General features: G+C 38.4%; 1 protein-coding gene across 1 annotated transcript; it reads right to left on the bottom strand.

Moving 5' to 3' along the window:
* Positions 1 to 1,993: 1,993 nt before the first annotated feature.
* Positions 1,994 to 45,215, bottom strand: LOC126751479 (extracellular serine/threonine protein CG31145). Its single transcript, XM_050461782.1, has 9 exons — positions 44,103 to 45,215; positions 33,360 to 33,680; positions 24,484 to 24,608; positions 19,371 to 19,449; positions 17,121 to 17,213; positions 15,624 to 15,867; positions 10,358 to 10,438; positions 9,702 to 9,814; positions 1,994 to 2,138 (listed from the first exon to the last, which is right to left on the bottom strand). The coding sequence occupies exons 1-9, from the start codon at positions 44,333 to 44,335 to the stop codon at positions 1,994 to 1,996; spliced, it is 1,434 nt and encodes a 477-aa protein (XP_050317739.1). The 5' UTR covers positions 44,336 to 45,215.
* Positions 45,216 to 60,948: the final 15,733 nt, after the last annotated feature.

Below are 60,948 nucleotides of genomic sequence, written 5' to 3'. Positions count from 1 at the left end.
CGCACAACTTCTCTTAACCAGCTAATGAGATATGTATAGTGCAAAACTAAAGTGTCGCTTTGCAAATTGATAACGAAAGCGATATGGATATCGAAAATAACATAGCAAACACACTTGCACTAGAAAATATGACATTAAACTTTTAGATTTTAGTGTAAATTAATTAATTCCGAGGTGTAATTTAAGTCAGATAATTTCGAACTAAACACTTAACTGTGTCGAAACCGAACTTTTGCTTATGAAAATATTTTAAATTAATTTTATAAAAGTACAACTTTCCAGTTGGGGTAAAATTGAACTTAAATACCACAAGCTAAAGTAGGGACATTAAGAGTTAAGTAAAATTTTGAGGTTCCAATTTTTGTTTTGTTTAACAAAACAATAAATTAAACTAGAGAATAAATTTGCTCAATGCTTATTAAATAAAAGCGCAAGTTTGTAGTAAAGTGTAATAAAGTGTTAGTTATTTAGTCTTTTCATTTAGTTTCCGCGATGGAGTTAGCAGCGCAACGTGAACCCGTTAAATCCTACTGCTGAACTTCGTCCACTTCAAGGTGGCTTCAGCTGAATTGCACGGAACCACGCACTTTGGCACCAGCTGTACTTCAAAGTGTTAGTTGTTTTTGTTTTTGTTTTTTTTTATTTTTTTTATCAATTCGTGTAACTTTCTCTTTACGTTTTTTTCCTAACTATTCTTTGCTCTCGCCTACAAATGAACTTTCAGCTGCCAATTGGTACTCTTGCTCAGATCAACGCTACTTTTGTTCAGTAAATAATATTCATATTCAGTTAGTTATGAAAGGTACATATTCAATTTGCGCTAAGATGCTCATAAAAATTCAACCAGCACAAAATTTCTTGGAGCCGACAAATCTGCCGCCTATAATTATGCTTTAGCTACGAACTTATTTACTTAGTTTATACATTTTGAATTTATTAATAACTTTTATACTTTGATAGTTTTAAATAATGTTTGTTATCACTTTAAGCCTACAATTATTTGTCTTCAATTAATTCGTGTTTGGCAAAGGCTGATTGTTGGGCGCGTTGTGCCTTTTTCAAAGGCTCTGCCGCCTCAACGCACTCCTGCCCAGCCTTGAACTCGCCACACAACGTCATTTTTAGCGTTGTGCCGAGCAGATTTTTTAGTTTTAATGCGCTTTGTTATACAAGTATATGTAAATTCAACTAGTCAACCACTAACAAAAAAGTCGTATAGTCACACACCCGGCAGATAAATGCCGGCTCGCCGCACGTTGTTGCACAATTCGACTTTGCTCTTACTTTACTACAACATTAAGTATCCTAGGTTCTAATGCTAAACTGTCATTTTCGTATGGCGCACTTTGGGGCGAATCAGGAACTTAAACTTGCCCTCCTGTATCTTTATTCGGCCCTGTTGCTGTAATTGCTATGACAGCAGATCCTCGGATTCGAGCGCCTCCTCTGGTGGATTCTTCTTCACGCAGTCGCGTATGCCGCTCAGTATGATGGTGACACGCCGGTCGAGCGCCTTCAGGTGCGGCTCCCACAGTATCGGTCGAATCGGATCGACGGACATGGACTCGCGCATCAGCTCCGACAGTGGTTTGGGTCCATTATGGAAGCTGTCAAGTAGGCAGATAACAACAATATATTAATAAAAATGGTAAAAATATGGATTATACAAGTAGAAGTAAAGCGTGTTAATGTTTAAAAAACTGCGGCATTTATTTATGTTTAACTGCTTGCAATTAGCAAATTTTTCGAAAAATATAGTTTTTACGCCAAAAATGTGAAGGCGTGTATTGACAGCGGCACACAAACGTGTAAGAAAATAATACTTTCTATTTAAAAACAAAAAAAAAACAACAAATCCTAACAGTACTTGTGTTGTACATGTGTTGTTGCAGTATAAAGTATTCTTTATAGTACAACAACAAATGCCAACAGTCAAGCTCACAACTACGTTTTAAGTGTAATATTTGGTGTCTGATATTCTAAATGTGTTTACTCACTCCAATATTCGCTTCAACGTCGTCGTCCGTATCATGCAACACTGCAGCAATGGCGCCAAAATTGTTAATTCATCGTGAAAGGGTTTACCAAAACCACGTCCATGATCCAAATGCAATGTGAATGTGTCATTGCCAAATATTCTAAAACGAAAGCATTATGCAATTGAGTTATTGGTCTAGTGGAGAAAGAAAATTTAAAAATTTAGTAGCTATTATAAAAATTGTAATAAACTACTTCTCCAACTTAAGTCAAACTAAAACTCTCAAATTTACTAATCTTTATACAAAAAAATTACGTGTCACGTGGTTTGTCCGCGATGGACTCCTAAACTACTTAACCGATTTTAGCAAAATTTAGCACACTGTGTCCAGTTTGAAGCAACTTAGTAGATATGATAAATTAAACAATTCATAAATACGAAATACAGTGGAAGCTGTATTAAATGGACGCTCCGTTAAGCGAACAACTTGAATAGCTGTACCGTAAGGTTGGTTCGTCAGTGCCGGTTTATGGGAGATTTCACTGGGTATATTTCACATACGAATGTATTCGCAATCCCCAAAAAAAATATTATACAGTTGAACTTCCATGACTCAAACCCTTGAATTGGCACTAGAAGTCTAATTCCATACAAATATCATGCCATAACTCGAAGCTTTTTGTGAACTATACTGATGCGAGTTAGGAAAGCTCAACTGTGGTTATCATTTTCAGTAAAATGCCAAATCTTACGGGCTACTTTCTCAATGTCAGCTAAGTTCTGGTAAACCTAACCAAGATTCCTTCTTTCGGTAAGGGAGGGGGTAAGGTTTGTTTCGTTGAAAAAAGGCCTTTTTTCGTGAATTTAACAAAAAAAGACCATTTTTCAAGCCAAAATGACGATTTTAGACGAAAAAATCGATTTATTTGTTATTGTAAAATTTTTAGAAATTAAAATTTTTAAAAAAACTCGACGTCATTCGAGAGCTATATACTATAAGTAGAATATTTTTGCAAAATTTCAAAACGATCGATGCAGTAGTTTTTTCTGTAGGCTGGTCACCGACTGTAAAAATGTCATATTTGGGAAAATCGATTCAAAGTCTTGTGCACTCAGCACAGGTAGCTGGAAGGCGTGCAAACCTAAGTTAGGTTCAACCTGCTGTAACTTCGTTAGTTTTTCTCCGAATGACCTAAAACTTTAACACAATATTCTTGAGATGTTTATGGTTCAGAAAAAAAAACAATAAAAAAAAATGGAAAAAAAAGTTGTCAAACCTTACCCCCCTTAATTGGAACTTACAGATGTTGTTAACCTAACTGAAAAAACAGCCATAAATTCGTTATTTTTTCCAAGGAAAACAATCAACTGGATTCTTATACCGACAAAAACGTTTTCGTCTTTATTTTTAAATAAAATTTTCACTGAACAGATTTTCACTCAATAGATTTCTTAGATGATATTGTATGACAGCTATATGCTATAATTGTTCAATCTGAACAATTTCTTCAACAATTACACCATTGCCTTGGATAATAACCCATGCAAAATTTATTGAAGATATGTATTTCCTGAAATGATAAAGTTTTCCATACATGTATTGGGTTGTCAAAAAAGTCTTGCGGTATTTTCGATATCTGGCGCTGAAAGCGCGTAGTTCTAGTTTTTTTCGTCGCATCGGGTCATGCTATACCTTTTTGGAAAGCTCATTTCACGCGCACATGTTTGATTGATTGTCGTTTCTTTTAAAAAATTAATAAAAATAAATAAAATTCAATAAAAATACCGCAAGACTTTTTTGACAACCTATTATATGAACCGATGGCTCAGCTTATATGGCAACCATATGCTATAGAGGTCCGATATCGACGGTAGCGACAAATAAGAAGCTACTTGGAGAGGAAAAGTTGTATACAAAATTTCAGTTCAATATCTCAAAATCTGAGATACTTCTTCACTACGACGGAGAAACGGACATGGCTAAATCGACTCAGCTCGTCATTTATGTATATTTTATAGGGTCTCCAATGTTTTCTTATGGGTCTTTCCAATCAAATCTCTCACATTTCAAAGCATAAGTATTTGCCTTAATTTCAAAGGATTAGTTTTCATAATCTTCCTAGCCTCTATCTGTAATCTCCTGAACACTCAAGTAACCATATAAGAATATGTCACTTATTAGGAGTGGAATAATACTTCAAAGCCTCTAGCGTTTCTGTCGTTATAAAATAAAAAAACAAATCAAAGTGATGATAGGTTAGCACACTGGAAAGATTAGCCGTATGGACTAGAGCCTCGCATCTTTTTTTAAAACTTTAGCTTAAAAAGAGCCGTTGCGGACTAGCTTTCGAGGTTTATTTCACATTCAAATGTTTACTAGTTTAACTTACAACTTTACTTCGCTCATGGTCGCAACTTCAAAGTTTATTCCACGAAATAATTTCCGCTAATATCGGTCCACTATTTTAGCAAATTACCGAATTTTCTCATTTGCCCCACAAAAGTCTAAACTTTATTGCAGCATTTGTGAAAATTGCACTTATATAATCACAACCGGTTTCTCAATTACAAATATCATAAAGCACCGCACTGAATGCCCGCTATTATTAGCGGCACTTGCAGTGGATTAAGCCCAAGCGCCGTACGTGGCGTATGAGTAACTTCGACATATAATAACACATTTGCATGCCACAATTGTTGAATAGTTGAATGCGTTGCGCCGCCTTAAGCGTTTTAGGTAATTTTCTAGCACAGCAAACAATTCGATAGGCCCACACAAAGGAAGGCACTTGAGCAATGGGGAAATGCCGTTATTCCGCATCGAGACAACAGCCGGCAACAAAGGATCAAAGGCAGGCCGATTATTTGTGTGTGGGCGATTGAAAACAGTAACGGATTTTCCACTTAAATGGGCCGATAAAGGAAAACTGCCTTGCCTCGCGGAGGTGCTATGGCGAGCCAGTAAGCGAAAATGCAGCGGCGAGCTGACACAGGGCAACCGCCCACCGTTCAGCGCGCCCTTTGCGCTTGCTATTGCTCGCATAGTCGGCTGCCGATATGCTTTTGAGTATCGGCGTTCAATGCAAATGAACGTACACACACCCACAGACAAGCATGTGCTTTATCTGCCGCACGCTTCATTACCGCAGCAATCTGCATATGGGGGTTTCAATGCCCGCTCAACCAGCTCAATCCGCTCAATGCATATTCATGCCTAAGTGTATTGGTGCGCTGCTGTGTGGGAGCGGTGGATTATGAATAATTTTCGCATGCGTCGCTGCAAGTAATGCAAATGCTTTCCAAGCCATTACTGCTTTAGTAATTGTATTGTGCCTGCATTGCTGTAATTGCGACTAATTTTCGACAGCTGCTTATGCGCTCTTACAATCTTATTAGCTGCGATTAAAGCGAACGCATATAACTAGCAGACTATTCCTGGGAGCCATAATTTAAATAATTTAATTTCTGATGATCAGAGTCTTCACCGTGCAATATTGTCTTTAATGATCCCAATTGAACCGATTTATTCTGTGCAATTAATATTTATGCTCTACTTTTAAGTATTACAGAAAGAAGATAGTTTGTTTGGATTTAAGAAGTTAAATGTGTATACGAATTTCAAAAGATCGATATTTTTTATTGTTCTATTAAATTCTACAGCACCTCCAGAATATTGTCCTATCTTTTTAAGTTGATTCGAGTAACAGTTTTGGAGATACAGCCTTGGGGGCTTCTGCGCACGAGGTTAGCTAGGCTAAGTGCACCGTCTTTAAACGTATTTTTCTCGAAATTGTGTTCTTGAAGTTGGTTGGCAAGATTTCTCGAGAACTACTCAGCTGATTTTCGTGGAATTTTACACAGGTCTTCGCGATATAATTCTTAAGGACTTGGGCGAAGGACTTTTTTTCGTTTACAAATATTTGAAAAAAACAATGTTTGTAAAAATAAAAAATTCTGATAAAATACTTAATTTTTTATATGAGAAAACAGTTTTTGTAAAAGGCTGCTTTTAGCCGAGGACATTTTCACGTTTTTTAATACAAGTCTTTGCTATCGCCTTCAAAGTAGGCTCCTGGTCCAGTACAAGCATCCCAACCATTAATACAATTTTCCATACGCTTGTGACGTACATTAGCTTCGGCTCGATATTGGCTTATTTTTCAAGAGCAGATCCTTAGATTGTTGTTGTTATACAGTTACAGATTTATAAGCCCACGTTTTGATAATGATAATTATGCAAGAACCCCAGTTGTGTTGTCGAGCATCTCATCTGTGACCACTACCGGATGACGTTTTGCTGTCAAACACACTAATTGACTGACGGAGTTCAAACTTCACATCAACTTAAAAAATATTGGACAAATCTAGGAAATCTAGGAAAAATTGTTATATGAATTCGGTTTGCGCGAGCATTTTAAATGCATCACTTTGGTTTGTTCAGATGGCAAAATTCGTAGATTTCAAGGAAATCGAATGATTTAAGTGGCTATATGGCAACACTATACCTATCCAGGATAATGTGCAATTATATTTTTATTGAGGCGAAATTTCCAATATCTCATTGAAGTTGTAGTCTCTGATGAATTGTGTTGCTCTCAAGCGCAAGCAGTCTTCGGAATTTGTTTGCACTCATAATGCGCAAAGTGCATTTTGGTATTTTGGTATTTCTCAAACAATTCAAGCGGAGTAAGCTACTAGCCCTTTAAGTGGCAGTAATCCAATCGCATTAAACATAGAAATTATGATGTATAAGCACAACCATCAACAACAAAAACAAGGGCATCGAGTTCATTTATGCGCATATTAATGCGAAGCGAGTTGAGGCAGCTTCAATTGGAGCTATGAATGGTGCATTTTGGAATTCAATAAGCAACGTCGAGAGCGATGAACATGAGCCTAAACATTTTTGTTGCTGTCTGATAACCGCAGTGTATTGCTGTGAGTGCGAGTGTTGGTGCGTCGCTGCCAACACTAGGCTAATTGAATTACAACACTTAAATGCGTGGCTTAATTAAAAATTAAAAATTTACTCTGCCAAATTTCAAATAACTTCCTGACAAGTTTTCAACTTTCATTTATTCCTTTTATTATCGCAAATTTCTTTGGCAAAATTTCCAGCACTTTCGATATCCAAATCTTTTATGCCTGTCAAGGAATTAGTTGTACAAAGTGGCAGATTGCAGCTGTGCAGCATTGTTGGGCACAACTTCGCTTATCTGGCTCGTAAATTTCCGCTCTTAAGCAGCCACAAACATTTATTTACTGTAACTAAAACTATTCGAAAAGTTTGCTACTCTCGCACACCCACACCCAGACATCCAGACACACTCACACGCAAACACAGCGAAAGTCGAATGCGTGCTAGAGTCCGCTTAATGGAACTTAGAAGCAACAACAGTTATTTGCATGAATAAAAACCCATAAAAGATCACGTCACAAATTCGGGGACTCAGCTGCTCAGTAAATTGCAATTAAAATGCGTCAAATTGTCGAAAAGAAAAATCAGAAAATGCGATTTTTAACAAATTTAATTGAACGGCGAAAAGACGAGCTCCACTGGCCCGCCGAGCAGTCGAGGCGACGTGGAGCGGACGTAGACCGCAGCACAATGAAAAGTAACGACAGTTTCCAACAGCTTCTTGCCAAGAAATGTACAAATAAACTTACGACTACTCGCTTACTGCCACACACACACAAGCGTTTGGCGAATATTTGCAAAAAAGTAGCGCCAAAACTATCCTTTCGTTTCAATTTGTGCGCTGAGTGGCAAGCAAGTTGTGGCAAAGCGAAGCGGGCAAGTTGCGGGCGAGCTGCGCAGCTCATTAAAAGTTAATTAAAATTATTGTGACATCTGAGTAACAGCATTGAGCCAACCGCAAATATTGCAGCGCTCGCGGTTAGGTATTAAGGCGCTGGTGCAACAAAGCGAACATCGAAATAGATGAACTGTGTGCACTCGCAGAAAGTCTGAATATAATTGCAGCACGAGCAAGAAGGCCAAAAACCGAAACTGAGGGCTTACTGAAGATACAAAAACAGAATTATAATTCTAGTAATTTTCTCTTTAAAAGAATATCATAAATTTTGTAATGAAACATTAACACGATTGCCATCATAAGTTTAGTCTTCTAACACACTTTCTTTTCATATACGAAAAATCTCTTCAAGTTACTATTAGAAACAAGCTTTAGACTACTAGCTAACGAGCTAATTATTTAAGAGTTTGCTATAATTGAATTTCCTACGAGGTTTCTTAAAATTAACCGCCCAAACAGTGAAGAAAAGCAAATAAAACTTTGGTAAATTTTATTAGTTCAAGTGTCACTCATGTGTTAGAAAGTGTCAAAAAGAAATTATTATGCGAAAAGAAAAGGAAGCAACGCTTAAATGAGCAGAGTGCAGTCAAAATTCAAACCCAGTTAACTTATGTTTTCTAATATTAACATTTTCGAGGGTTAAACATACTATTCACACATATTTTCGAAACCATAAGTCAAACTCTTCTGTGATACCATATTTGTTTGAGAGTTTGAGACGTATCGAAATTAAATTTTTGGACATCAAAAATGGCTTTTATTTAGTTTTACTATCCTCTGGGCAGCCAAAGTAAGAAGGCGAACCATCCTTACTCAGGGTTGCGCGCTGGATTTGGGACCCGCCTCGTACAAAAACGCCTTATTGAAAACTGATCGACAGCTCGGATGAGAGACTTCGCATCAAAGCAAAGTTCTTCAACTTATCGCTGATTTGCGCCCACGCCCCGACGGAAGAAAAGGACGATGAGACCAAATATACCTTTGAGAGCTACCCCGCCACGATGTCAAAATCGTGCTCGGCGACTTTAACCTCAGGATGGGCAAAGAAGGTATCTTTGGCACAACAGTCGGGAAATTCAACCTTATTATTAAGAAACATCTCCAAATGGGTTGAGGCTGATCGACTACGCCAGAGCTCGAAACATGGTTATCTGTAGTACTAGATTGCAGCATAAGAATTTTCATCTATATTTTGGCTACCGGATCGAAAAGCCACCAGTTTTACATTTCAGCGTACTATTCACTTTTTCCGAAGTTACTAAGAAGTTCCAACTGCACTCAATTTGAAAAATATATGTAGTTTTGAATAAAAAATAACGTATATATTTTAAGCTCATTAAACTGATTGAATAAACCGCTACATTTCAGAAAACTATTAAAACTTTCATTAAAGTTGTGTAAACTTGTGTTAAAATCTATTTAATAGGTCGCGAGAAATCTTCACAACCGACTTTCAAAACACAGTAACTGTGTAGCTGACTTCGCTCATGCAAACTTTTTAGGTTTGTATATCCAAAACTATTACTGAAGTCAACTTAATAGTTAAAGGTAATATTTTAGAGATGTTATAGAAATAAATAAGGCAATAAAGAGCCGTGAAACCTATGTAACGCTTTAATTTTATGTGTAAAATTTCTCAGACAATCCAGCAGAGTAAGTTTTTTGAAATCATAAGCTTATTATAATGAGTGAGGAAAAGGGACGGGAATCATTCAGCCTCTACATGGCGGCATTTTGTACTCTGATAGTGGCCGGATAAGGTCCCCCATTTGTCAAAAAATCTTTAACTTTGGATTTCTGGGTCAACCAGGATATAATTGCATGATTCAAATAGTAAAAACAACAATCATTTATACGTATTAGCTCAAGACATTCAGCAGTTATTTTATCTTTGTTTTGGTACTCACTTGAATGTTTCATAATGATGTCTGTCCATATTTCCGGTTAAGAAGTCAAATATAGCCATATCCATCAGATCCAGTAACCGTCGACCTTCGTCATATGGAGGTATTTCGCGAACCTTCAGGATAAGAAATTGTTATAGCATTTAAATGCAATTTCAAAATAAAACAATTTCTAATAGAATTTATATAATTTTGACTTTTTAAGTGCTTTGGTCATCCATGACTTCAATTACAATGAACCGTTAAGAATATAACTACCGACCGTTATTTATAATATACCGTTATTATACTATATAAAAGGGAGAGAAATGCAAAAGACAATTTTTACTGCTTGGAAATAAGTTCTTTGAGCTTGCACTGCAGCATTCGTGAAGAGTTCGCCGAAGAAATATGCAACAAACACAAAATGCAAAAACGAAAGACAAAGTCTCACAAGCATTTTCGGTAGAAAACTGTTGCACAAGCATCAATTTAATTTTAATTTTTTTTTTTAATTTTAATTTCACTTTAATGGCCAATAGTCCTTTGGCGAAAACTTGTAATTACGTCGACTTTAAGTTTTTAGCCCGTTTGGCTCCCTTTCTGGCAAATACTTAAAATTTAAAAATAATTACCAAATGATTCTTTACAAGGTGCTTTAGAAAGTCGCTTTTACTTACAATGGAGCAGTAATTGGAATCTGTCTCCCACTGAGCCTTCCTGCGCTTATGGTACGAGCGGCGCCAAGGATGCCGCCAAACCTGCAAAGAGTTGCAAAAGAGAAGGAAAAAGAGTCAAAAGTGAAGATGAAGTTTCAATTTCTCAGCCAGTTAAATAATAATTAGTTATTTAAATGAGCAAAAGGTAAAAGGGAAAAATGCAAAAAATTTCGGTTATGGAAAATTGCGAATAAACACCCACACGCACACACACACAGCCAGCAGTACACGGGCACTTTGAGCAGAGAAAAGTGTAAATCTCACTCCTAAATGGCAAGCGCCAACGCGAATTGCTGATCCGCAACCCGAAGCGAGGCGCTGAGGCCGTAAGCAGCACCGGTGCGGCTGCGCGCCAGCCCAAAGACAACAGCTTTCTTATGGCAGAGCTCAGTGTTGAAGTGCAACAAACACAAATTGAATCGCAACAGCAACAACGGCTGCGGTCAACTCGGGCGCCAAAGGATTTGCGCAAATTAAGAAGAAAGAAAGAAGGATGTCGGCGGCGCGCAACACAAACTTAAAGCAAAAGGGAATGAGGCAGTAGAAGGAGTCGTTGCAAAAATCGCTCGCTTTCTTATTGGTTTAATGATGTGTATATACAAGCTAGAGCGAAGACGTCTGAGCTGCGGATTGGGGAATAGTTAAGTTCAAAGAAAAGTTTCGCACAATAAATTAGGCGGCATCAGTTGAAAATATGAAATTACTTAATAACCGGAAAGAAAAGAAACCCTTCACAGCAGAAATATTAAATGCAGACGAAAATGAAAATAAATTATAGTCAAGCTGAAATGCCGTGGTATGAAAATCAAAGCGAAGACGAGAGGAAATGCGAAAAGAAATTCTTGAATTGCTTTCAACGTCAGCGCCGACAGGTAAGAGCAGTCAGCCAGTGATGCACTAAATCGCCGAAAAGTTGCGCCACAAGCGCACTACCAAACCACACACACACACACAGTTACATGGTAAAGTAAATACTCTCGCAGGCTATTTGAATACATCACTTTTAAATGGTTATACATGCACATATGTATGTGTGTGTGTAAATGTCATGAAAGTCTGCGGAAGCGGATCCCTTCTTGGTAGTCAGCAAAGTTGGTCAAAACGCTGCGCAAAACTTGTTTGGCTGCTGCGGGCCGAGTTTGGCGAAATAACTTTGCTGACTGGCGCATTGTAAATCACTTTTGCAATTTAAATGCTGGCTGCGCAGCGGTGGGGAGGCGGAAGCGCACCACGCCTTGCTATCTGCAACTACCAAATAAATAGTTAGACAACGTGCGATTCCAGCAATTGCGAATGAGTGAGTAGTTGTGGCAGTAGTAGTTCAGCGGTGCTTAAAATTCGAATTCAATCGAGATAATTTCAAATGTAAACAGAGAATATGGAACTTTCGTCGAACATAACTTGCAAGCTTGTTCTGCCAATACACAGGCGATTGCTTAGAAAAAGTGAGAAACCATGAGAAATGGTTAATGAAGACTGTTGCTTTTGTGAGAATGAATTTATAAAATTATTATTGAAGAAATGAAATCATTCGACCATGTTCGACCTCCGTGTATGTTCAGAGAGAGCAGAGAAACAGAAGGAAAATATATTTCGTCTAAAGAGTATAAACGGAGTTATAGTAGAAAAGGGGAGCATACTTCTTGACAATGTACCTTCGTATGAGGAAAATTGAACAAAAGCATTGCCCAGCATATTTAGAGCAATTCTATAACCGAAAGATGGTACTGGGATCGCACTATTTCATATATTCGATTTTAATATCGGATTTAGGTCAAATAAACAAAGCATTTTTATTTTACGCGACCACTGTCAGGCCTTAGTGTGTACTACTATGGGCAAAAAATAGTAAGACTTTTTAATAAAAATTCGAGCGAAAACCACCATTCATCGAAATATTTTTTTCTAGGTTGGAATGACTGTCAGTGACAGAGATCTTACTGGCCTCGTTGAAATATCGGAAGGATCATTGAAAACCATTTTGAAACATCATTTAAGCCTAAGAAGAGTGAAAACACGAGTCGACCAAAATCACTCAATTTTTTCGAAATACATCGTCGCGTTAACGTTAGTAAAACAATACTTTTTGACTGTCAGGATGTAATGAGACGTATTATTACTGGCGATGAGTCTTAGATCCAAGCTTACGACCCGGAAATAGATGTTCAACCGGTCGAATATAGTGGCAAAGGTGAGCCGAAGCCGAAAAAATCATGTCAGAGCAAGTCAAAAATCAAGGTAATGTTGACAGTTTCTTTGATTGCCTTGGTGCAAGGAATACTATTTGAGTGTTATACGTCTTTTGCGCGCAGGTATTTGTCAAAAGAGGCCGAAATTATGGGCCGACAATTCTTGGTTTTTGTACCACGATAATACACCGTCGAATACTGCGTTGATTCTTCGTAAGTTTTTCGCCAAATTTTCAACCAATGTCGGGCTGTAATCACCGCATTCGCCTGATTTAGCTCCATGTACTAATAGTCAAAAGTCAAACGACCGCTCCGGGGAAAACGTTTTGAGTCAATTGGAGACATTAAACGTGAAATTGTCTTTAACAACTGTTTCGAGGATTGGAAAAAGCGTTTGAGCAAGTGTATTGGGGCTAAAGGGGAATTACTTTGAGGATGAAGACATAGATTTTGAATAATAAATTAAAAACTTAAAAATTATAAGCAAAGTCTTACTGTTTTCTTGCCCACTTGAGTTGAAATGTCCTTCAAATTATATTCTACGTTATATGCATTTGAATGTGTTCAATATCAGATTTCAGCCGTCGCCCCAAATTCCTAATTAAACTATTTAAATAATTAAAAAAAATAATAATTCCCTACCGCAAAATATTTAGCGCCACTTTATTCGCACGTAATTATTCAAGTGTTGGCTCACCCTCAAAGGGACTTGATTTAAGATTAACTTTAGGTAAATGTTTTAATTCAATTACATGGCACTTAAACTGAAAGCGAACAAAAGAAAACAAAAGCCAGACAAACAAACACCGCGATGAAAGAAAACTTTGTGAAAAACGCAAATTGGAAAAAACTTGCAAAAAAGTTGGAAAAATCTAGGTAACACTTGAGGGCCAGCTCGACTGCATTTCGACCGTTTGCCTTTGACCGTTCGCTTGAGCTTTTACGCCCTTAAGAACCTTAAGTTGAAAGCTTTTGCTTTTAAGAAAGCCGATGAAAAAATAACGACAATACAAACAGAACAAACGGAGCGAATGGGAGGGGGAAAGTGCGGATAATGCAAATAGTGGGGTTTAAGGAAAGTGGAGCGCGAAGGCTGGCGAAAGAGCAGAGTGAGTCGGCGATTGCATATGGAAACTGAAAAGTGCGAGCAAACAATATCGCCGACTTTTTGCGCGTGTAACTTTTCCTGCTTAGTTATTATACCAGTTTGATTGCAGTTTCTTCTTTTCTCTTCTTCTTCTGCTTTGTTTTTTGGTTGCTAGATAATTTTTGCTGTTTCACTTACTTCACATGCTAAAATAATTTTATTCTTAAGCTATTTTGTAGCTGCTTTTCAATTTGTTGTTGTGCACATATTTCAGCAAAAGTACCGTTAGGGTTTTGTGTGCGCACCACCGGGGCCAGGTTGGATTAATTTTAACTTTTCAGTTGTGATTCCCGTTGTATTCACCGCATTGCACAGCGCCAAAGCAGAATGTCATATAAAGAAGAGCTGCACACACACACACATACATATATATAAGCAAACGTAACAAGGAAGGCCTGCGCGGAGGAAATGCTTGCACTCGTAAAGCAAGCGGCTGCGGCGACAGCCCCTCGACGGGAAGCGCCGGAAGGAGCAGCATTGTAAAGCCAGCGCCGGCGGAAGTGGTCCTTTGTGGATTATTATTATTGTTATGAACATTACTTAGTTTTGTTTACAGAAACACCAGCGTTTTGTTTGGCAACGCGCTGGGACTCCGATCTTTCTCTCTCTCTCCTCCCATTCTTATTAACATTTGTTGCGCTGCCGTTTTGAATTCCTTTCAGTTTTTGCTCTTTAAATAGTAAGCTATGAAAATATATATTCATGGAAGTGCATAAGTATTCAAAATCCTTTATTATTTTGCTGTTTATGCACTGTTGTTCTTGTTGTGCTGGCAATGTGCTTTTCGTGCAAGTTGACTTTTATGTATCTTGTTATTTTTCTTTTTCTTCAATTTTGCGAATCCGATTAGTTGTAATTATAGAGGTATAAATAGGAAAGCAAAGAAGTTAATAACATTTGAGAACTCGAATTAAATTTTCAAAATAATTGACTCTATAAATGGAATAGAAACGCTTGAGGAACTGCAAACTATAATCATGCTGGAGGAAATCTTATAACTTAGAACTTATGAACCGTGTGATATGAACTTTCAAAGTTAATAAGTCTGGTAAAAAGGAGAAGCTGCAGTCACATGTAAAAGTTCACGCTAGTGGCGAAAGTCCTCTGATTCTTGGAAGTGGCCAGAAACGATTCTTTAACATATGGCTCAAGCAGCTCACGACTTACGGTCTTCGACCAAGTATCCTTTGGGTAGAAAAAGAACATCCGTTTGAAGGCGAGCTAAAGTGATAGGCGAAGTATCCCTCTTAAGGGTTGAGCGCTGGGTTTGGGACCCGCCACGTAAAAAGCGCCCCCAAGAAAAATTACCAACAGCCCGCTGTTGTTAAGTCGGCTATAACTGCGTGGGTGGGGTCTACGTAAAGAAGAAGAAAAATAAAGAGAGGGAGGAAAGAAGATGTATGGAAGCTTGATGAGTTAACACAAAAACCAATCCCGAACCGAATCACCATCTGTGCATCTCTGCTGTATCACAACAAAATCGAAACTCTCGGAGCTTGTTTGGGAGGTTCTAATGCATCCACCCTATAGTGCGGACCCAAGTGATTATTGAAGTGTAATTCGCTTGAAGGAAAGGTTATGACAATCAACTGTCCCTGTATTTTACTGAGGGTCAGTTTTTGCTATGGGAAAGCACAAAGCACATACGTTCTTTCTTTGAAGCTCAATCAATTTGAGTTGAAAAATACTCGAAACAACGGTGATAATAATTACCCTTGGTACTCACCCTAACCAACACTTAACCATTACTAATTGTTTCTTACTGAAACCACTTCTAATTACACATTACTCATTCTGCCAGAGACTCGCGGCTAATTCGAGTTTTTATTTTAAACAGAATGCGCACATCACACACAACCGTACAAACAAATGAAGATGGAATCACACTCACCTTTCGTCCTGTCTGCTCGAAGCTGGGCAGGAAGGCGGCAAATGAACCCTCCAACATGTCCGGGTTACCGCAAACGGCATGCCCCGTGTCACAGTAGTAGGAGCACTTGCCGTGGAAGCACAAGTTCGACGAGGGCGAGACGAAGAAGGTCCGTAATAAATTGTCGTCGGCGACTTGATAAATTTCCGTTGTAATGTTCAGCAGGCGACCGGTGACGGGCATGGCGCGGCGAAAACCCAAAATTCTGCGAATAAAAGACACATAACTGTACATTTGAAATAATAGCAACACACACAAGAAAATGGCAAGAAACACATTAAGCGACGGTGTAATGGCAATAAAATGCAATGTACGATGAATAAGCGCTTGTTGTAATCGTTGTAATGCCAAATGGATGGTTGCTTGTTGGAGGAATTAAAAAAGATGTAGCAGCGGAGGCTACATGTGTTTCTTTCGAGAACACGAACTAAAAAATGGCATACCATAATGCTTGAGTTGAATTAATGTGCCACAAATACAAATAAAATGAATTAAATGTTTGCGAGTGTGTCTAGAGGCTTGTAAAATTTAGAATATCGCTCTGTCTACATGAGAGCACATGTAAGAAACTCCTTACCAAAGGCACACTTAAAAGTGGAAAAATAGTCGAGAGTGGGCAGCAAAGGCGACCATACCTCTACTATACTGCCTATGGAATGAATTGAGGTCTAAATGGCCCTCTGTTGTTCATGTAACTTTCTCTGTTATGCCTCGTTTTTGATTGTAGCAAGAAGAGAAAACAGAAAAACGGGAAAAGGAACGGGCAGGAAGGTGGTTGAAGGTGCACATGTATACCCTACATGTTTGCACTCCGCTGGAGTACAAATACTTGTAAAAATTAAAGCGTAATTCATGTTCTCTTTGGGATTTTGAGCCAAGGCAGGGGAATGTTTTGCTGTCCCAGAAAAAAATCCAAGATTAAGCATGCATAGTCTTCACGCGCCACGATTTTATGTTATTGAGTAAAGATTTTAAGAAAGGCGACAACATTGCAATCAATTTGAATATCAATTTCACCAGTAAATTGCATTGCTTTCGATTTCCTTTTTCGAGCAAAATTTCTGCTTTATGCATTTAAGTTCATTTGAATATTAAAATTTTCATTTGAAAATTAAAAATTTCCAGGATTAAGAATTTTTACTCGCCTTTACATTCAATTCATAAATAAAAAGGATTTTGCAAGGATGAAAAACGATTTTCTTTTAAGCCGCATCTTTTTAATTACAGCCAGATAATGGATAATAATATGTATGAATGAACAATGAAGAGCCCAAAATAAGAAAATGAATATAAAATGAATATCGGCTGAGCGAATGTGCGTGCGAAATGAGTGAGTGAAATTTATACTCATTAATCATTATTTCAATTCAGCGGTATATATACATATCGCTCTCTACATAAGCCTGGATAACGATATATGGTAGAATTCGTGCCAGTTTCATCTGTTCTTTCACTCACCGATCCAAATGAAAAGCAGCGATTTCCGCATTGTGGCGCTCATAGTCCGTAAAATAGAAGTGGTTCGGCAGAGTTTGTTGTTCACGGGGAAATCTGTAAAAATATATAAGGTTTTGAAAGATAATATGAATGTATATAGCAAAAAGAAAAAAAACTAATATCAAATTTATGGATTAAACTGAATCTTTATCTATATAAAATATCCTTGTACCAGGTTGTTCAATAAGTTTTGTCGTTCGATAAGAGAAGGCGTAGCTACGAGCTTAAAATTGTTTTTGTTTTGTTGGTACACTCTTCATATGAACGTTTGTGAAGTGTCATTTCAATCTGTCAATACATTCTTTGTTTACAAGCCATTTAGTGTATATTGAAAATCGTGCAGTGATAAAATTCTTATTTTTGGAAGTTGTAGCACCAAAAGAAATTCACAAACGAATGTTAAAAGTGTATAATGATTGTTCACCTACAATTAGAATAGTAGAAAGATGAGTTGCTGAACTTAAGCGTGGTCGTACAAGCTTTGAAACACCAGAAATCATAGCCAATACGGGATATGGTTTTGGAAGATCGTCGATTGACTGAGAGAGATTTAGAAGCTTTACAATTTTCACTAGGCAGTGTGAGTCACAATTATGTCATGTTGTTGAATTGAAAAACCTGGCTGTTTGGCTTCGAAATGAGTTCGTCTCGCCAAATCGCCTAAGAAGGTTATGGCATCCGTTTTTTTGGGATGTGAGAGGAATTTTACTTGTGGATTACTTGCAAACTGGTTAAACAATTAATTCTGAATATTATTGCAACCTTTTAAACCAGTTGAGGGAAAAAGTTCCAGAAAAAAGACCCGGTTTTCAGAAGAAAAAAAATCCTTTTTATCAGGGCCATGCACCTTGGCACAAGAGCATTTTGACAATGGCTAAAATCCATGAATTAAAGTTCGAATTGTTGGAGCATCCACCGTATTCACCAGATTTGGTCCTCAGCGACTTCCATTTGTTTCCAAAACTCAAAACATGTATGCGTGGCAAGCGTTTTTCATCAAATGAAGAGGTCATAACGGCTGTTGAAGCGTATTTGCAGATCTTCCGGATTCTCACTTCAGGGATGGGATCCACAGATTGGATGATCGTTTTAGCAAGTGTATTAATGTTCAGGGAGATTATTCGGCTAGGTATTTTGGTTAACCGAAGCTAAGATTACCAAGATGTTTCAGCCTCAATATTTCACAGGCTGGACAATGGATGAGAAAGTGTCTGGATATTTGCACTTCACACTACAATATCAGCTTTTTTTATTGCTCCCCCTAATGTATGAATATATAATTTTTGAAGTCGAAGTATTTGCACAATATAAATAAGTTTAGCTAGTTTGATGGTCTTGATAATTGTGTAAGAACACGATTTCAGTTTGCATTAAATTCGTTTAATTTTTGCATTTAACAATATTTCCAGCACCGACAATAGTTGGCATATACACGCGGCTTCAAGAGCAATCACACGGCCAATAAACTTGAGCCCATTTCCACTGTTGTGCGTGCCTATACCGTTACATGCGTATGATTGTGCATATGAACGCGTGATATTTATTGCGTTTTTCGCTGACGGCTACCGCACGCACCTTGACATTGCCAATCACGTTATCAAAGGCAGTAATAATCTGCTACATTTGCATTTTGCCATGCGCCGCCAACCCCCTCCAATAACCCCTTAACCGCCGCGACTTTTATTACTTACGCCGATTGCATGGCAAATGGAGCTGCAATAAATTGCTATCAGCCACGATTAAAAATGTTTATTGTTGTCGTTGTCATTACACACAACACCATCTATTAACGACAGAAGTCACTCGCGGCCACCGTGGCGTATGAGTTATGCATGTGACTGACTGCGCATGCGCGAGTGGTATCTGCATATGCATTTCTCTTGAATGGCGGAAAGTCGTCGTAAATGGCAGCAGGGAGTACCGTTACGTGCAACAGCACACGTTATGTGGCCAACAGCGATGCTTACGCCTGCATGGTTGCAATGGTTGCAATATGGTCATTGGAATTCACAGTAATATCGCCGGCAATTTCACAATTCATTGCCGCCGTCAACAGTTAATGCGAATTCCGTTGAATTGGAATTCTTTGTGATTGTTGATTGAAGTTAAGGGAAAATCATTTAATAACCTTGTTAATATTAATTCGCCCTACGCTTAAACTGTTACTTACTTAATTGTGGCATATGTGGCACATGCAAATAGTGTAATTACCTCATTGGCTTCATCAGCGCTTTGATGTCGCTGGGAAATTCTATAATCAATTTCAACTGCGTGCCGCCCTCCTTTTGCACTGAAAAGAGAGAAAAAATAATTGAAATGTAAATATGTGGTAACCGAGCACGTGACATTAAAATACATAAGAATAACACATACATACATACATACATATACAAAATCTGTAGAAGAGCGGCCTCACCTAAGAGTCACATCGAGTGAAAAATTTAATGAAATCGATTTGTTTCATATTTCGATTGGGTAAAAATATGATACCATCACAAAGAAGAGCTTTCAGCGATCATAAAGGCTCATATTTAAAAAAAAAATGAGTTTTGACGTGAGATGTTTTGGTTACAAATTAGGAGTTTTTGGCTATTAGATTAATATAAAGAGAAAAAACAATTTTTAGCAAAAAACAAAAGAATACAGTGGGACAAAACAAAGTAAACTTACACCAAATTAAGTGAATGAAAATAATTTGATAGAATTAAAAAAAATCTTAAACTTTTTCCCACAAATTTTGAGGTTATGTGAAAAATTCTGTGAACAAAAGTTATAGATTTTTCCATTACTTATTACATGTCCATATAATTTTTTTCTATAGAATTCTAATTTTGCCGGAAATCGTGATAAACCGCTTTTAACCCATAAAATTTTTACACCCCCTTCCAATTCCCGATTTTAGATCGCGCGCAAATTATTTTTCTTTTAATGCTTGTTATTTTTTCTTTCGTTTTCGGTGGTTTTCATTTATTCGATGTGTATGATTTATTTTGTTTCAAAAATTATCTTCAATGATTATTAATACTTGATTGAAAAGTAAGTTGAAACAGTAATTTTTAATATGCACGCACTGGGGCGTATACGTCACATTCCACAATATTTTTTTTTTCAAATATCACTCATACGCCCCGACACTACTTTGAGAAAATGCTTAGAGTGTAATGTGATATTGCAAAAAACCGTATAAATAAAAATATGGTTCACCATTAGGTCGCAATAGGAACCACAAAAGGTGGTGCTGTTAACCGCAATAAACGCTTTCGAAAGAAATTGAGTTTAGTTTATAAAAAACGACTTATAATAATCAACCCTGGTCAGAATGTAAAGAAGTAATGTAAAAAAGTGTGGAGTTACCACATAATTGTTATAAAAATATATGCAATTAAGCTTTAACCAGCACAAGCGGCCTAACAATTTATATATGTGTGCTACTTCCGCTTCCGCAACTCAAAGTTTAAGCTAACTAGGAAAGTGCAAATCATAGGAAAATGGATAAATCGTTAATTATAGAAGAGAGTGTTAGAAACTAGCTTAATGCACAGCACTCAGACTGCTCGCACTCAGGCACACTCAATGCAAATGCGCGCTGCTAACAGGCGGGATGCACAGGAATGTAAGCAGCAGTCGTGCAAACCACAAGCATTCCGTTATATGCAGTTATTCGAATGTGGCAATAACAAAACAAGAAAAGAGTGCCGGAAGCACGAGCACACACAGTAATGTTGTTATTATTGTTGGCAACTCTTGCTTTTTTAAGAGAAGTAGATGCCCGCTAAAGAGTGAAGGCGAAAGTTGCGTTTCCGTACCGCAAAGGCAGCCGTCGGAATGGATGCCTCTTTTCCACCAGCCACCGTTAGGCCGCCACTTGCTTCCATCAAATGAGCGCACACACACCAGTAGCACGCAAGAGCATAGCGTGAGCAAGCAGTTTGCGATCAGAACACGAAACTTTTCGTATTCGGCCATTTCGTGTTGTTTTTTGTGGGGAAATGCGCAATTATTCTGATCCCGAGTTGTTAACAGAAACCGAGACCAAAAAATCCATCCAAATTGTAACACAAACAGCAAACACAAACACAGTGCGAAACTACACATTTTACCACAGCATTCATGCTGACAGACAATAAAATGAGAGAAGCCATAGTTGTTTTTCGGTTGCGTGTCCGGTGAAAAGTTTTCAGTTGCTCTGCTCAAACACTCACACACGCTTTCGCAGTTGTTTTGTGCTGCTCTATTTTGCTTTTATTTGCATTTTTAACCATCATTCCTAAATACTGTTGATGGCTGGGAGTTGTAGTAATAAAATTTGGTAAAATGTTTGAAAATGGAAATATATATCGATACTAAGAGATAGAAATATGCAGCTAAAATTGGCTTATAAATTCTAGTAAAAATACAAATAAGCACATTTGCAATTTCGCAATAATTTGAATGCTTAATTCATTTAAGGACCTCACAATTAATTATGCATTTTGTAATTTTGTTTAACAGAAATAATAAAATTTTGTAAAAATTCGCAAACACTAAGCAAAAGCCTCACTTAGCTCATAGAGATAATTTCAATATCGCTGCCTCATGTAGCATGCAGCCGCAGCAATCATGTACTCGTAGTTACAACAACTAGTACTTCAAGTGGCAACAGTCAAGCCGCGTTGAATTAAGTTGAATCGAGTTTTACCTTCAACTTTGTTTCGACTTTACTCACACATCCGCATAAAACGGCAGAATGCGCCTTTATGTTGTAAACAACAGCAGTAATTGTTGCAACGCACACAAGCAACCGGAATAACAACACAATTAGTGCAATTATGTAGGTTGCATCTGCAATGCCATTCATACCCAAGTTACAGTTGCTGCCAGCGCTCCTCTGACTGCGATCGTTCCTACACGAGAGTGATGAGCGAGTGTAATGGAATGGCCGACGTGCATACATATGAGAGCGGCAGTGTCGAATGGAGCAGGTGAAGGAGGAAACACAATTTGTTTGGCTAATTGTTGAAGTTGCGTGACTTCATTCACATATTGTTGTACATTTCGTTTGTTGTAGCGCACGTAAGAGCATTCATTTATATTTCAGTCATTCTGTATTTGAAGAATACCGACCGGTGTTATTTTAAAATGAATATATACACACTGAAGCCATGTTAATATTTAATTCGAACTGTAAAGATGCTTTAAAGCGAAGTATATGCGTTTGCTTCCACTAAAGCGCATTTCGTTGTGTACCCCAACACAAATCGGTGGTATACTTATAGGCGCTTGAGTGTGTTTGAAAAACTCGACTGAAAATACTTCTTTTTTCAGAAAGAGAGTGAAAGATAATTCAATATTTTTTTTGTGGATTATTTCACAGTATGAGAATTATTGTGTTTCCATTTAGTATCATAGTAATAAATTATGGCACTACCCTTATCCCTTTCTTTTAGAAAAAATGTACATATATATATATATCTCTTAAGAGAAGTTTAGACCCACCACTGATATTTTGAGGAAGTATGGTATGAAATAAAAACAGTTAAGATATAGCTTTTAACACCAATAAAAAACAACTTATCCTCCCATTTTGGCTATCCAAACTCCTTTAGGGTGTACGACATCGAAAAACCAATGCATTTCTACGAACCTTTCTGCGAACTGCATATTTTAGTTCTGAAACGAGGCTAAATGCATATATAACGTCTGTGGCTCACGGATATCAATTTCATTTGTATTTTAGAAATTGACTTGCTTGAGCTAAGACATATCCGGTCAATTGAAAAATTCCCGTCCTATCATAGTGAAACATATATTTTTTTGACATAATTCGTTTTTTCATCATAGTTCTCTTCAAGCTTCGGCGATCACCTCTTCATTCGATAAAAATTTCTTCACAGCGAGCATTCTTTGGAATCTGAGAATAGAAAATAGTCGCTGTGGGCCAGATCTGGAGAACACAATTCATGGACTTTTGATAATCCTTTCACTGACTTGTGACTCTTTTTGCTGAAATGCGGTATTTTTTTGGCGAGTTCATACTTTCTACGGTTCAATAACGCTGTGTGTAATAGTCGCTGCTGATGATCCTTCCTATTTTCAAGGCAGTCAATAAAAAATATTTCTATCCTACTATCACAAAACACAGACGGCATAACCTTGCCAGCCCACTATTGTGTTTTTCTTTGGAACGGGTTCATCATGGATGACAATCGATTGGAGTTCGAAATGAAATGATGGCGCCACGTTGCATACATTGACGTTGACGTAAAAATTAAGTTTTATTGCGCTTGAACATCTCCAAACACTGCTCCGAATCATAAATTCGTCGTGGTTTTTGGTCAAAAGTGAGCACCCACTTTGCAAAGAGTTTTCTCATACCCAAATATTCTTGGGTGATATGATATACACGTTCAGTTTATATTTTTAGAGTGTCTGATATCTAGAAAAACTTCACTTTACGCACTTCCAACATTATTTTGTTGACTTTTTTAATGCTTTCGTCGGTAACAACATCTTGTGGGCGTTCACTGTGTTTACCGTCTTCGGTGACCATTTCATTACGTCTGAACTCTGTATACCAATCCTTCATGGTTGATTTTTCTGAGACAGCATCTGGAATCTCGTCATCAAGCCAAGCTTTTCCCTCAATTGTATTATTTCCCTTCAAGAAGCTGTATTTTATTTAAACGCGAAATACTGTTTTATACATTTTTATCACAAAAACAAAATTAGTTTCACACAAAATGATATAATTCACAAACTTACGATCTGACAGCTGTCAAATTCATTCACGCACCTTTTGAAAGTTAGGACTAACTAAAAATCATATGGGTCTAACTAAAATAACTAAACATTTAATGGCGCCTTCTATGTGCCAAAGGGCTTTTCAAGTGACCTCTTATATCATGCCAGGATCATGGCTGAATAAGCAATTATACTCGGATTTTACACAACTGCATAGACATTTTGTATCAATTTAGGGGCGAAAATTAAGGATGCCGCAATCAAAAATGCACTCCGTGACTCTTTGTTAACAGGTCTACTTCCTTTGAGGTGTCTATATACTTATTGCAATGCATTTTAAGTAAGGAAATTTGGCAGTAAAATTATTTTTAAAATATTTTTTAACCAACTTTTTATTGTATTTTAATGGACGGAAAAGCGCTCAAAAACTGGCGACGAGCACTTCCAACTGATATAAAAATTCATCCCGCTACAATAAAATCTCATCTAAATTTTGATTTTTAATTATGCTATATATTAAAGCGAATTAAGCGCTTTTGTGGAGTGAAGTTGGTATTTCAACAACGCCTTTCTTTCACTTTTCAAATTTGTTGTAGGTACTCACCGACATGTTGCACCGGCAGCTTGATCATATCATGTATCACTTCGTCCACAATAGTGTCGTTCTCCTTGTAGAGCTCACGCTTAGATATGTGCCACTGGAAACGTTCCAAATTTGTTGCATTTTTGCTGTAAAAAAATTAAAACAAATATTAAATTTGGGTAAGAAACACTTAAGTAAATATGCAAATAGAACTCAGATCCGAAAGCATGAAATTTCCATATCGACGATTCCGGCACAGAGATAGAAAATTGCATGTTTTGGCAAGTGAACTGCGGCCGCCAAAATGTGTGTTATCGCACTTGAATTTTTTTATTATTAAAAATTGTGTTTTTACCCGTGCCCCCGGCTCCGCGAATTTTGCAGTAAAAATTTGCAAGTACGCGCTTTCTGGCTGTTTAACAATAAGTGAAATCAGCTTTGTGCTCACAAAAAACGCGAGAGTAAATAGAATTCGGATTTCATTTCTGTGCCGCTTTCAGCGTTCACTCAGCGCTTGCTAAAGTTCAGCAGTTCAATGTTACACAATTTATGTTTCCGAACTTTTTAGTATTTAAATGCACGCTGCCTGCAAATAACTGTCGCTTTGCGGAGGCGGATTATTTTACTGAAACTAATGAGAAAATAAACACATTTCGCTTTCACTTTCGCAAAAAGATTGTTGAAGTATAACTAATTTCTGTAAGCTAAAAGCCTATATAACTGTTTATATAAACGTCTTTATAAATGGATATGATGTACTTGGAGAAACAATTAAAAGTGACTCTTGTAGTAGACTCTTTGAATTTACCACTTTTTGGTAGCTAAGTTATGCCTGAAACTCTCTCCCATCTCCCATCAGCATTGTCAATGACCTGAGTATCCTCGAAAATCAACAATAACCATATAACAGAAACAATGCGTTGATTCCAGAGAAAGGCTTAGCTGGTGCTCTGCGCCCTCATAATACACAACGAGCAGTTTAGCTACGATCGTAATGTAAGAAGGAAAGAAAAACTTAAATATTTGGCTTTATGAACACTGAAGGACTGTTTAGTTCACATAACAACCACTGACATTTGCCACTGACCAATAACGGCATGTAAGAATACAAATTGTGAAATACAAACTGTTTAGAGATAGCACTCCAGTAAGCTTCTTTGATTCTCGTGGTAAACTGGCATTAATTCCACGACAAAACTTTTAGTTTACTTTCTAAAGATAATATGAGCATAATACGAGTATTGGAGCTTATAAAGCTGAAGACGGAAGTAACTGATACTAATCTTCAGTGAACATATGGTAGAGGCAAATAAAGAGTTCGATGGATTTTGTGGCAGAACGTGTATTTAAGGATACATTTCAGATTTACCATATTTTTATAAACAATTTGGAAACTACGAAGAGGCAGAACTAAAAAGAAAATTGCCACAATCCCAGAAACGCATAAATGTTCCTGGTGGGACACTTCTTAACTTGGTCAACGATTATCATATGTTCAAGTATGTAGATTCCGCTGTTGGCTGCATTCCAGCCAAATGCATTTTGGCATAGTTTTCCTGCAATTTGCCCCTAATGATATGCAAACAAGCAGCTGCAGCAGCAATGGCGACGACGACGGTGACAGCGGCAGCCGCCACAAGGCGCATCCAAGTGAACGAAGAACGGAACATAGGAAGTCGAAATATGAATACGGAAATAGTCGCAAGTATGTGAGCGGTATGACGCGTCACTAGCTAAGTTGCAGCAAAATGGCAGATAGCAAGCGGGGTGAAGGTGCATGCGAAACTTTTACAGTTTCTTCGAAATTTGCGTAAGAAAGTTTCGACTGCTGCTAGTGAATTGGATAAATAAGAATTGGGATAAGTTGCACGACGATGCCATAAGCAGCTCCTTTGGGTTGTACTTATGAGTGCTGCAGTGGTATATACACATGCATGCGCATGTGTGGGTATCTTGTAAAAATCGAAAAGAAGGAAAAAACTAAAGTGTACATATGTATTTGCATATGTATGTGTAAGCGCAGAGCACACATTTCAGCCACTCAACTGTTCAATGTAGCATACGCGCTTTTGTCAGCACTCATTTAGCATTTGCTTGTCGTTAGTGCGCTTGGGGATGCGCCGTGGCGTATGAGTGATGCTCGCTTTGAGGCTGAAAGCTGACTAACAAAGCTCATTTGTGTTTATAAAGTTGTGTTAAAGCTCAATACGCTGATGGAGGTGATTGATTAAACGTACTTTGATTGATTTCAAATTGCATTTAGCAATTTTCCAGTTGAATTTTTCCCCCTTTCAGACGCTTTTATAAGGCGTTTATGTGAAGTGACAAAAGAAATAGCAGCACATTTGATGTGCAATTGATGTGGCTTGTATTTCTCCAAAAACTTATTGCAAATGTCATTTATTCTACTAGAACTTCAAGCTGTTGGTTTAATACATCTTCGCTTTGTTTTACCGCGCTTGCGCCCTTCTCACTTGCATTTTTCGCATGTTTCAATACAAAACGAATAAGTGTGCAACTATTCTAAGGCACAGTGAGCACGCTCTGTGGAAGTTAAATAAATACCACGATAGCGCCTTCTTTTGATTTGTGTTCGCGTGCAGTTTGAAACAAACTTCTTCGCCAAGTTGACAATCCGTTTAAACAAGGAGAAGCATAAAATTAACTTTTGATACATCGTAGACTTTCTAAGCATTTTGGAATTATATGCAAAGAGTTGTAATATGCGTTGAGAAAAGGAAGAAAAAATTAAATTGAGAATAAAATAATAATGTGTGAAACCTCATTTAATAATATGCATAATACATTATTTTAAAAAGCTCCGTCTATCTCTTACTCATAAGCTAGATAATAACATTTGTAAAAAAAATCATTTTAATCTGTAAAACAAATATATTTGCTTCATAAATTTGTATAAATTTATTTTCTAGTTAGTGCTAAAAGTACACTCCACACTCCTTCTCTTACTTTTCTAGCGCTAAAGCACGATTTTGCAATTAATTGACTTTTAACGTGTGGCACACAATGCAACGATTTTGAGTTCAACAATGAAATAATTTTATAAAAACTTGGTCCTTTACGTATATAACATATATAACAACTTTTAACAACTACATAACCAAAACTGAAATTTTATTTCTATACTAGTTATAGTCGTATCTCTCTCTCCACTTCACTTCTGTTAATGACAGTTGATTTGTTATATGTACATATGTACATATCGTCACCTAAACTGTGAAACTACGTTTCATCCAAGAAATCGAAATTCAGGTTTTTATTGCTTACGATTCACTACATCATATCACATATGTATATGTAGCTTCCGTTTTCATTTATAACCAATATATAACCCATTTATAACCCATATATAACCAATATATAACCATTTTATAATCAAAACTGAAATTTTATTTCAATATTAATGGTTTCTATTATATCGTTTTTCCTTCGCCTGTAAACTTATGAAAAGTAATGTTACGTTTTTGCGCATAAGTGACGATATATAGTATACCCTAAAGCAAGTCTAAACTGAAGAGTGTTCATGTACTGAGTACCATAGCAAGCAATAGATAAGTGAGTATTAAATTTACTACTTTAGTAAATTTTTTTTTGGTGTCACTTCAAATAATTTCTGTAATCCGTCATACTCCAAGCGTTATTAAAAAAAGGTATCAAAAGCAAAATCTCCCTTACCATTTATTTTATAATATTTTATTAATTCCTTTCTACTTCACTTGTTTGAAAACCAATTCTATTTGAGCGCGCACAGCTTCTCAAGCTCAACCGGTATATGTAAATCAACTTGCTGTACGCCGAGGGTCGCACGAAATGCGTGAGGAATTCGAAAGCTTTGACGTGGCAAACGCTTTTCTAATTTATACACGAAAACGCTATGAAAAATAAATCCTTTTGTAATTGAGTCACGTAAATTAAATGTGCAACATTCTTGTAGATCTGAAGTGTTGCACGCGTTGGTGTTGGCATCGCAAGCCAACACACACACATACACAAATAAAAATCAGTAAAAATCAGTTTCTCTTTTTGCACTTTCACTACAAATTCGCCCCCCACCATGAATGTGTCAGTGTCACAAATGCTCACACACATACACACCATTCCATATACACATGTCTATATATGTACATATGTACAACTGGGTATGAAGGCAAGATGGCATCAATGCCACTGGTGGATGAGAGCACGCGCCGAGTAAAAATGGGCAAAAGCAAATTAGCTTAGTGTATAAAACGATTTGAAATAACCCGCTGAGCGCCTTTCGCCATCAACTACGTGTCCGCTATGCCGCTGGGAGCGGAGAAGGTGCCTTCGTTTGTGCCACAACAAATAACGTCATAGTGTGGTTGCGAGCTGCTTGTGACTCCAGCAGCTTCAGCAGCATGGCAGATTAAAATCAGTTTGTTGCAAACTAAATAAAATCTTTCAGAAATTTTATGCAGAATTAAATCTTTTTCATAGAGACTATGGTGAGCTGTGGATTGTAAATATTAAAAATTCTTAAAAAATCGAATTTGATTTCATTCAGTTCTGCATTGAGGCTTACATCTCGGTGGTTTTGTCTTCAGCCTGGCGTACTCTATATTATGAAGATTTTGGATATTGAAAAAGACTAAAATATCGGTAGTCGAAAAAGTCTTTTCGTATTTTGCCAATAGATGTCGTTGTAGTCGTATATCTCCTGAGCCACCTATCACATTGTGTCATAGCATAGAGTGTTGGAAGGGTGTGATTTTAAGCTTCATTTCAAAAAAATAAATTCGGTGAAGTCGAAAAAAAGTCACAACTGTTCAAAAATGAGTGAAAATAATGAAGAAATTCGCTATATTTTAAATTTTTTGTATAAAAAAGGGAAGAATGCCACGCAAGCCACCAATGAAATTTGTGAAATTTACGAAGACGATGCTGTATCAGTTCGTGTAGCACAACAATGATTCGCTCGCTTCCGTTCCGGAAATTTCGAAATTTCGAGTCACACTGACGGAATAATGTCTCTAGCGGAAAAATGACAAAAATGGTATATATGTATATGTTTATTTATTTGTTATTATGAGTATAACAAAAATAAGTTTAAGTTTGATTAGAAATAGGAAAAGACTTTTTCGACGCTTTAAAAAGTCTAATTTCCTTTCATTCAGTTCTGTATTGAGGTTCATATTTAGATAGTTTTGTCTTCAGCCTGGAGTATTCCAGATTTTAGACTGATCTATCCATAAAAAGCCCATCTAAAATTCATATTATACACAGTTATAAATTATTATTGGTACAAGGCTGAAATTGGCAACTTTTATAACCCAGTTGTAAGAATTTCCTTCACTTTATGGAGAGTGAACAATGAAATGCTTTCACAAAAGAATTGTAGCTAGTTATTTTAGAAATTACTAAACAGCTGATGTCCCAAATAACTGTACCAAGTGCATTAAGCCACCAACACAATGCAAATAGCTACAAAATGGTCAACAGAAAACTTTCCGCTTCCCATTCAGCGAGCAGAAACGCACAAAGATGCCTTGAATAGAGCGCCAGATAGGCAGTCAAAAAGTCGTGAAAGAGTTGTTATGATAACAAAAGAGCTGACAAACTTTACGCAATAAGCAGCCAGCGCAAGCAGCGACCACCACGTCAACAACATGAAAATTTAAGCACCGATTTGGCTTTCGCAGATTCTGCTGCGATCGAAGCTGTAAGGGACATTTAATATAACAGCTTTTGACGGCATAATAATAGCAGCTGTCAAGGCAACTATGTGACGTGCTGCAAAGTAAAAATGGCGTGGTATTAAACCAAAGCTTAGAGACATTCGCGAACAAACGCCGGCAGGGATCAGAAAAATCCACGCTCAGCTCCACCTTGCTGGAATAATTAAAGTTAATATAAATAATTGTTAAGGTCGAGCGCTGCATTTTTAATAAGGCTAAAAGCCTTGCTGCAATATAAATTAGCGCAGGCATACTTATGTAATACGGTATAGTTACGTAATATGGTTATATGCAAACAAGCACTAAAGCACATTTTTAATATTATCTATTTCAGGACATAAGCCAATATTTCCTTACTCAAGTTGAGAAAAGTAAGGAGAGGAATGGTACCAGCGCAGCTGAAACTTGAAACTCGCAGCTCAGTGGTGCTCAAGGTGGGAATGCGGTGAATACTGAATCTCTAGAGAACTTTTGGTATAAGGAAATCATAAAATTGTATGGATGATTAGCGTTGGCGCTGTTGAAACCAAATACTCTACCTGGCTCAGGTCTTCTCACATTTCTGAGGAGCGTATTGATATTGGCCGACGTAACGAGTTTTTATAGAACCTTTAAGCCCTTTCAGATTGGTTAATCACTTTTATAAGACTACATGATCACCTATAAAAAAATTTTACTTTCTAATTCATTAATACTACTACTTCGACAATTTGAGGTTTCATCTTTGCAAGGACGGAATAAGCGGCAGATGTAATGGCCACGCTACAAAAGTAGACCGATTGGAACAGCGAATGACGGCATTATTTTTTCCGCTTTTCGGCATTTCTGTTCAGTAAGGCTTGGCCTTTCATCATGGCAAGTTATATGATCCAACAACGAGTCGAAATTATTAAAATTTACTACCGAAATTTGCAGTCAGTAAACATAACTTTAAGAGCGCCACGTCCAAATTATGGTAGTCATAATCGTCCTGTCAGATTTGACTACACATAATATCTTGAAAATTATCCGGATTTTCATCGAAAAATCACCATCAGCGATGAGGTCTCAATTTTCTGACTAATGAATGGTTTCGTTCAATAAGCAAAATATTGGCGTACATTCTCAAATTGCAGAACTGAAGCCTCATGAATCGTCGAATGTTCGTGAATCTCATCAAAATTATCCGGATTTTCATCGAAAAATCACCATCAGCGATGAGGCTCATTTCTGACTGAATGGTTTCGTCAATAAGCAAAATATGCGTCATTGCTCAGGCAGCCGTACTTCTTCCGTACCATTTCATTCTTAAAATCGGTTTGCGTTACTGTGTCATGAGAATCGGATCACCGCTCAATGATAACCGAATATGTTTGGTCCGAATTGTATGATATGAATTTGGACAACATGTTGTTCCAGCAGGACGGCACCACAAGCCACATAGCGAATGTCACAATTGATTTATTGAAAACCGAATTTGGTGAACGTCGTTGGACTATTTCCTGTGGGACTGCTTTCAAATACAACTGACAAACACAGATGACTTATATGCCATAGTTTACACCCAAGTCAACTTCTTCTGACTCTTAAGAGGGAACAATTTCTGATCAAAATTAAAAACCATGTATAAGGCATTGGCCTTGGGTTCAAAAATTCGCGACATTAAAAATGCTGTGTCGGTAAAAAATTAATGCAATGTCATTCGCTATATTATATCGTGAAGTCGGTGTCTCGCAATGCCATGTCAAACCACAGCAAACTATGCCACACTGTTTTTAGTACCCGCCACACACACACACATACACAAGAGCGGAGAATGTGACGTTGTGCCATTATCCCGGTAGCAGTAGTTTACATGCTTAACCCATGCATATACATAGGCACTAAAATGACTGAAATACCTAGACATTGCTCAGGTCGGCAAAATATCCACGTAATTATAATGCCGTGCATTTCGTGAAACATTGCATGATGTAGAATGCGCCAACAAATCTAAATACCTATATACATATATATATATATATATATTTATATATGCATCTGCTTCAGTAAGGACATATCGCTACAAACCGGAGTATGAACCTCAAAACCTTGTAGGATACCACTCACCTATCGCCGCACAACACATAAGAATTAATAGTGACACAGCAATTTCACAATTGCCGCTGTGCTGCTGCGGATGCCACACCTCCACACGCCCGCAAACATACACACACATGCATTTATGAATTTATATAGCATCCATATTCTGCAAGTCGTCATTTTCCGAGGGAATTACAAAACAATGAGACACGGAAAAATCGCTACATATGCCGTTATGCGCATAAATATATTACGCTCCTGAATCCACTGCGAAGCTTTCACGAAATGTGAAATTGCATGCGTGAAGAAATCCGGATGAATGTCATTACTTTTTGATACTCGCAATCATACTTATACGCACATATTCTATGTATGTATGTATCCATACATATATTTTGATTACGTAACTCAGTTACATTGCTCGGTACTTCCTGCGGAATTGCGATCTTACAGCGCTGCCGAAATGCTGAATAAATTGCACAGCAGCAGTTGTGAGTGCGAATAGTCAGTCTGGCAACAATGCAGAAGTGTAAGTAATCATGTACAAATAGTAAGGGAAATCCAAGTTCACTCGGAACCGAAAGCTAAAAGTTCTCGGAAACTACCAGAATGTTTGCAAGGCGAATAGAGCATCGAGACAAGGCTTCCCGACGCTATCCCAGCGGCATTCGTTAATAATAATGGAAATGGTGGAACGATTTAACTCATTCGCACAAAATTTTCCATTATCGAATTTATTCGACTTGCGATATGAAACATCCTCTCTTAAATCATTCGAACTATCAAAGTATTTGTTATATGTTGTTGTTATAGCGGCTGAATTCTGCCGAGTTCAGAGCGCTTGGCCGGACAAACGATGCGCATCCGTTTCGGTTACGTGGACCCGACTGTCTTGGGAACGGTCTCGTGGTAGGATCACTGGCGCAAGATAATTGTTCAGTATTGCTAGCAAATAACACAAAGTGATATATGTAGTATTAAATTTAATAAGCTAACTCATGACTTGACCACACCCGTATGCATGTTTCTGGCACAAGAACTGCCATCAGTTATAAAAAAAATATATAGCGACCTCAAAATCACACTCTTATTGCGTTTAGAAAACAGAGATCTAGCACTCACCTTGGTTTCAGGCCCGTCATTTCAGCGATAGTTGGGTTCTCCGTTACCACAGACCCATCATCATCGATCAACACGTGCGAATAGTCGGTTTTGTCCAGGCCCATCAGCAGCCGGAACAAGTCGTCAAAGGGATCATGAGGTTCCCGCTCCAATTTCTGGATCGCCAACATATCCTCTCTAGCTGCTGCATCCTGCTGTACACCGCTCGTACCGGCACCCGCCGCCGCCGCCACGTCCGCCGAACTGCCACCTGCCGCAGTGCCTGCAGGGCGCGATTGTGTGGTTGTCGGCGTGGCTGTCTCCTTTGAACCGGATGAATTGCTGCAAATAAAAATAATTGCATAACAAAATGAAACATTTTGAGAAGAGATAAACACTAGTAAAACTATGCTAACAACGTCAAACACGGCTAAGGGATGTAGGACATAGACAACGCGACGCTGGCGTTGACGGTGACGATGATGCCATCAACATAGGCAGGAGATTATGCAAAATTTGTAATTACTGAAAATCTCAAGTTGTTGGTTGGTTGGTTCTTGCGTCATTGCTGCTTGTTTCGAAATTAGTTTAGTTTCAATAAAAGTTTCTGGAAAATAATTATGGCTTCGTGAAAGCGAAGCGAGTGGCAATACGCCTCGGCGACGAACAGCAACGCGCGTACGTGTGTTTGATGAGCGCTGTGCAGCAGATATGCATGTGTGCTATTTATGTTGGAGATAGAAGCGCAGCCGGCATTGATGAGTCGAGTTGGGTTGATGAGCGAGTGAATAAAACTAGTTGCCATCAAGCGCTCTCTGCAGAGTTTCGGCAAGTAGTCGTTGAGTGTTTTCAATTGGTGGCATGTACGGTTTGTGTGGATGTGTGGAATTGTATGCACTCCTTTGCATTCATTGCTCCTGTCGGCGCTGCAGCCAAATGCGAAAACTTCGTACGGCGCTGCCACTTCGAAAACAATTCGCAATAAAAGCACTTTAAATGTTTTCGCAATTAATTTCTACATTCGAAAATAAGTGTTTGGAATTGCAGAGTTAGTTTGATGGAAAAATAATAATAATAAAGCGAAATATGATGGGGAGTAAACGCAATTAACTACTCGAAAATTTCACCACGAAGTCCTTAGCACAGTTTAAATTAGCACATGAACTTTTAAATTAATTGATGAACTAATTTGGAGTGAGAGCAACCTGCATTTGCTGCGCCTGGGTGAGTTTATTTAAAGCGGCAATGACTCTAAATGCTAACTAGTAATTCAACAAGTGCAACATGTTTAGATATCGATAGAAGAAACCTATACTGTATTTAGGAAATCTTATTTCTTCGTAGAAGGTTCCTACGCCGAATATAATGCATTCGTCAAATACCATCAATTGAGAAAGACCCAAATCAGTCTCTTACACTTGTGGCGAATATTGCGAAAGGATCTTGACCTACATCCTTACACGATCAAATTGACGCAAGAACTGAAGCCGCTTGACCACCAGAATCGTCGTATATTCGTGAATTGGGCTGAGCAACAACTTGAATGTAATCGGGACTCTAATCGAAAAGTCATCTTTAGCGATGAGGCTCATTTCTGGCTGAATGACTTCGTCAATAAGCAAAATATGCGTCATTGCTCAGGCAGCAATCCATGAGCCACCATTGCATCCCGAAAAAAATTACGATGTGGTACGGTTTATGGGACGCCGGCGTCATTGGGCCGTACTTCTTCCGTGATGATCAAGATCGACACGTTACTGTGAATGGGCATCGCTACCGCTCAATGATAACCGAACATTTTTGGCCTGAATTGGATAATATGGACTTGGACAATATGTGGTTTCAACAGGACGGCACCACAAGCCACACAGCGAATGTCACAACCACGTTTGGTGAATGGCCAAGTCAATTGGACGGTCGTGCGATTTAACGCCGTTTGATTATTTCCTGTGAAGCTGCGCCAAGTCTATGGTCTATGCCAACAAGCCAGCGACGATTGATGAACTTCGTACGAACATCGAACGCGAAATTGCAGCAGTATTGGTCGATTTATGCTTGGAAACCGTCGGAAATTGGGTTCAGAGTCTGGGTTTCTGCAAGTGTTCGCATGGTGGCCATGGTGGCCAAAAGAATTCGAGTTCCATACCTAATGGAATCGATTGTGCTTTCACAGGAATAAAGAATTTCAGTGATTCCAGACACATAATATTTTTATAGTTACTTGCATTTCCAACCCTAATCAGAATTGACTACTTAGAAACCCTGCGATTCAGAGCTTCAATAGTTCCCTTAGTATAATACAAAAAAAAAAACAACAAATAAAAACTACAAAACGAAATGGTAAAATCTCTTCAAGACACAAATAAAACAAGCACAAAGAAGCAAATAGTGATCTCACTTTAACTTTGTCTCTTATCTTTGGCCACCAAAAGTTTTGTCACCACCACCCACGGAGTCAAGTTTTAAAGTTGGCATTTGTCAGTTACCGCAAGAGTGGCGAGAGAGCAGCGGGCGAAATTGATATGCGTGAAGTTTTGTCAACAAACAAAGATTGAAATGCACTAACCGCTTCATTGTTTCACTTGCTGCAGTCTTGCTGTTGCCATTGCAGTTGTTGCTGCTGTTAAATTATGCAATGCGGCATTTCCACAAACTTCTGCATATTGGGAAAGATTAAGTTGTGAATTTGGCTGAAATATAGTGAGCGGAGAACGGACTGAAAATTTAGCTTAATATTTTGGAATAAGCGACATGTTTCATTATTTGTATGGGTTTGTATTACTATTCTAATGACAGGCCGCCTCAATCTAGTTGAGACGGCAGCTCGTGTATAAGTAGAAAGTTGTTTAAAAATATTTTACGATTTTCTCTTTAGAGAGAGAGAGCAAAGGCAAAAAAGTTCACTATAAATTAGAAGCTTGAAACCTCGCTGAGGTTCCTTCTAGTTCTCATTAGAAATTAATGCTAAGTATCAAACATAAACAAAGCTTGACATAACTACTTGAACTTTGGTCCAAGCTCGTTGGTTGGCAATAATTTTGATGAGGTGAGAGTTTCCGAAGTTTTTTCTTTGAGGTTATATCGACTGAGTCAACTTCATACTTCTTCACATCGCTTAAATATATATTTTTGTTTATATTAAAACAAACAAACTATTATATAAGCGTGTATACACACATCTAAACATTCACATATGCAAATGAATTTACTCGGAAACTTTCGCACCTTCCTGCCGAGCTTTGTGGAGCTTACCTATTTTGCATACTCTAAACATTATTCGGAGCAAAGTGTCATCGCAAGTGGGTCGTTGGAAATTCCGCTGCAAAATGCTCAAAGTATATGGCAGCTGAATGCACTTGCGTTGATGGTCCATTTCAACAGAAGTGAGTTCTAGATGTGTTCACACTCCAAAGTGATAATCAAAATTACCTTGCAATGTGTTGAAAGCAGATTACTTCCGCACTTCTCTACAAAATGTCCAAATTTGATGCACATTTTTGTGAAGCAACAAATAATCATTTGGTATGCTAATTTTGTAATTTAAAGAAAATATTCTAACATTTATGGGCGAACTTCCAGATATCATTAAACTTAATCTTCGTGCACTTATGCAAATAGCGCATACAAAAACGAATGGAGTTTAAGGCACATTTCAGGAACCATTATATTCCGACAATATCGAGTCGATTATACTTGTAGCACTCCAGAAGACAATAATTTGTTATTCAGCTTACGAAATGTATGCAGGATGGAAAACTTTTTCTATTAGGCTGACGAACGGAATCTCTGTTAGTCTTTCAGAGGTTGTTCTTCACTGAATATACTTTGCGAATTACGCTCTGTATATTCCATGAAGTCATTACAGAGAAATTTATAACACATTGAGTAAAAATGTGAGTCCTCTCTAATTAAGAATCATTTTTGTTTTAATGTCTATAAAAATTGCTTAAGATATACTTAAACTCAGTAAAGAGGCTTCTGGCTACTTGCAGATATTTAATCGGTACACATGTTATGTCAATCCCTAACTTGCACAACAAGCAAGTCACTGTCAGCAGTCTTGGAATACCATATTTCGAAGGGTGTGCAGATAAAACTTTTTGTACTGATGAACTTTATCAGAAGCACGGATTGGTTCTGAGAGGAGACAAGATAATCAGAGGATTTCAGTCCCGGTGGTTTCACAACGGGTTTGTACGTCGTCAGACAGTCACTCTACCTAACTTCCTATGCTTTCTAAGTCATATGGAGAACTTTCACGATTACGAATTTATTACGAGTTTAGAATTATTATGGGAGGCGTCAACGGAGCCATTTTGAACTCTCATCTCATTGAATCTAAAATAAATGCATTGGGGTCTTTTTAATAAATTTAATATCAAAATTAACAAGTATTTTAGCGCATTTGCTGTTGAAAACCGGGAGCGAAAAATGTGTAGAAAACTATGTCCAGACTTAAGTAACTAAATTGATAAGAAGCATAAAAAGATCTTGATGTACATTTTGATCGATCAGTATGTTTCGCAACTATATGCAATAGTGGTCCGGTAATGAGCGGTTTATTGGCGTAAATAGGACGTGAGAAAAATTTCGGTTCGATACCTCAAAATTTCGAAGCATAGTTCGCGTATATAAGTGACATATAGATGGACAGACTAACAGATAGACCGACTCAGCTGGTTATCCTCATGATTTATACAGGGTTTTCAAATAAAAGTGACGTGATTCCAGATCTCGTTTTTTCCAAGCACACTACTTTATGTTCTGAATATAACATTATTCAAATGGCCTCCAAGACTTATTTTGCAGGAACGAAGGCGATGAACCCAATTTTTCAATTTTCGGGTACTTTTTTTCACTCAAGTCGTGTGTCGTGAATAGCCCCTTCAATATTGACTTCTAAACTTGAAGAGAGTCTGGTTTATTGCTATAAACCAATGACTTCAATTGACCTCACAAGAAGTAGTTTAATGGTTTTAAACCTCAACTTCTTGCAGGCCATTCAATGCCACCATTTCTTCAAATAATCGAATCTCCAAACTTTTCTCGCAATAATTGGGTTGTCTCAAATGCTGTGTGACACGTAGTGCCGTTTTGTTGGAACCTAATGTTGTCAAAATGTCTTTTCTTTTTTCTCCAAGATTTCAATTTCTTCCAATTGCGGTCATAAGGAGTTGGTTATCGTCAATCTATACCGATTTTTATACTCTCGCAACAAAGTTGCTAAGAAGAGTATTATAGTTTTGTTTACATAACGGTTGATTGTAAGTCCTAAAACTAAAAGAGTTAGATATAAGGTTATGTATACCAAAGTGATCAGGGTGACGAGTAGAGTTTAAATCCGGATGTCTGTCTGTCCGTCCGTCCGTGCAAGCTGTAACTTGAGTACAAATTGAGATATCATGATGAAACTTGGTACACGTGTTTCTTGGCTCCATAAAAAGATTAAGTTCGGCCCACTGCCACGCCCACAAAATGGCGAAAACCGAAAACCTATAAAGTGTCATAACTAAGCCATATATAAAGATATTAAAATGAAATTTGGCACAAAGGATCGCATTAGCGAGGGGCATATTTGGACGTCATTTTTTTGGAAAAGTGAGCGTGGCCCCGCCCCCTACTAAGTTTTTTGTACATATCTCAAAAACTACTATAGCTATTTCAACCAAACTCTATAGAGTCGTCCTTCAGGCATTTCCAAATACAGTCCACCTCCCGTACAAAGGTTATGTTGAAAATCACTAAAAGTGCGTTAACCGACTAACAAAAAACGTCAGAAACACTAAATGGCAGAAGGAAGCCGCACCGAGGCTTTTTTTAATTGAAAATGGGCGTGGCCTCGCCCACTTATGGACCAAAAACCATATCTCAGGAACTACTCAACCGATTTCAGCGAAATTCGGTATATAATATTTTCTTAACACTCTGATGACATGTAAATATGGGTGAAATCGGTTCACAACCACGCCTTCTTCCAATATAACGCTATTTTGAATTCCATCTGATGCCTTCTCTGTATAATATACATATACATATGTACATTAGGAACCAATGATGATAGCGGAATAAAACTTTACACAAATACGGTATTTGAAAAATATGTAAATGACGGATAATGAAATCTCGATTATCACTTTATCATGCGAGAGTATAAAATGTTCGGTGACACCCGAACTTAGCCCTTCCTTACTTGTTATTGATAGTAACTGTGAAAAGAAGTACGGACCAATGATTCCAACAGACCAAAAAACACCAAACTGTCAATTAAGGTGACTGTAATGGTTATTCATGAATACTTTGTGAATTTCTTCCCACCATAAACGACAGTTTTGTGTATTTACAGCACCACTCATATAAAAGTGAGTTTCACCGGAGAAGATGATTTTATAAAAAAAAATCGTTATCCTGAAGTCGTTCCAATGGCTTAATTTCTTGAGTAAGAACAATTTTATCCGGATGCAAGTCCAAATCTTTTCTCAAAATCCGCCAGGTTGTGGTGTGATACAGTCCCAATTCTTGAGGTCGTCCTGGAATCGACAAATTGCGTTCTTCAGCAACACTTGCCTGAATGTCAGCAAAATTTTTATTACACCTGAACATTACGTAAAGAAAATATACACACACACAGGTGGACGATTATTTCGATCATAGAATGACAAAATCGCACTCAAAGTTGCAATTGAGAATGATATTTTGACAATAAATTGAATAACTTATATTCTTGCGTATATCTCTCCATGATGAAATTGTAAATATTACTGAATACAATGAGAAATAATTACAGATTTGACACACAAAAATGTGAAACGACACTTAGAAATCATATCATCCCTTTTGGAAAACTCTGTATATATAGTATGTGCATATATTTTATATAAATAACATTATTCATTTCTTTAATAAAATTGGTGATGTTTCTGCAGAAAGCGGCTATAGCTTCTTAAATTCTGATGCCATTAAAGAAACTTTTTTGTGATTTGCTAGTGGAAAGAGAAACGCAATTACATCCGGGAAAAAAGTATAACACAATACAATTTTTCTTCAGAAACATGTGCGAGTATGTAAGTTGGATGAATATATATTTTTACACTGTTTTGTTTGCATAAGAGTTTTCTGTCCTGCGAAAAACCATATAAACACATATATATGTACACAGCTATTTAGAGTCAAGCAGCTCGAGGCGATTATTCCAAAATAAAAAATTTCAATAGCGCACTTTTAAACTAGTTAGCCGCACAGGGCTTAAGGATGAAGAAAACTTTGCGATTTCATATTGTTTTCGCAAGAAAAAGGCAAATTGAAAAGGCGTCTGACACCTGCTGACTTGGAAACACAAGCCGAAGTTTCAAAGTTTTACAATTTAAAAAACAAAGTGAAAGCCACTTATCCATAAGGAAGCTGTGGAAGCTATGGAAGGATGGGCAGAAAACCGGAAAATGAGAAATGCGAATTTTATAGTTCCTGACAATTAAAACTATCTCCGAAGTTGTTCCAAATGGCAAGGAATTGTTTATTTACACACATAGAATAAGTTTACCTTTTTAAGGAGTGAGCGAGTCAGTGAAATCAAATAAATTGCTGCCTAATAGCTTCAAAGAGATTTGATATGCCGGAAGAATATATTATAAATTTGATCGTGAAACTTTGGCGTTCGCAGTCGACCATTGGCTTAAGCCAGCATTGGCTTTGCCAAAGTAAACGAAACCAAAACATTTTGAGACAATAATTAACCACGGCTAAAACAACAGCAACAAACGTTTAAACTGCACTTTATTTCATTGCGCTCGAAGCCAATTTTGAGCCAACTGCAAGGCTCGCATTGCACAAAGTAGCCATGAAACGGTAAATACGCCAGCGCTGCTTAAAGCCAGTACAGAAACATACACGCACACACTCATATATATGAAAATGTGCATAGAAGTTATGAATTAATTAAATGTTTTAGCGTTTAAGTAGTGGTCTAAGGCAGCAAGCGCAACCACGCCAACGTCTGTGTTGCAACAAGCTCGATACTTTGCTTTGTCTTAGCGGCGCTAGCGCTTTGAACGCACCCAAATCCGCATCTACCACATTAAAGGGATTGCAGAAAGGACCTGCGGTGAGGCGTATCACCAGCCAACACCGATTGCTTGACATCATATTTAGCGCCAGCCCGCCTTCATGCCGCCTACCGCCGGTTTCACACTCTCGCCTTCAAAAGAAGCCGTTAGTCAGTGCGCTGCTTTGTTGCAGCTGCAATAACTTTGCTGGTTGCCCGCCATGCAGCGCTTTCGTGTAACGGCATTAGTAGCTTTTAATGTTGCCGGCGCTGTTGCTATTGCTGTTGCTCGTGCCACAGCTGCTTCTGGCGCCACGTAGAGCTGTACATATGTATGCGCGCCCGGCAATACTTCTCTCTACAAATACACCAAGCCATTGTTTATGCGCTTACCCATGGCCTAAGCTATGACTCCGGCCGTCGATGGCTATTGCTGTTGTTGGTGTTGTTTTCGTGCAGCAGCTACACCGGCCGCTGCATTTCCTTACGTTTGCTGCTTCCGCAATTTACGCCATTTGGATGTTTTATTACTTGGCTTCCGCAACCGCATTAAAGGCACAGCATAAACCAGCCACCAGGCAGCCAGCCAGCCAGCGCAGAGCACAACCGCAGGGCTGCAAGCGACAGCAGAGACGGCGGCGGCGCAGAGTGTGCGCCAAGCCAGCAAATGCTGTTAAGACGACAAGTAAGAAGATGGCTTATAGCGTTTAATGCAAACAACGGCAATACCAACAACAACAACTATAACAAAAACCCACACAATAAGCACAATGCCAATAACAAGCGCCCATTCTAATATTATGAGTGGCAAAAATGTTGCTGTCACCGGCGCCCTACCCCCGTCGATTCGCAGATCCTGCATGCGCTGCCAGGCCACATAACCTATAAGTAATATGACGTTTGGCGCTACTTTGGCCTTGGCTGGCTGGCTTGAGACTTGCTCGATACTTGGTGTGGCAATATTGTGGGCTCCTCCTGTGACTGGCTGTTTTCGATGTTTCGTCGACGAAAGGTTGAGCTTTAAAGCTTTTGGCATGGCACCAGCTTATGACGGTTTATTGCATTTTTTATGCTGCCTGTTGCGCCGTTTGATGGCTGCAATCAGTTACCTTTTGTTGCCGTCAATATTACGGTTGCTTTGTATAGGTTATTTACAGCTAGTCCAGGTAACTTTATTGCTTTTAGACGGTTCCGTATTAATATACTAATAAAGTGTGCGTAACGGTACATAACACATAGCTAGATAAACATTATTTTTACAAAATTTGGTAGCTAATATCACGTTGGCCCTAAAGAAGTAACGAAATATGGTAACTTTGTTTCATTTAATTATTAAAGATGGCAACGATTTGGAATTGATGTCAGACTGATGGCGAAAACTGATTTCGGTGAGAGTAGTTTAGAAACGGTGCACTAGTTTAGTGTGTATTTGTCTAGAGATTGAAGAAAAACTTCGGGCAGCAATCCATGGGAAATTTCGAGAAGATTCTAGACAAATAAAACAGTTTTTCCTAGAAGGACTTCATTTCGATCCTTCAAATGACATCAGTTGCTTCGGTGGTTCGATCCGAACAATATGGTGGTCCGATATCTGCGCTTCCATCAAGCAGCATATTGAGAAGAAAAGGCCGTTTGATAGATTTCAGATCGACGTCTCAAAAGCTGAGAGACTAATAAGTATGCATATAGATAGACAGACAGATAGACAAGCAACATTCATTGTGTTTTTACAAGAGTACCTGCCGATAACGTCCTTACCCCACGGTGCTTAAAAGCGCATAGATCAAAACAATGCGTGGATCAGCGCCCCAAATACAAGCTTTTTTCAAGTATTATTTGGTTGAAATTGGTCAGATGGAAGGAAAGGTCGGCTTCGAGTCCGACCTAAAATCTCTGCTGTGTTGTGGGTCCCGCATCCAACCGCAGTGCGACTTCACACTTAACTGAATTTTCAATTCTACCTGCCTTTAAGTTTAAACTCCAGCCGCCAAGAATCTCCTGAAATGGCCATGCCTAATGAGCACATTGGAACGGACTCGAAGGGTAACTTCTCCACGTGGTACCAGAATTAAGTATACAATCAGAACTTGTAGCTTTTGCAACTACCAGTTGAGTACTCATCATACTCAATGAATTTATTAGAAAGAATCTCATTCAAAGTCGAAAATATCAGTTCAAGCTGGGTATTATAGCACTAGTTCTGACAACACTACGCTGATATTTGGAGGCAAGCCAAACAACACATAGGCATACTGTACCGTGGGCAAGTTCTATCTCCTGCCCGCTGGGGGAAAGACAGTCAGACAGAAGGATATGTCAAAGTCAACTCGGCTCTTCATTTATACACTTTAAAGAGTCTTCGATGTTTCAAAACAACTTTCAAGCATTGTGAACTTATCTTTAGACCAGATTTTCAAATCCGAAACTTTAATGGCTGATATGAGTTAAAGCAATATAGGTTGTAGCAACTCTATGTACTCTTCATGAGATGGGAGCCAAACATCGCACCAGAAGACGAAATGTCAACGCTTTACTTTTCGCAAATCATCTATTAACCTCATTTGCGTCAACATTTGCAAGGCGCTCGTCCATCAACTACATTCGACTTGACAGCAGTGACCCGACAGTGCCTTTCACATGGCTTGAATCTATCTCTCACTTAAAACTAAGCACACATACACCCACCCGTACGCCCACAAATTAACACATACGGCTCAAGTACTCACCTCTTTTGCAGGAATTTTCGTTTGAAGTCTCTGAAGGCACCAGTGCCACCAGTGTCACCGCCATCATTTTCATTTACATAACGCACACGTGACTGCTGCTGTAATAAATGCCGATTCGTAACGCCGAAATCCATCTGCACATCGACCACCAACAGCAGCGTCAGCAGTATCAGGGTTGCACCCAGACTAATGGCGAGGCGGTCTTTAAGCTTCATGCTGCGCAGCAGACCCATTACGTCGAATGAGCGTCGCTTTGGAATGTTCTCGACGGGAATTGTGTGAGGCGTTGGCGTCGAACGCCTACTTGTATGCAACGTTTCGTTGCTAAAGCTGCTACTGTTGCTGCGGCATACGCCTAACTGCACGGCAACATGCTCGGCAAAGCTGCCTAGGCCAATACTGTGGAAAAATGAAAGAAACCAAATTTGTGTTGTTGCCGCTGCTGTCCGTTGTTGTCTTTCAGCCGTTACACGGCCAGCTGTTGTTACTCTGGGCGACTTGATTGAGGTAGTTGTTGTAGAATTTGCTTGTTCGTCGGTGTTGTTGCGCCTGCGCACTAATACACGCCTCCGTTTGCCCGGCTTCGTGTAACAAGCTAGTGGAGTGGAAGATGACTCAGTTGCATCAAATGTTGCAACATTCGCACTTTGTTGACTTAGCTTATAATGATGTTGTCCAACGTAATTGTTGTTGTTCTTGCTATTAACGAATCTCGCTTGGGGCAATGATGGACACTGTTGTTCTGTGGCTGAAGTGTATGTGTCCGCAGTGGGTATTAATTCACTGCGCTCGAGTACCGTTGGTTTATTGGCACTACTGGCTGCACTGTTGTTGTAATGCTGATTGTTGTTGTGCCTATTGGAATCACTTGCGCCACTGTAATGCTTGTAATAGTCTTCTGGCGTTGATAATTCGTCTTCGATCGACCAAGCGCTCACTTGCTGCTGTTGTTGTTGCTTGTGTCGAAATCTGTTTAGGCGCTCCGCTAGCGATGCCTGTGTGGTTGACCAGTCGGCGCTGGCTAGCGCTGATGTGAAACCGTATTTCGTGAGGTTGTTGTTGCTGTTGCAGGCTCTTAAGCTTGAGCTTGGCAAGGCTGCAGTCGCAGTCGCAGTGCTGAAATTAAATTTTGGGAATTTCGTCAGTAAATTTTGGCATATTTGTGAGCGTTAAAAACAAAAATGGAAAATGCATGCAAATTGGCGTGAATTTGGCCTAAGGAAAAGCTATTAAAAATATAGATGTTGAGGGATTGAGGGCAAATCGTGCAAGTGAAACGAGGCGCTGGTTTCCTAAAGTTTATTATTTCACAGCCTGCAATATTTTGTATTGAGTGCATCAATATGATATGGTTTTTGTTTTCTCTTTTCTTCAAAAACTTAATATCGTCCTGTCCTTATATTTAAACTTCGTAAAATTTCGACTCCAAGTCAATATAAAGAATCAGAGCTCAAATAATGAAGAAGAAAAAACAGTACAACGATTTGCTTCAAGCTCAGACATCTTTATTTCTACACCAAATATAACTTATTATCCGCTATTCTGCTTTTAACATTTTCTATCATAACAAGTTCTCAAGTCTTGAAAGTTTGAGGGAACCAAGTTCCAAACTTCAATAGCTTTAAAGACCTCAGTCAAGACCTGCAGCGCTCAAAGTTGAGAGTGTCTGCAGAAAAGTACTTGAAATAGTCGCCTCCTTCCATTCAGCTAATAGCAGATTAGCAACAGTGTAACAGTAAAGTTTGTAGTTTAATAATTTCTAACTGGCTCACACCCTGGCATTAACTGCGCACACCTGCGAAACCCTTGAAGCGATTTGTAAACTTCAACAATTTCTAAACACTGCAGCCGGAAAGCCCCCTTCGTCTGGCAGCGTAGGGGCAAGAACGAACCCACAAACTGGTCACGTGACATTCACTTCACTGTTCATTTGAACTTCCTGTCAACCGACTCGCCTCATTATCAACGGAATGGCTGCCGTTCTTCGTGTCAAAGGTGTAATGTGTCATTTGCTGTTGATTATGCAAGCGCATGTGAGTGCACATCTACACATGCACATTGTGATTACGGAGCAGTCTACTGTAAGTTTTTGTGAGCGCCAATGAATTGCGAGGAACAGCCACAGGCACCTGTGCTCTCTTTCTGAACCCGAGCGTGTGTAGGTGTTACTGACACTCGCACGACTATATATTCATGAAAGTTAAACATTTTTGAAGAAAAACCTCCACAAATTTGTGAACTAATTCTATCAAAGCTCAAAAGAAACAAAAGAAGATTTTCTGTGAATTCCGCAAATGACTTATTAAGTTTAGTTAGATGGAACGGTGACTTGGAAAGGCACATGAAAATGTGTCAGAATGACGTATTCGGACAAATCATTGGTAATTACTTGTGGGAGAAATTGTTCAAAGAATGTCGATACTGTTTTCATCGGGTTTTTCACTTTTTAGTCTCACCACAAACGATTTCTAATCAAAAACTAGTTTTGAAGGAAAAAATTCTTTTAGATCGTCTCTCAAGGCGATACACTTATTTTGGCGATCTTCCGATTTTCCTTACTTTAAAACATGCCACGGTGATCTCTTTAGAGCGAGCTTTTTGTGGTCTGAGGACAGGTCGCAGACATGTCGTTTTCCGATTTTCAGGCAATTCTGAGAATAAGTTAGAACTCATAAACATCTCGATCTAACTACATATGTTATATGAATTTATGGAAAGAGGTAAAACCTCTATCAACTAAAGACCAACCAGCCGCAATATACGCTCAGTTAGAATCAATTTGAAAAATCAAACATGCAGAACTTTGTAATTCTCTTTGGAGTATTTCAGGAGTTTCATTTTCCTTATTTTCATTCGGGGCGCTTTTTACGCGGGAGGTCCCAAACCCAGCGCACAATCCTTATGAAGGATGGTTTGCCTTCCCCTCTTTAACTCGTTCTTTGGCTACCAAGAGCATAATTGGTCTAAGATTGGAAGTCGTGAGCTGCTTGAGCCATATGTAAAAGAAGTCCAAGTGAATGGCGGCCAGAGAGCTTTCCTCACTTGCGTAAACTTCTACAGATGACAACATCCTCTGAGGATTTTCCTTGTTGTAAATATAGAAATTTTGCTCGCTAGTATGTGCTTAGTAAACTTCTAGTTTTTTAAAATAATTGACTTTGATTTATGAGTAGTCAAAAATTCTTGCAATTTTTTAACACAGCACAAAATGCTAGCTGAAAGAAAATACCGTTAAAGTGTATGCACGATTGAGGCATTCTACAGCCGCAGTTTTTTAACCTCATTCCACTCCTCATTCAAATACATACATATGTAAGTAAGTTTATGCACGGCAGAGCCGATTAAATTTTCCTTTATTTAAATATTCTATAGAGCCCACTCCCCCCGTGTAAAATATCTCCGGCAATTATTAAAAAAAAGAAGAGAAAAATTGCATTCCACAAAAATTAGCGTCCAGCAGATTTACCTTTGATGTGCCCGCTCAGCAGCGGCGCAGTAATTATGGCAGCCGTCGCCGAGCCACTGCTGCCGTGGCGTAGTAATGCCCGTAATTTCTTTTTGCCGTTGCCGCTGCCACCGCAATTCGTCAGGCGCAGCAGTGCTGTTGTTGCCTTGTATCATTTCGCCTGCCATTGACACCGTCGCTTGTGGTTTAGCAGACGTGGCTGGCGCTGTCATAACTTTTCCAAATTCGGTAGTAATTTTCCTGCTGATGTCCCGTTCAGACATCCACTGGGCATTTGCGGTGTATGCGGCGCCCGTGCCGTAGCGGTCTACGCTGTGTCCACGTGCACGCTTCACAAGCGGCGTTTTGAAGAGCGCCGAAACCTGGCTGGCATTATTCGTACGACTTCCCGCTTCCGCTCGCCTTGACTGAAGTTGCAATTGTGGTGAGCTTTGTGGTGCAGCTGCTGTTGACGTCCTCTCATTGCTGCTTTGCGGCAACTCTTGTCTGGGCTGCAGTGTGGCACACATAGAAGAGGCTTCCGAATGCTCGAGGAAGCCACCCACACGTGTAGTGTGGGGACTCTCATTGTTACGTGCGTAGCTGCCACCGACTACTGGAATACAATTTAGGGTTGTATGCTGCGTAGCGCAGCTTTCCAGTTCGCTTGCTGTCGCGCTGACATGTGGAGCGAATGCCGTACTATTGCGGTTGGTAGAGCTGGGCGCTCGACTCCCAGTCATTGTGACTAAATTCACTCGCTTCGTTTCAGTCAACCCAGATGTGTGTAATTGCGCCGGTTGTTGTTGTTGTTGCCGATTTTTGTGTGCACTCAAAGGAGCTGCTGACCAGGGGTCCGGTGATGGCGTGTGTTGTCGGCCAGTGACTTGATTTCCTGTGTCATATAAGTAAGCACCGCTCCACTGCTCCTCCTCTTGTGCAGCAACATCTGCTGTGACATCGTCATCAACGGTCTGGTCAAAGACTGTGTTTGCCTTTGTGCCAGTTCCCACCGCATACGCTTCGTCCCTTTCAATGCCAGCATCGTCGCGACTAAGACAATCCCCAGTGGCATCGTTGCTGCCGAACTCGTAGTGCGCATTGTAGTCGCTGCTTTTTTGACTTTCATTGCTTTCCATTGTCGCAACATCGTTGTTGTTGTAATAGTAGTTGTATGTTTTGTTGTAATGGCTGTTCATGTCTTGCACGCTTTGTTTCAATGGCGATTGATTGCTTGACACTGCCAATTGATTTGTGTCCACAACACTTTTACTCAATTGTCGCTTGGCCATTGAGGGATTCGCTCCCAGACGCCATTCCCCCGACACGCTGCTACTCCTCACACTCCACCGTCGTAAGCGACTCTTACTGCGTCTTACCATCGCACTGGCGTTGTTGTAATCAGTGTTGGCAGCAGCAGTGCCATTGGCAATTTGTCCACTTCCTTGAGTCCACCTGCCCGTAGCCTGGTCGAAACCTGACCCCGTCGCGCCGCTGTCAGCAACTTCATTCTTTTGTAAGCGCACAGCGTCGTCATCATCAAACGGGAAGTTAACTGTATTCGCATTGCCGTTTGTTTTAGACACTGTCTTGTTGTTGTTGTAGTAGAATTGCCCAGCTCCATCTTCGCTCTGGCCACGTTGCAGCTTTGCTGTGTTCGTTGCTTTTTTGCTCGTTTGAAAAAGTTTTCGTAAATTTTCGTTCCGCTTTGCTCTGGCATCGTCCAAACTATTTCCGCCATTTTGGTTAACCTAAATGTTTACGTTACATGATTTCTTTGTATTCATTCCGAATTGCAACGGGAAATTCGTTTGTGCTTGTCTGCATGTGTTAATATGTGGCAGCGAACTTGCATTTCGAACACTTGTTAGTTTGTTGTTGTTGGGAGCGAACTGAAACTGCAAAACGTGGCTATCCAACCATAAAAATTCAACCAACAATAATGCGAACATTACAACTTAATTTCGGTTAGTTCAACAAATAGAAATTTAACGAGCAACAAATTTCGCAAAAATGCGCTTGATGTGGCAAAGGCACCGCACAGAAGTGAAACCAATTACTTGATTAAAATGCTTTTTGCGGCGCATCAAAAGTATTCACATGTGAATTGAATGTGCGTCCAGAAGGGATGCCCCTCTGATTAGATGCGCGTTTACTTTCAAAATAAGTTATTGATGAGTTTGTCAAATTAAAAAAAAAGAATTGATTCTTTTCAATTTCGTTGTTAGTATGGACCACAACTTTCCATTGTATTTTGACGTCAGCTATTCCGTAAATGATTGTTATGAGCCTCGAAGCTCCGTCATTGCAGACAGCGCAATATGAGTAGTTAGTGAAATAATATTCTCTTTAAATATTTTTGTTAAAAAACAAAAGACAAAAGACAAGTCCAGAGTATAGCTTAAATTTCGTAAACTCAAGCTATCGGCTAATATGCATTGATGAAAGATATAAAAATCTTAGGGATTGAATGGGTAAGAAAAATCTTCTTATTGGTTCAGTTGAATACTATATCCACAAGAGCTTGTCAGAACTTCATTGAGTAGGGATCGCTAGATTCTCGCTTGGATGAGATGTGATCTGTATTAACTCTTCCAAAGCAAGTTATGGGCGAATTTATCCAGCTTCCTCTTGATACTCATACTTTCGGCGAATCAGAGGATGTGACGATATTAACCGCCTCAACAAATTTGTAATTGATGCTTTGTTGATATGCGGCGATCCACACTTTGGTCGTTTTTAGGTCACCAAATTAATTTATTATTGGCTTAAGGAAGATCTGATTGGTATCTAACCTAGGATAAACGAATTAAATAACCAATTTGACAAGGCTATTGGAATGTCCACATCAATAAATGTCCTACACAACTCTAATTCCAGTTGCTGCCAAATTCTAACCCTAGAGAGAGTCTATTTTAATACAGAGTATATAAAAATAGTATGTATACAAATAGAAGTCTCCAAAAAATTCACAGATATACTAACGTACTATTTAAAAATTTCTTTAGGTTTTTAAATTGAGCACGCAGAAAGTTCTAAGGCTTTCTTAGCTATGTAGCTCAGAAATGACCTTCTATATGCATTGCGAAAAATGGTGTGTATTTCAAAAATACTATATGTATTGTGCTAAGTTGATAGGACTATCCTATATTACCATGTCATACATATATGAGCGCGATCTCTCAATCAGTTTGTTTAAAGCAGCTGCATAAGTCGGTTCACGTTTTTTACAATGGTTAAAAATCGAACAAAGAATTTGTTTCAAAGGTACTTACCAAATTTCGTGATTCAGATTTATTAAAAACGCAGGTGATTCAGATTTACAAAAACACATAGACATGAGTCGTTGACATAGCCTCATAGAACGAGAGACCTCTTCAATTGATGAAAATATTAAAAAAGTAAAGGATATGGTTCTTGAAAATCGTCAGGCAAGTGTTAGAGAGATGGCAAGAGAGCTCAACATAACTCGCGAGTCCGTTCGAATTATTTTGGTGGATATTTTGGGTATGAAACGCGTTCTTGCTCGACACCTCCCGACAAAGCTGAACTTTTTGAAAAAGAGTACCGCAAACAAGTCTCTTAAGACACGCTTGATCGTGCGAATTCCGATCCCACATTCATGGAGAGCATTTTAACTGCCGATGAGACATAAATTTATGAATTTTACATGCAAACAAGACAACAATCATCGAAACCATAAAAAACAACGCCAAAGCAACTCAAAAATCAATGTGATGATCATTGCTTTTCGAAATTCGTGATTTGGTGCAACATGAATTTGTTCCAGAGAAACAGACGGTCAATAATGAGCTCTTTTTGGTCGTATTGAGGCGTTCGCTTGAGAACATCCATCGAAAACGGCCGGAGTTGTGGAGGAACAGTTCATGGATTTTACACGATGATAATTCACCATCGCATCGTTTCGTGCATCGAGTCTCGATTGTGTCCGAATTTTAAGCCAAAAACGCAATGAAAACCGTCGATCAACCACCGTGTTTACCAGATTGGGCTCGGTGTGATTTTTTCTTTTTCCGCAAACTGCAATTGCTGTTCCGTGGAACCCGCTTTCAGCCAGTCGAAAAGATAAAACGAAATTCGCTGAAGGCCGTCCCAGAAAGTGCCTATGAAAAGTGTTTTCGTTGATTTCCAAGTCGGTTCACATACATACTAGGCATAATTTCAACAACTCTGAGAGTCGGAATTCCAACTAATTAAAAAAAAGTTTGCTTTTTTTTGTTAAAAATGCATATTAACATAATTCGTTAATGAAGATAAACGTTCAAACAAAAATGTGTGTAGTCTGCGTATCGCGCTCGGGATCACATTCCCAGCGTTAATTAGTTGTTTGTTTGTATAAATAAACTCGCATGCAGAAATTAATTAGCTCAGCAAAAAATTAAAATTTTGTAAAAAACCCGAAAAAAACACAAATAATTTATCAAACAAAAACAATAAAAGGCAAACAAGCAAACAAACGCAAAACAAAACTGAACTCAAACGAAATTCATAAAAACGGAACGGGAGCAAATTGTGGTGTAAATCAAATGCTGGACATCAGATTGATTACATGCCGTGTGCGCTTGCTGCTTGGACTGCAGTCCACGCGGGGGGCGGACGCTGGCGTTTTTACAACCTGCCTTTCGGTACACAAATTCCAGAAAGGACAGCAGCGCTAAGCTACAGCAGCAGCAGCAGCTAAGACATGTGCACTACTTACATGGGGGCGCTGTGCGGCCATCCCAGCGTGGGGTGATGGTGTGGCGCACAGCAACAACTAGTTGAAATGGAAACGAATTTGTGAGTATGGGACGCGCGGCTTGAGGCGGCTTGAGGCGGTTCGGGCGATCGGTCGGTGCAATAGACGTTTAGAGAGTGAGTGTGTGTGTTGGAGAAACAAAGATGGAGCGCAGACTACTTCTGTGCGATAAAAAAGCACAAAGCAAACTGGATACACATAAAGCGGAAATTGCTAGTTGCTGGAACGCGCAGAGACTTAGTACGCGCGCTTATTTTTATTACAATTATATGTGCTCTCTTTCGCTTTCGCTTGCGTTTAATGTTTAGTTGCTTTTGGTCGCATTTTTTGCTTTCCTTACTTTCGATTATTCTTATGCTTTTTTCGTTTTGGGAGGAGATTTATGCGAAGCTGTGTGAGTAGAAAGGGGAGAAAGGAAAGTAAAAATAAATTAAAATAACCCTTTCAGTGCTGCCTGAGTCGAAATAAAAAGAAATAAACATTGCAAATAACGGAAAATACAAATTGAAATTAAAAGAAAAACTAGAAAGTGTACTTACGCTATGAAAAGAAGCTTGTACACACACACGTACACACACACAATATATGCTTTCACACATTTATTTGTATGTACATACAAATGTGGCAGCGTACAGAGGCGGGTTGTTGTACAATTTGCTCGATTAAAATGCAAGCGATTGAGGAAATGGATGTTTGCGTGTATAACGGTAAATGTAATGTAACTAAATTTCTATGGCAGTGTTTAGCAAGCAGTAACACATACACACCCGCACACATACAAATGTGGATAAATGAAGTTGGCTTTTTCGAAATTCTTTTTAAATAAAATACCGTTTAATGGGGTTGCCTTTGTTGTGGCCAAGTTTCTGAAACGGAAATGCATTTGGAAAAGTGCCTTCACACACACACGCAGCAGCACAAGGATATTTGTTAGCATGCGCGTTTGTACAGTTGTTCATGTAGATGTGCAAATACATTCGGATTTACTGACTTAGTAAAGAACACGTTGAAGTAATCGTATTTTATTAATTTTGGAATAAAAACCTTTGATTTTGTTTAATCCTTTTCCAATCGACTACTTTTGCTTTATAAGACAAGCTGAAGCGAACGTAAATAAAAGAGACAAGAATGCGCTTTCTCCATAGGAATAACTCCTCACGAACTTCTTTGTATCTTTTTGTTAAGGTCATAAACTTGTATTGAGTTCCAGGCTTCATGCTAACACATTTTTTATTTTTTATATACTAACAGAAAACCTCTGGTAAATATATTTTCAGAAAAAAAAATTATATTTTATTCTATTTTGTTGCTTTTACTTAGCTCGAAAGCAACATTGCGCAAATTTTATCATGTCCGCCAGATGGCGCAAAGTTTGAGCAAGTTATAATATTGGGCACTCGAAAAAGTGTCTTCATATTTCTGATCAAATTTCCACTTTTTTGTATATTTATTATGAACTTTAATAAACCAAATATACGGGTATACCATTTTGGTAGACCACTTTTTGCCATTTGTCCGCGACAAGTAATTTTCACAGCTTCTATTGCAGCCAACTTTACTCCATTAAAGGAGTTCTGCATTGACCGACAAATGGTAGTCCGATGGTGCAAGGTCAGAGCTATATGGAGGATGCATTAAAACTTCCAGCCAAGCTCTCCCAGTTTTTGCCGGGTCATCAAAGATGTGTGTGGTTGGGGGTTGTTCTTACAGAAGACGAAATCCTTTCTGTGGATCAGTTCTGGGCGTTTTATTTCGATTGCTTGCTTCAATCTCATCAGTTGTTAACAGTAAAATGTAGAATCAATCTTTCGACTAGGCTGGAATAGATCATAGAGGATGATTCCTTTTCGATTCCAGCAAACAGCATAAAGTTTCAAAGCGTCAAAACTGGCTTTGCGACCCATTTGTTGAGATGAACCAGGCTTGGTCCATGATCTTTTTTGCACATTATTATCGTATCTGATCCACTTTTCGTCTCCTGTTACCATTCGCTTCAGAAATGGTTCGATTTCATTTCGTTTCAACGAAGAATCGCAGATGTTAATTTGGTCTAATAAATTTTTCACAAACATTTCATGTGGTAACCAAAATTCGAGCTTCTTTTTGTAGCCGGCCTTTTTCAAATGGTTCAAAACCGCTTGATGATGAATGCTAAGTTCCTTAGCGATGTCATGGCTGCTTATGTGACGGACCTGGTCAATCTTTTCCATAATTCCATCGACTTTTTCAATGATAGGTCGACCAGAGCGAGGAGCATCTTTCACATCGAAATTTCCGACGTCGTACCCATAAACTTCAGAAATTTCATTGGTGGCTTAGATGGAATTCTTCTCTTTTTTATACAAAATTTCAAAATATAGCGAATTTCTTCATATTTTCACTAATTTTTGAACAGTTGTAACTTTTTTTCAACTTCCCCGAAGTTATTTTTTTTTGAAATGGAGCTTAAAATCACACCTTTCCAACACTCTATGGTATGACACAATGTGAATGGTAGCACTGGAGATATACGACTGCAGCAAAATCTGTTGACAAAATACGAAAAGACTTTTTCGACTACCATATTCGTTTCCATTGGTACGTTTTTGTTAGCAATTTCACCAAATTTGAATGCAAAAAACTGCAGTCAAGAATAAAGAGTCTACATTAATCCTAAGGATTTTAAAATTATTGTGAGGAATTAGCGCTAACAACGCTCCCCTTCGAATGTACTAGTTTTAACCACAGCAAAAAAGTTCCAGCTCATATTTGCATGGAAAATAAATTAAATGAACGAAACTAAACTAAAATTATAAATATATTTATGTAAATTAAATACATGCTATATTACACGCATTGTAAACAACATGATTCTGTAATTTTCCTGCCGCCGCCGAAGTGCAAACACAAATTCCAATGTAAATTGCGATCGATAAGTATTTAATACTGCAAAAAATTGTTCTCATCAGTGAAATAACAAAAAAAAGATCCGATTTTAATAAATGTATGCAAACATAGAAAAACAAGCACGCCCAGCAAACCGTTAACCACTTAGTTTTTATCAAAAAATCGCTCATTTCCGATGTCAATAAAAATAAAACAATTATTGCAAATATTATTTTTGTTTTGGAATATTTCCTGCAATTTCGGCGTTAATTTTTCAGCCGCAAAATATTCGCTGAATTTTCGGTTGAATGAGCAATCCGAGGCTGCGCAATAATAAGCCGAAATTTGCCACAAAAACAAAAAAACAGCAAACAACTGCACACACGATGGAGCGACAAGTAAAAAGCCATTGCATACATTACGGCGCTTCAAGCTAGTGCAAACGCAGCGGAAAAACGCAACCAAATCCCTACTCACTGAGCGAACAGACGCACACACAAGAGTTCCATAAATGTATGTGTACGTGCGTGTGTGTGTCTGCTACATTTGGGCGTTTATGTGGAATAATACAGTTAATTTTATTACTGCTAACGCAAAGCAAAGTGAAAAACAAGTGTATATGTATTATTTATGTGTGTAGTTTGAATTGTTGTAGTACTTTCACAGATAAACCGCAAACTAAATACAAAACATCGAAGCCGATATTTTACGCGTGTAATTTCGTCGTGTGTTTATGTTTTATTCTAATGTGTTTATGTGCCTTCAGGCGGAAAACTAATACAGAGTGGTTGAAAATCGTATTTTCGAATATTTCACTTCATAAATGCTGGGATTTTCAGAGGTATAGAAAAGGTATATTCGGACAGAATTCGCTGAGAACTACTGGCAGTTGCACTTTTACGTATATGAAGAGAAATTATGAATAGAGAAACATGTGCTAAATTGGGAACATTGACTTTGTTGGAATATTTTACCATTCCAGAAGGATCATTGTGGCATTGTGACATATTTGATAAACACATTTATTACTAGCTTAAGCTTTTGTTGATGAATACTTATACGTATGAGAAATTTGGTTTTTAGGGAAATTGAGTCTTATTTAATTATTTTATAATTTTTAAATGTTCTTGTAAAATAAATTTGTGGCTAAAATTTCAGTTAAAGTTTCGGTTAAAATTTCAGTTAAAATTTCAGTTAAAATTTCAGTTAAAATTTTGGGTAGTTATTTGCAGGTACACAAATATGTGTAAAGAAAGACTGACATTCATCACGATATATGCTCTTTTATTGATCTAATTATTATATTAAACTTTAAATATCAAAAAACTCACTGTTCAATACGCGCATAAGTTGGCATTCAGTTGGTATTAGAATGCTTTAAAAATGGAGTATATTCATATTGGCAATATTTGAAATGAAAGCGTTATTTAGACTAATCCACACACACCAAAAGCAGCTTTTCATATTCAATGCTCATGAAAGTAATTAATAATGCATGCTTCCATCGTGTCCATTCTCCACTTACCTCGATTAATTACGGTGCAGAATCTAGCGCCAAATATGTTTGTATCCTTTGTATGAAATCTGAAAAAAAGAAATTAAAGTCAAATATGAGAAGTTGTGACCATTTTTAAATGGGCTAAACTATAATGCAATCAAGCAATAAGCTTGTAGTACTTATATAATGTTCTTGCTCTCATGTTATATCATATAGCTAAATAAGTATGTAAGGATATTGTTCATGCATATCTTAAACCAATGCTTTGGCAGCCTTCTAACAACTCTATGTATTGAACCTATGCATAAGAGCATATGCATAGAGGCACTTCCTGGCACTTGGAATGAGAAATTTTAAAATATGATAATGTTTCATTGAGTGTAAAATGAAAAATCAGTTTCTTGACCGATTTTAGATATCAAAAAATTGTAATACTTTTTCTCTATTCAAAATGACCCAACTTTTAGAAACTTTGTACTTTCAAAATAAAGAATTTTCCATAACGCTAGACTAATATTTTTACCATAAGGGGTTACACGGGTTTTCTCGGGTAAAAATAACCTATTTTCAATAATTTGTTACAAAAAATTAAAATTTCGCGACATTTTTTCTCTTTAAAGCTTAGTACGCAGCTCTCAAGAAACGTAAAAACTTCATATAAAAAAACGCTTAAGAAACGGTCAAGATACTTTCCTGCGACAAACTTACTTGTGCTAGTACGCAGCTCTCAAGAAATCTAGTACCAATTTTTGATACTTTTTTTCAGTAAAATGTGAATATGGCAAACCTTGTTTTGCGAAGAAACATCAAATCAACAATTGTTTCTTGAAGGAAATTCGAAGTAATCGTCAAATTCATCCTAAATTAGTTGAAATCATTATTATAAAGTATATTCCATATTGAAATGTTGTATAAAACCTACCAATCATCAACAACAATTCTTAAATATTTATGTTACCATATACATACACACATACATATTACGCACAAAGTTTGTTTTCTTTGTTTATTCTCTCTTGCTCTTCTAATGTAGATCATTCACAATGCGTAACCAGCTGCCAAAATTACTTGAGAAATAATGTATTTTTTTTCTTGAGCAATTACTTAAAAGCTGCGTACCAACCTTAAATAGTTGTAATCGAAAAAAAATAATTTGCCCAAGTCTTTAAGAAGAGTATCTCAAAGACCTGTGTGAAATTTCATGAAGATCAGTTGAGCAGTTCTCGAGAAATCTTGCTAACCGACTTCGAAAACACAGTTTCGAGAAAAACGCGTTTAAAGAGGGCGGACTTAGCCTAGTTAGCCTCGAGCGTTCTTAAGACTGTTCTCAAGGCTGTATCTCCGAAACTATTACTCGGATCAACTTTAAAATTTAGGAAAATTTTCTAGAGGTAATGTAGAATTTAATAAGACGATAAAAACAATCGATTTTTTGAAACCCGTAATCCCAAAGAAAGAAAAAACACCATTTGACGTGATACGCGAAACAAAGTTTCATTTTCATCGGTGGCATCAGGAATTTCATAAACATTAAAATTGCACATAATACACACACACATAACTTTTATGAATGCTGCAAAGGCATTAATTCCCCCACTGGCGGTATTATCGTTAACGGTATATCGCGAAATGCAATTACGTCGCGTCGGCACGCATTGCCAATTAAAAGTGAAAAGGGCACCAAACAGGGGGTAAACGTCGACAGTTCCCGCTATTCGCACAGAATACAGATACCCATACATATATCTGTTAATGGAAGCAATATATGGTGCGCACAAATATGGCGCGAAATAATGGGGATTGCGCAGCAGTATCTTGCAGCCAGTGTAGGGGACGATATGGCGGCACAAAACGAAATCTGCTATGATTGCATTGCGAAGATGGTGTCACAAGCATTGCACACATACATGCAGTTTCGTATACGGATTCAATTTTTTCAACAAAGTAAACCACTTGTGGTCACGTGCTCCTGCGCCTCACCATTCAACCGACCAACCAATCCTTTCAGCTTTATATTAAAATTTAATTAACACTTTTGTCCCTTCCATGTTTCAGACTGACCATTTTCTCCCCTTTACTATGTGTTTTAATAAGGATTTAAACGCCTCTACTATTATGGGTCATTATCATCAGCTGTTGGCGCTACAAGACTTGGTGAGTTGGATCTGCTGCCCTGTGACCTCCAAACAACTCAATCACGTACGATTTTTCTCCCATTTGTCATATATCTTCGCAGGTCGTATTCGTAGATCCAACTCCATTTTGGTCTTCTCGTCGCCTTAGTGTTGAACGCTTTAGCCTCAACAATTTTTATTTGCGTCTTCTCAGTGTTCGTTGTTAAACTGCATAATATTTTCACTTTTCATAAGTTGGTCTAGATCGGAGGTTTTTGAGCTGCTTTCATAACAATTAATTACCGCCGAATGAGTTGTCAACCCTTCGTTATCGGGATCGAACTCCCACTACGTGCTAGCCTATTATAACTGAAAATGTCTGGTTCCACTAAGAGATCTGCTGCTAGGTAATACCGTCCATGTGTGGTCATCAGAGGCTTTTCTTGTTGTAATGGAAGAATTCGCCGAGTTGACAGTCCTTGGCAGAATAAAAAACCGGATCCGTTTCGGTTACGCAGACCCGACTGTTGTGGGAACGGGTCATCGGGTCTCTTTAGGTATGGACGGAATTTACCATGGCATGAGTGAGGTTGACACATGATTAGCAGAGGCCTTATAATGAAGTCACGATGCCATCGTCACCACTTTATAATTAATATTAGCAGTTTCTCTCAAATAAAAATGTTGTTAGAAAAGATTTTTCATAATTGCGATAACTTTAGCTCACCGCTTAACCGGCCTCAGCCACAACAACCCTGAGTACGCCATACGCTTTATCAGCTCCGGCAACAATGCATTTAACCTTATCACTGCAGCATTCCTTATATATTTATGAATGTATGTACATATGCTTGTAGTATTTAAAAGCATGTTTTTTGCAAATCATCGTGGCTTCCACCCACAGACGTGCTTATGAATATCTGGACGGCATGAAGTCGGTGCGGTCAATTACCCAACGAAGTGGCAAATTACAATCTCTGATCAGCAGTAATTTCCTGTTGCATATATATGGACACACATACATACATATGTACATGTATAGTCGTGCTTGCAAAAGTATCTGCTTGCTGAAGCGTTTCAAAGTTACAGTCATTTCTGGTTAATGACAGCTTCGGCGGATGAAAAGTGAAATCGCCACAATGCAATGCCGTTTTGTTTATGAGCTAATTTAATGCTATCAGGAATGCAGCAACGAGCAAACAACACACACACACCTACTTAACGATAGAGCGGTTCGCCTTCCTGCCAGTCGGTCGAAGAGCTGCAAACGTCAACGTGGCATTAACAGTTCCCACCAATAATCACAAAGTTAAGTGATCGGCCATTGGCAGACGCTGTGACGAGTCACGCTCGATTGCATAACCTAACAATCGATTGGCAGCAGTTGAAGCAGATAGCGTGCAATTGCTACAAGTACTCGTTTAATGCTTCAAAGAATGAAAGTGAAGTTATGTCAGAGGCATACATATTTGCCTTTATAGGTAATTGCCTTTCCAAATAAGTGTTCATCTCAGTGAGCAATTGTGATCATCGCGGAGACACTGTTGTACCGGCTCTTCATAGTTCGAGTGTGTATGGTAATACAAATAGATCATGCAAATTGGAAAGATGGGAAGCCAACGGGTTTACTTAAACAGCAAGAAAATTTATCTGAGGTAATATAGAAAAACACTTATGTGTCGAGCCGTTCAATCCGAGACGAGGTTTTAGCAGTGTGATTTTCTCTCAAGCGTCTTTTTCAATATAATGCTGGCAATGTCATACGTGCCGCTAATCTAAGCGAGAAGAAGAAGCGTGCTGAAGGAGGGCAAGACAGAGCATTGGAAGTCACATACAAAGATTCCGCGCGCCCTAGGAACGACGTCCCTGTTACTAGATATATACCAGCATAAACTCCATCAATAATCTAAGTCTGTAAATCAAGCTCAGAATAACTATTGCCAGCAGATACTACTTTGCAATCAATAGACAATTAAGAAGCAGATCCCTCTTTCGACAAACAAAACCTTCCTTTATAAGTCCTATTATACGGCTCAGAAATATGGACATTGACGACCCGAAATCGGTTCTTCGAAAGACCTTTCGAGCACGTAAGATGCTCCAGCGAAAAGTTCATTCGACTCTAGACTATAGACACTGGAAGCAAGGGCGCCCTCGCATCCTAT

Source organism: Bactrocera neohumeralis, chromosome 2, assembly GCF_024586455.1.
Source record: "Bactrocera neohumeralis isolate Rockhampton chromosome 2, APGP_CSIRO_Bneo_wtdbg2-racon-allhic-juicebox.fasta_v2, whole genome shotgun sequence".
Lineage (NCBI taxonomy): Eukaryota > Metazoa > Arthropoda > Insecta > Diptera > Tephritidae > Bactrocera > Bactrocera neohumeralis.
This window is presented reverse-complemented; position numbering and strand designations above follow the sequence as displayed.

Bases quoted from the DNA above. Each gene is read 5' to 3' on its own strand.
- LOC126751479 (XM_050461782.1), bottom strand. From the start codon at position 44,335: ATGGGTCTGCTGCGCAGCATGAAGCTTAAAGACCGCCTCGCCATTAGT. The intron at 33,681-44,102 runs GTGAGTACTTGA...TTTTATTTGCAG, and splicing joins CGAAAATTCCTGCAAAAGAG to CAATTCATCCGGTTCAAAGG. The intron at 15,868-17,120 runs GTGAGTGAAAGA...TTTTATTCGCAG, and splicing joins GCTGCTTTTCATTTGGATCG to AATTTTGGGTTTTCGCCGCG.